The sequence below is a fragment of the Phocoena sinus genome, chromosome 3 (assembly GCF_008692025.1).
Source record: "Phocoena sinus isolate mPhoSin1 chromosome 3, mPhoSin1.pri, whole genome shotgun sequence".
NCBI classification, from domain to species: domain Eukaryota; kingdom Metazoa; phylum Chordata; class Mammalia; order Artiodactyla; family Phocoenidae; genus Phocoena; species Phocoena sinus.
Genome location: NC_045765.1, coordinates 15,306,859 through 15,376,586, shown reverse-complemented (window position 1 = coordinate 15,376,586; position 69,728 = coordinate 15,306,859). Strand labels below are relative to the sequence as shown.

Genomic DNA, 69,728 nt, shown 5'->3' with positions numbered 1-69,728 from the left:
AATGGAATATTACTCAGCCATAAAAAGGAACGAAATTGGGTCATTTGTAGAGATGTGGATGGATCTAGAGAGTGTCATACAGAGTGAAGTAAGTCAGAAAGAGAAAAACAAATATCATATATTAAAGCATATACGTGGAACCTAAAAAAATGGTGCAGATGAACTGGTTTGCAGGGCAGAAGTAGAGACACAGATGTAGAGAACAAACGTATGGACACCAAGGGGGGAAAGTGGCAGGAGGTGGGTGGGTGGTGTGATGAATTGAGAGATTGGGATTGACATATATACACTAATATGCATAAAATGGATAACTAATAAAAACCTGCTGTATAAAAAAATAAATTAAATTAAAAAAATTTTAAATGCCTGTTAGAGGAGTCAAGTAGCAGATAGATACAAGCATCTGGAGTACAGTGGGAGATATGAAGTGGAAGGTCATTGGCCAATAAATTGTATTTATTTGTATCCCTGCCATAAAACAGGGAATTCGCTGGCAGTCCAGTGGTTAGGACCCTGCGCTCCCACTTCAGGGGACACGGGTTCGATCCCTGGTCGGGGAAATAAGGTCCCGCGTGCTGCCTGGGGCAAAAAAAAAAAAAAGGCATAAAACAGGATGAGCTCACCTAGAAAGTAGGTATAGAGGCCAAAGACTGAGCCCTGGGACATTCCAATAAGTTGAGAAAGAGGAGGAAGCAGCATAGTAGGCTGAGAAAGAATGGCCAGTGGGAAAGAAAGAAAAAGAGGACACTGTGGTGTTGTAGAAGCCATGTGGAGAAAGAGGGTAGAGGAAAAGAAAAGTGATCAACCGTCCAATGCTGCTGAGGAGAGTAACTTGAGAACCCAGTGGAGCAGGGTTCTGGTGAGTTTGGAGGACAGACTGGAGGTGATGACAGTACATATTGATGCCCTTTGGGAGGTGTTCTGCCCTAAATGGCGTCAGCAATACGGAATGCTAGCTGCAGGAGACCACAGAATCAAGGTTTGGGTTTGTCTGAAAACAGACATTACATAATGTGTTGTACTGATGGCAATGATCCTGTGTTGTTATACTTCTTAGCATTCTCTGGACCCCTCTGGCCGTGTGGTGAAGACTACTTCTCATGGTTTTTGTTTGTTTAAAAAAAAAACTGAGGAGGGACTTCCCTGGTGGCACAGCGGTTAAGAATCCACCTACCAATGCAGGGGACATGGGTTCAAGCCCTGGTCTGGGAAGATCCCACATGCGGCAGAACAAGTAAGCCCCTGAGCCACAACTACTGAGCCTGTGCTCTAGAGCCCGCGAGCCACAACTACTGAGCCCGCATACCACAACTACTGAAGCCAGCGCACCACAACTACTGAAGCCCATGCACCTAGAGCCCGAGCACCGCAAGAAGAGAAGCCACTGCAATGAAAAGCCTGCACACCGCAACGAAGAGTAGTCCCCACTCACCGCAACCAGAGAGAGCCCACGCACAGCAATGAAGACCCAACACAGCCATAAATAAATAAATACATTTATTTTTTTAAAAACTGAGGAGAATTGATATAACATAAAATTAACTATTCAAAGTAGCATTTAGTACATTCACTATGTTGTACAACCACTATCTCCAAAATATTTTCATCATCACAGAAGCATACCTTGTACCTGTTAAGCAGTTACTCCCTGTCTTAGTCAGCTTGGGCTCCTGTAATAAGATACCATAGACTGGATGGCTTAATAAAAATTTATGTTCTCATGGTTCTGAGGGCCCCACCCTCATGAACTTGTCTTAACCTAATTAGCTCCCAAAGTCCCCATCTTAAAATACCATCACACTGGGGAGTAGGGCTTCAACATGTAAATTTGGGGTGGCACAATTCAGTCCCCAGCACTCCCCATTCCTCCTTTCCTCTAGCCCCTGGCAACCACCAGTCTGCTTTATATCTCTGTGAATATACCTATTCTGGACATTTCATATAAATGGAATCATATTATATACAATCTTTTGTGCAGGGCTTCTTTCACTTAGCTCACACACCAAGTAAGTGTGCATCCATATTGTAGCATGTATCATTACTTCATTCCTTTTCGTGGCTGAATAATATTTCATTGTATGAATATATCACAATTTGTCCATTGATTGATAGACATTTGGGCAATTTTAGCTATTATGAATAGTGCTCCTATAAACTGATGTGTACATGTGTTTAAGTACCTGTTTTCAATTCTTTGGGTAAATACCTAGGAATAGAATTGCTGGGTTATTGGTAATTCTATTTTGGGTCATTAGAATATATTTTCCACAGTTGTTGAACAATTTACATTCCCACTGGCCATGTATGAGGATTCCAATTTCTCCTATTCCCTCCCCAGCTGCTTTTTTTATTTTTTTTTTTGATTATAGCCACCCTCCTGGGTATGAAGTGGTGCCTCACTGTGCATTTCCCTAAAGACTAATATATTTTCATGTGTTTGTTGGCCATTTGTATGTATTCTTTGGAGAAATGGCTATTTCTTTGTCCATTTAAAAACTTGGGTTGTTTGTCTTTTTGTTATTCAGTTGTAAGAGTTCTTTGTATATTCTGGATACTAGACCTTTACTAGCTATACGACTTGCAAATATTTTTTTCCATTCTGTAGGGTGTCTTTTCATTCTTCATAATGTCCTTGATGCACAAAATTTTTAAATTTTGATTACATATAATTTATCTATTTTTCTTTTGTTGCTCATGCTTTTGGTACCCTAAGAATCCATTGCCAAATTGGAGGTCATAAAGATTTATCCCTATTTTTCCTAATAGTTTTATTATTTTAGTTATCTCTTATATTTATGTTGTTGATCTATTTTGAGTTAATTTTTGTGTGTGGTATGAGGTAGGGGTCCAACTTCATTCTCTGCATGTGGATATCCAGCTGTCTTAACACCATTTATTTAAGAGACTATTCTTTCCTCATCATTCAAACTCCATTGACCCTAGATATATGGGCTTATTTCTGGGCTCTCAATTCCATTCCAGTGGTCTCTATGTCTATCTTTATTCTAGTACCACACTGTCTTGATAATTTTTTTATAGTTTTGTAATAAGTTTTGAAATCAGGAAGTGTGAGTCCTCCAATTTTGTTCTTTTCTTCAGGATTGTTGAGGCTGTTTGAGGGCCCTTGTAATTATAGATGCATTTGAGTATTGGCTTTTCCATTTCTGAAAAAAAAAAAAAGCCATTGGAATTTTGTTACAGATTACATCACTTTGGGTAGTTTTGACTCTTAACAATATTGTGTTCCAGGCAATGAATATGGGGTATATTTCCATTTATTTATGTCTTTAACTTATTTCAGTAATGTTTTTTAGTTTTCAATGTAGAAGTCTTTCACCTTTCTGGTTAAATTTATGCATAGGTATTTTATTCTTTGGGGGCTATTGTAAATGGAATTTTCTATTGTAAATGGAATTTTCTATTGTAAATGAAATTGCTGGTGTATAGAAACACAACTGAATTTTGTGTTTTGATCTTGTACTCTACAATTTTGCCAAACTAAACTTGTTAGCTCTAATAGTGTGTGTGTGTGTGTGTGTGTGTGTGTGTATTCATTGGGATTTTTAATATATAGGATCATGTCATCTGTGATGACAGAAAGTTTTACTTCTTCCTTTACAATTTTGATGTCTTCTCTTTCTTTGTCTTGCCTAATTGCTTTGGCAAGAATTTCTTAGCACAATATTGAATAACTGTGGTGAAAGTGGACATTTTGTCTTGTTTCTGATCTTAGAGGGAAAGCTTTCAGTCTTTTCCCATTGGCTATGCTGTTAGCTGTGGGGTTTTCATACATGCCCTTTATCATGTCAAGGAAGTTCCCTCACAATGCTTTTATATTTTATTTTTCTGGCTGCGTTGGGTCTTCATCGCTGCACGTGGGCTTTCTCTAGTTGCGGCGAGTAAGGGGCTACTCTCCGTTGTAGTGCGTGGGCTTCTCATTGCGGTGGCTTCTCTTGTTGCAGAGCACGGGCTCTAAGCACACAAGCTTCAGTAGTTGCAGCACACAGGCTCAGTAGTTGTGGCTCATGGGCTCTAGAGTGCAGGCTCAGTAGTTGTGGTACACGGGCTTAGTTGTTCTGCCACATGTGGTATCTTCCCGGACCAGGGATCCAACCAGTGTCCCCTGCATTGGCAGGCGGATTCTTAATCACTGCACCAGCAGGGAAGTCCCCCTCACGATGTTTTTAAATACATAAGACAAAATACATAGAGTTACAAAGGAAACTAATTATGTTGAAATTGTTATCAAAATACTAAAATTAATTTGTGCTATAGTAATATGTGTGCTTATTTATTAACACATTAAATAATGAGATATAGTAGCATTTTGAGTTAGTGATAAATATAAATGACATTCTGAAATATCTGCAACAACTGTAACATGGTATGAAAATATCTATGATTTTTATTTGCGACAGTAGGTCCTGCTAATACTACTGTAGTTTGTTGTCTCCATTGTTAATGGAAAGAGATGCTCAATTTTAGCTAGAGTTTAGTGAAGATAAAGATGTAAATTGTTTTCCATCCAAATTCATGGGCCCCTGAATTCTACCCACTGGAATCCCAAGTTAAGAACCTCTCAAGTTGGGAGAAAATTGGTGATAGAAGAGACGGACATGACTGGGATGGAGGTGTGGGGAAGCAGCAAGCTGTTGTGCCCAGGAAAGTGTTGGCCTCAGATTTCCACATAAATGTTACAGGGACAGTAGCAAAGATTTCTTGCCAAGGGATTCAGACACAAGGAGAGGGGGCAAGGACATAAGGGTGAGCACCAGGGGAGTGACTACAATGGTAGAACCCGGACTGGAAGCTGGGCTAAGAGGGGAGGGAGGACAGAGGTGGAGTGGGTCAGTAACAAGGTGGAAGGCTGGAGTTCCAGTGGGGTCAAGAGTGGACCAGAGCAGCCCAGCGCAGCCCACCTGCCCACGCATGTGCCCGCCAGACCTGCAAACTTGTGCCACTGGCTGTGCCCGTCCCCGGGGAGCCCGAGTGTCCGCAGCCCGTGCCTCCCACCCATCTCCAGCCATGGCCATGTGGCTGACAGGGTCTTGGTGCTCTGGCCAGGTGTCAGGCCTGAGCCTCTGAGGTGGGAGAGCCAAGTTCAGGACATTGGTCCACCAGAGACCTCCTGGCCCCATGTAATATCAAACAGCAAAAGCTCTCCCAGAGATCCCCATCTCAACACTAAGACCCAGCTCTACTCAACGACCAGCAAGCTACAGTGCTGGACACCTATGCCAAACAACTAGCAAGACAGGAACACAAACCCACCCATTAGCAGAGAGGATGCCTAAAATCAAAATAAGGTCACAGACACCTCAAAACACAAAACAGAACGTGGTACTGCCTACCAGAAAGACAAGATCCAGCCTCATCCACCAGAACTCAAGCACTAGTCCCCTCCACCAGGAAGCCTACACAACCCAGTGAACCAACCTTAGCCACTGGGGGCAGGCACCAAAAAAATGGGGACTACAAACCTGCAGCCTGCGAAACAGAGATCCCAAACACAGTAAGTTAAGCAAAATGAGAAGACAGGAAAAAAACAGCAGATGAAGAAGCAAGGTAAAAACCCACCAGACCAGACAAATGAAGAGGAAATAGGCAGTCTAACTGAAAAAGAATTCAGAGTAATGATAGTAAAAATGATCCAAAATCTTGGAAATAGAATGGACAAAATGCAAGAAACATTTAACAAGGACCTAGAAGAACTAAAGTTGAAACAAACAATGATGAACGACACAATAAATGAAATGAAAAAGACTCTAGATGGGATCAATAGCAGAATAACTGAGGGAGAAGAATGAATGAGTGACCTGGAAGATAAAACAATGGAAATAACTACCACAGAGCAGAATAAAGAAAAAAGAATGAAAAGAATTGAGGACAGTCTCACAGACCTCTGGGACAATATTAAACACACCAGCATTCGAATTATAGGGGTCCAAGAAGAAGAAGAGAAAACAAAAGAGACTGAGAAAATACTTGAATAGATTATAGTTGAAAATTTCCCTAATATGGGTAAGGAAATAGTCAGTCAAGTCCAGGAAGTGCAGAGAGTCCCATACAGGATAAATCCAAGGAGAAACATGCCAAGACACATATTTAAAAAACTGTCAAAAATTAAATACAAAGAAAAAATATTAAAAGCAGCAAGGGAAAAGCAACAATTTACACAAAAGGGAATCTCCATAAGGTTAACAGCTGATCGTTCAGCAGAAACCCTGCAAGCCAGAAGGGAATGGCAGAACATACATAAAGCAATGAAAGGGAAAAAACTACAACCAAGATTACTCTACCCAGCAAGGATATCATTCAGATTCGAAACTAAAACCTTTACAGAGGAGCAAAAGCTAAGAAAATTCAGCAGCACCAAACCAGCTCTACAACATAGGTTAAAGGAACTTCTCTAGACAGGAAACACAAGAGAAGGAAAAGACAATAACAAACGCAAAACAATTAAGAAAATGGTAATAGGAACATATATATCAATAACTATTTTAAATGTAAATATATTAAAGGCTCCAAGCAAAAGACATAGACTGGCTGAATGGACACACAAACAAGACCTGTACATATGCTGTCTACAAGAGACCCACTTCAGACCTAGGGACACATACAGACTGAAAGTGAGGGGATGGAAAAAGACATTCCATGCAAATGGAAATCAAAAGAAAGCTGGAGTAGCAATTCTCATATGATACTAAATAGAGTTTAAAATAAAGACTATTAAAAGAGACAAAGAAGGACACTACATAACGATCAAGGGATCAAACCAAGAAGAAGATATAACGATTGTAAACATTTATGCACCCAACATAGGAGCACTGCAATACATAAGGCAAATGCTAAGAGCCATAAAAGGGGAAATTGACAGTAACACAATCATAGTAGGGGACTTTAACACCCCACTTTCACCAATGGACAGATAATCCAAAGTGAAAATAAATAAGTAAACACAAGCTTTGAATGATACATTAAACAAGATGGATTTAATTGATATTTATAAGACATTCCAACCAAAAACATCAGATTACACTTTCTTGTCAAGTGCTCATGGGACATTCTCCAGGATAGGTCATATCTTGGGTCACTAATCAAGCATTGGTAAATTTAAGAAAATTGAAGTCATATCAAGTATCTTTTCCTACCACAACACTATGAGACTAGATATCAATTTCAGGAAAAAATCTGTAAAAAATACAAACACATAGAGGCTAAAAAATACACTACTAAATAATCAAGAGATCACTAAAGAAATCAAAAAATACCTAGAAACAAATGACAATGAAAACATGATAACCGAAAAGTTATGGGACACAGCAAAAGCAGTTCTGAGAGGGAAGTCTATAGCAATACAATCCTACCTCAAGTAATAAGAAACATCTCAAATAAACAATCTAAACTTACACCTAAAGTAATTAGAGAAAGAAGAACAAAAAACCCCAAAGTTAGCAGAAGGAAAGAAATCAAAAAGTTCAGATCAGAAATAAATGAAAAAGAAATGAAGGAAACGATAGCAAAGATCAATAAAACTAAAAGCTGGTTCTTTGAGAAGATAAACAACATTGATAAACCATTAGCCAGACTCATCAAGAAAAAAAGGGAGAAGACTCAAATCAACAGAATTAGAAATGAAAAAAGAGAAGTAACAACGGACACTGCAGAAATACAAAGGATCATGAGAGATTACTACAAGCAACTATATGCCAATAAAATGGACAACCTGGAAGAAATGGACAAATTCTTATAAAAGCACAACCTTCTGAGACAGAACCAGGCAGAAAGAGAAAATATGAACAGGCCAATCACAAGCACTGAAATTGAAACTGTGATTAAAAATCTTCCAACAAACAAAAGCCCAGGACCAGATGGCTTCACAGGCAAACTCTATCAAACATTTAGAGAAGAGCTAACACCTATCCTTCTCAAACTCTATCAAAACATAGCAAAGGGAAGAACACTCCCAAAATCATTCTACGAGGCCACCATCATCCTGATACCAAAACCAGATGTCACAAAAAAAGAAAAGATGTCACAAAAAAAGAAAACTACAGGCCAATATCACTGATGAATATAGATGCAAAAATCCTCAACAAAATACTAGCAAACAGAATCCAACAGCACATTAAAAGGATCATACATCATGATCAAGTGGGGTTTATCCCAGGAACGCAAGGATTCTTCAATATACGCAAATCAATCAATGTGATACACCATATTAACAAACTGAAGAGAAAACCATATGATCATCTCAACAGATGCAGAAAAAGCTTTCAACAAAATTCGACACCCATTTATGATAAAAACCCTCCAGAAAGTAGGCATACAGGGAACTTACCTCAACATAATAAAGGCCACATATGACAAACCCACAGCCAACATCGTTCTCAATGGTGAAAAACTGAAACCATTTCCACTAAGATCAGGAAGAAGACAAGGTTGCCCACTCTCACCACTATTATTCAACATAGTTTTGGAAGTTTTATCCACAGCAATCAGAGAAGAAAAAGAAATAAAAGGAATCCAAATTGGAAAAGAAGAAGTAAAGCTGTCACTGTTTGCAGATGACATGATACTATACATAGAGAATCCTAAAGATGCTACTATAAAACTACTAGAGCTATCAATGAATTCGGTAGAGTAGCAGGATAGAAAATTAATGCACAGAAATGTCTTGCATTCCTACACACTGATGGTAAAAAACCTGAAAGAGAAATTAAGGAAACACTCCCATTTACCACTGCAACAAAAAGAATAAAATACTTAGGAATAAACCTACCTAAGGAGACAAAAGACCTGTATGCAGAAAACTATAAGACACTGATGAAAGATATTAAGGATGATACAAACAGATGGAGAGATATACCATGTTCTTGGATGGGAAGAATCAACATTGTGAAAATGACTATACTACCCAAAGCAATCTACAGATTCAATGCAATCCCTGTCAAACTACCAGTGGAATTTTTCACAGAACTAGATCAAAAAATTGGACGATTTGTATGGAAACTCAAAAGACCCCGAAGATCCATAGCAATCTTGAGAAAGAAAAATGGAGCTGGAGGAATCAGGCTCCTGGACTTCAGACTATACTAAACCTACAGTAAGCAAGACAGTACGGTACTGGCATAAAAACAGAAATATAGATAAATGGAACAGGATAGAAAGCCCAGAGATAAACCCACACATATATTGTCTCCTTATCTTTGATAAAGGAGGCCAGAATATATAATGGAGAAAAGACAGCTTCTTCAATAAGTGGTGCTGGGCAAACTGGACAGCTATATGTAAAAAGAGTGAAATTAGAACACTCCCTAACACCATATACAAAAATAAACTCAAAATGGATTAAAGACCTAAATGTAAGGCCAGACACTATAAAACTCTTAGGGGAAAACATAGGTAGAACACTCCATGACATAAATCACTGCAAGATCTTTTTTGACCCACCTCCTAGAGAAATGGAAATAAAAACAAAAATAAACGAATGGGACCTAATGAAACTTAGAAGCTTTTGCACAGCAAAGGAAACCATAAACAAGGCGAAAAGACAACCCTCAGAATGGGAGAAAATATTTGCAAACGAAGCAACTGACAAAGGATTAATCTCCAAAATTTACAAGCAGCTCATGCAGCTCAATATCAGAAAAACAAATAAGTCAATCCAAAACTGGGTAGAAGACCTAAATAGACATTTCTCCAAAGAAGATATACAGATTGCCAACAAACACATGAAAGGATGCTCAACATCACTAATCATTAGAGAAATGCAAATCAAAACTACAATGAGGTATCACCTCACACCTGTCAGAATGGCCATCATCAAAAAATCTACAAACAATAAATGCTGGAGAGGGTGTGGAGAAAAGGGAACCCTCTTGCACTGTTGGTGGGAATGTAAATTGATACAGCCGCTATGGAGAACAGTATGGAGGTTCTTCAAAAAGCAAAAAAATGGAACTACCATATGACCCAGCAATCTCACTACTGGGCATATACCATGAGAAAACCATAATTCAAAAAGGGTCATGTACCACAATTTCATTGCAGCACTATTTACAATAGCCAGGACATGGAAGCAACCTAAGTGCCCATCGACAGATGAATGGATAAAGAAGATGTGGCACATATATACAATGGAATATTACTCAGCCATAAAAAGAAATGAAATTGAGTTATTTGTAATGAGGTGGATGGACCTAGAGACTATCATACAGAGTGAAGTAAGTCAGAAAGAGAAAAACAAATGCCATGTGCTAACACATATATATGGAATCTAAAAAAAAAAAAAATGGTTCTGAAGAACCTAGGGGCAGGACAGGAATAAAGACTGAGACATAGAGAATGGACTTGAGGACACCGGGAGGGGGAAGGGTAAGCTGGGACAAAGTGAGAGAGTGGCATGGACATATATACACTACCAAATGTAAAGTAGCTAGTGGGAAGCAGCCACATAGCACAGGGAGATGAGCTTGGTACTTTGTGTCCACATAGAGGGTTGCAATAGGGTGGGTGGGAGGGAGCCGCAAGACGGAAGAGATATGGGGATGTATGTATATGTATAGCTGATTCACTTTGTTATACAGCAGAAACTAACACACCAGTGTAAAGCAATTATACTCCAATAAAGATGTAAAAGGAAAAAAAAAAAGAAGTGGACCAGAAGGAGTAGACTAGAAAGAGAGGTGGTGTTAGAGCAAGATACTTGAAATACCTAGAATACCTTTTGAGGGGAACTGAAATGTTGCCATGTAGCAAGAAGATGCAGCTTTTAGGACTGCTGGGCAGGACTGAGGAAAGCTTTAAAGCTATTTGGCTAAATTCTACTACTGATGTGATATTTTCTTTTCCAGATTCATTTATTCTGGCTTTATCAATTTTTAAAAATGTTCAAATTCCATAAAATATTTCACGCATAAACTAAAATCTGTGCTCACCAAACATATTACACTTTGTAGTTTACACTGTTTCGCCACTTTAGCTTCCAGGCAAGTGGCTATGTAGAATGACAGAATTGTTTAACTCAAGCTGAATCTCCATCTTTACAACCACTGTGCTATGGTTTATTTTGAATCCACTATTTAAATACAGGTATATGTGGAGATGCTATATGTGCCCAAAGTGAGCTCAAATGCTTCCAAACCAAACTGTTAGGAAGTTACTTTGGAAGTGATCATGTGTAGCCAAGTGGGCCAACCCAGTAATGGGAGTTCTCCAAATTAACTTCCATGTAGAATATAATGTTTATTAAAGGACAAATAAGAATGTGCTACTTAAAGCATAAGGATCTTGAGATAGACTAACTGAACTGTAATTCTACAGTTGTTTAGAATTTAGACCACTAGGAGATTTTACCTGGGCGAAGTGTTTTATCACTAACATTGTTTGTGATTGATAGGGTATGATGGTAATTAAAAAGCACTGACTTATTTGCTTTTTGTATTTAAACTCTTTACAGGCAATGCCCCTGACTCTAGTTCTAACTCCACTCGTCTGCCTTTTTGCTGTTTCACCTCCTGGAAGTAGATGCACATGTACAAGATAACAATGCCCTGGGACTTAAGGTGTCTTCTTACCTTGCTGTAGGGAGCTGGGTGAAGTGGAGATGATTGGCAGAGCAAGAATTGGGGGCAGGCTGAGGAGGAGGTAGCGCCAGGCTAGGGCAGGGTAGGAGTTATGGGGTGGAGGATGGAACAATAATGAAGAGTCAGGGTCATCTGATTTAGAGGAGTCTTCTTCCTGCTCTTGGAACTTTGTCTCCTTAGTGCCTCAGGGTCCTTCCCCCAAGCTTCCAAGTTGTTCCTCTGATCTCCTTTGACATTCCCTTTCCCCTGTCCTGCCCAGCCCCAGGACAAGATTCCTTCAAGATAAACTGAGCTTTAGTAGGTGAGCAAGGCCCAGACCCTCAGCTAGTAATGGCTTTGGAGATCCTGGAGGACTTACCAGCATCACATCTGCTGTCTCCTAGGCTCCAATATATGGTGCTGGCAGGGAGTAGGTGACTCAGTAGGTCTAGATGCTCGGGTTACAAAGAGGGTCTTATAATAGCTTCTAAAAAGCCTCCCACAGTGCTCTGCCAACTCTCCTCCTCTCTCCGTGTTGGACTGCAGTGGTGCACATGGTAAGGGAGAAAATGTTTCCTGCAAGCCATTCCCCATGACCACCCCCATATCATTGTTCATTCTGTTGTCATGACCTTAAAGTGCTCCAAGAAAGTACAGACTTATTTTCAAGTCTCAGTGGAGATGTGAACCACCTCATTTGTCTCCAACAATTTTCTTGTATGCCCCTTGAACACCATCCACTTCTTGCTGCCAAGCAACTTTCAGATCCCATCTCCTTTTCCCAATGTCCACCAAGAGCTCAGTTTTGCTTTCTAGTCTGAAATTACTGCCTTCAGAATATCAAGACTTCATTTAATAAACTCGAAATAGTCATCTCAACAGATGCAATAGCCAGACTTGGGTTTTCTTGGTGGAGAGGGCTGAGGGGTAAGCATTTTGTTTTAGGCATCATATTGGGTGTCTTTACAACCCAGGGAGAGGGTTGGCATAATCAGAAGCAGGACTTACAACAAAAGTTTTTCCCAACACATGTCCTCACCTACTAAACATGCTTCTCACCTTATTTTACTGCTGGGGCTGTTAGCAGGTTACCTCCTTTCCTCCTTTTCCAGGCCTTCTAGATTAACAGGGCTATGGGAAGGACACCGATGGGGAGCATTTTTACACACAGCTACAGCAGGCTTCTAGGATTCTTAAGAGTTGCTTTCTGATCAAGTCCTGTCTATTTAGCTCTCAAGGTAGAGCATTTTCATTAGGGTTTTCGGTTAGGAGAAGAGGGATTGTGTGGTTAGCCTCTGCATGAATTTCAGAGAAAGCCTAAAGGGTGTCAAGGCTAATGAGGCATGAAGACCAACAGTCTAATCCAGCAAACTGCAGTCTCTGCTCAGGGCTCCCAACGGGAAGTTTAGCCACAGCTGTTTTAGATACTCCTGGAGAAAGTAAACTGAAGATTGACAATGAGGGAATTCCAACCATGTTTCCCAGTTCTCACTGGTGGAAATGGCTTCATTTCTCACCAGTTGAATGGACAGTCTGTGGAGGGCAAGACTCACCAGGTCCTGGTGTGGGGAGGGTGGAAGCAAGGAGAGATGGTTCATTTGGGAACCATCCACATATGGCCTGGTGAGTGGACTGAACAGACCAGGAGGGGAATGCAACAAGAACAGAACTAGAAGAAAGGACTTCAGAATGCTGGTAACTCACAAATTCTTCTGTATTAGAAGCCTGATGCTGGGAGATGGCAGTAGAGGATTGGTTGGATATCCATTTTTGGCCCAAATGTAAAACTTTCTAGGTACAGAGAAAAATAGATGAAAGACAGGCAAGGAAAAGGGGAGAAGACAGAAAGAAAAGGGAGGCAAGAATATGCATTGAGGGCCAGAAAGGAGGAAAAAGGGGTAGTCAGAAGTAAAACAGAAGAAATGACAGTAAATGGAGAGAATAAAACAGGAATAAGAGAGAACAGAAATGAAAGGGAAGGAATAAACCCAGGAAGTGGAGCAGGATGAGAGGAAAGCAGCAGGGAGTTCTAGGTGGGGAGTCCTAGCTTGCCAGGAAATAGGAGAAAAATGTAGGGGGCCTGTGTGGGAATGGGAAGGACTCTTCCTTACCCTTCAGTCCTCATTTCAGGCTCCTCTTCCCCTAGTAAGCTTGGTTTGGGTGGCTAGTGTTCTGTCAGCACTCTCTACTTGCCCTTCGGGCTTCTTCACCTCTCATCTACATTTGAATACACAGGCACAACAGTGCAAAGACCTGGTACAGGGGATGAAGATGACTAAGAGGAGAAATACTGAACTAGGGATGGAGGGGAGGAGACAGGACACTTCCTCTACTGGAGGAACCCTATCTTTGTCTGAGCTTTCCTCACCCATCACATACACCCCACAAAGCAGCACATAAGAAGCCAGGTTCTACTGAGAGCAAATCAGATTTCCTTTATTTCCATCTTCACCAGGGGGTGAGGCATAAGGAGTGGTCCAGGTGCCTGGATTCTAACCTCCCACGTTTGCTTGGACCTTTACCTGAGCCCATTGACATCCCTGCCTGATTTTAAATGTTTCTTCCTTTTCTGGGTATTTACTCTGCAAACACCTTCATTTCTTCCCCAACACACCAAAGGCCCAGGTGCACGTATCTCTGCTACAGCCTGGATGATAACCTAGTTGTATCTGTAAATCTGCGATTTTCCGCAAGCATTCGGCAGCAGGGCCTGTCCCAGGGAGACCCCAGGCGGAGCCCGCTCCTCCGGACTAGAGCGGGCAGCGCGCGGAACACCCTCCGGCCACACGCCAGGAAGGAGGACGTGCGGGCACGAAACGCAGCTCTCGCGGACAAGAGCGACCGGAGGGCGGCACGGATCTCAGCAGTCCCGGTGGCCCGACGCTCGTCTCGTAGGTCCGCGCCCTCCCGCCTGAGCCGGGTCACCTCGTGCGCTATCTGGTTGAAGAGGCCCCGTTCCACCACGTGCAGTACGACCACGGCGTCGCTGGACAGCTGCTGCTTCAGCACCCGGAACACAATGTCTCCCTGCGACCGGCGTCCTGTGCTCCGCCGCGCCCCCTGCCGCAGCGGCCGAAAGCACCCCTGCTGCTGCAACATTCCTGACGGCGACTCTCCCGGGAGCCGGCCTCCTTCTCCTTCATGTCCTCCGCCCTCCCGGGCTGGGACTTGGGTCTCCAGACGCAGGGCGGGCGAGCTATCCTGCCAAGAGCAGAAGCGGCCCGCGACTCTTATCTACAGTCCCGCCCCGCCCACATGGCGTCAAGGAGGGCAGTGGCGGGCCATGCTCGGTGTGATTGTCCTCAGAACGCAGGCACCGCCCACTGATGGTCAGGGGGCGAAGACAAACGGGACAGGGCTCCTCGAGATGCTAATTGGCTGGAGAAAACAGATGCCGGACGTTGATTGGATGAGGGGGAGACAAAGGGTGGGAGGAAGGACTCGTGCATAGACTTGGGGCCTGAAAAGGTCTAATCCTGTCTGTGGGTCTCATGAAATTTGGGGCATAAACTGCCTGTGGAGTGCTCCTTCTCCACTTCAAATGAGCCTTCTCAGGATTTCGGATCACCGGTTTGTTACAACGCTGTAGCAGTTTGGCTCTTCTTGGACTAGGGGAGTGGAAGGTGGTTTTTCTATTTAGAGAGAAGATACTGAGAACTAAGAGGATACAGCAGTATTATTAGATATGGCTTTTCCCAAGGCAGGGGATAAGGAGGAAGCTAGGGTGCCATCTGGAGTCCAGGAAAAATAAATGTCATGAGGATAAATGTAATGCCCCCCACATGGATCCCGTCGCCTAGCTCACAAGTCCTTCATAGGGAGACTTACGAACTTCCCGTGAAAAAAAAAAATTGGCAGTTTCAAGAGACTGTAAACTCTGTGTAACTCAACAGGGCTAAAGCTACAAAAAGCTCAAATTTAATCTTAACCTTTGCAATGGGGTGATAAAATGGAACTCTTAAAGTCTCAGATCGGGCTAAGGTATCACTAAAGGCAGAGAACAAATATAGAGAAGCCCCCCTTCCCCTCCATGCCAAAGAAGTTAGTGCTTCTCTTCAGGATTTATTACAAAGGATGAGGCTTGGCTCATCCCTTACTTCAATGATGTAAGAAATTGAAGAGAGGCTGAGAGAAAAAAAGAGGATTCCTTTGGAGAGGGTTACTGGAGGATTAAGGAGTTTAGAGCTTTATTATTTTGAACAGTATCAGATGGACAGAACCAAGAGTGTTCTTGGGTCTCAAATCAATAAAGGACTTTTTATTATCTAAGAGTAACCAAGAATTATAGAACTCGCTTGTGATTTCATCCATGGGACAGAGAAATTAGGATTTTGCAGATGTCTAGTAAGGGACCATGAAGGGAAAGAATAAAGTCTTTTTTTCTGTTTGTTCCCTGTGGAGTCCTGTTCTTTTGATTAATGAAGGATCTTCATTAATTAGTAAAGTATCTGGAATAAGGTGGGTGATCTTTCTTCCAAACTTATACTGGGCAGACAAATGTCATGTTGAGTCATTGGTACCACAATTCAAGAGTATGATATCGGCAGGACATAGTGGCTTCATCCTAAAGGGTAGCTTATGATCGGACAGCATGTCATTTGGGCTGTTTAGACCACAGAGGAGAAGCTTGGGATAGCCGACAATCATCATATACGAACAACAAACACACTAGCAAATAAGTTCCTAAACTCATTTCAGAGAACTATGAGTGCTATGACGGAGAAGGAAGAGGACACAGTGGGGCAGAGAATGACAAAAAGGATCTGAGTAGGTGATCTTGGAGCTGAGATTTACGTAAGAAGGAAACAACCCCATGAAGAGCTGGGGAGTGGATGCTCCGGAGAGAAGGAACTCCCTCCAGCATGCTTGGTACATTTGAGAAATAGCAAAAAAGTGGGAATAGTAGGACAGAGTGGACAAAGTGAGGAAAGGTGGGGTGGCCGAGAAGCAGCCAAGGGCCAGACCACACAGGCCTTGAGGCCATAATAAGGGTTTTGGATTGTACTGGTAAACATGAAAGGTTTTAAGCAGGAGATTTGCTCCTTCCTGCTTTGTGAGGGTGAGAGTGGAAAGAAGCAGATCAATCTGGCAAACACTTTGCAGATGTGATTATTTTAGGTTATTGAGTTGGAGAGATTATTTGGATTATCTAGGTCGGTCCAAATACCTTCACAAATGTCCCTATAAAAGAGAAGCAGAGGGAGATTTGATACAGACAAAAGAGGAGGTAGCAATGTGACCAGTGAGACAGAGATTGGAGTGATGTGGCCACAGGCCTGATAATGCCAGGTCATCATTAGAAGCTACAAGAGGCAAGGAAAGGATTTTCCCCTAGAACCTTTACCGGAAATATGACCCAGATGACAGCTTGATACGAACTTCTGGCTTCCATAACTATGAGTGAAAAAATGTCTGCTGTTTTTAGCCACCAAGTTTGTGGTGATGTTACAGCAACCACAGAAAACTAATACAGGTGACTTGGAGTAAGGTTTTAGCAGTGGAGAGGGCCAGAATTGATTGGATTCAAGATATATTTTTACAGATAGTATCAGCAGGACTAGCTGATGTATCAATATATGGTGTTGGTATTACAGAAGAAGAGTCAAGGATCATTCCCAGGTTTTTGTTCTGAACAAGTGGGTGGATGATGGCAACATTTACTGAGATAGGAGAGGGGCAAGGATTGTTAAGGGTTATGTGTTAGCCACACTCATGTTTGAGAAAATATCAACTAGCTTTTGTCACTGCTCTCTATGTGCCAGGCACTGTTCTAGTTCTTAACTCAATTATCAGTGTAAAGTGGGCAGTTAGATATGAGTCTGGAGCTGAAAGAAGGCTAGGCTGGAAATATAAACTGGGAGTCATCAGTGTACTGTATTTAAAGCCATGGGGCCAAATACATCAAACAAGAAGAAAGAAAAGAGAAGACTTGGTCCAGAAGAGAGAGGACTTGGTCCAGGGACAAAGCCCAAACCAGAGGACACTCAATCTGTTTTGCCTAGACAGTGGATAAAGATCCAGCAAAGGAAAGGAGGAGCCGATGAGGAGGGAGGGAAACCAGGAGTGTGTGAAGTGACAGAAGCCAACCTGTAGTGGAGGTTGGGGCGTTGCATGGAGGGAAATATCTACATTGTCAGATGTTGCTCTAGGGGTAGAGAGGCAGAGAACTGACAGCTGCCTTTAGCAAGGTGGCTACCCCAAGTGGCCCTGACAAGCGCCATTCCAGTGGCTCGGTGGAGAGAAAAGCTCCACGCGAAGTCAACTGAAGAGGGAATGAAGTGCGGAATAGTCCGCTGCAAGTCTAGGCAACTTTTCGGATGACTTTTGACGGGGAACAGAGGGAATGGGCCATAGGTGGTGGCTGCCTTGGGGTCTGGAGAGGGCTCTAATTGGTTTTAAAGGTGGCTGATTCTGGGGCTTCCCTAGTGGCGCAATGGTTGAGCGTCCGCCTGCCGATGCAGAGGACGCGGGTTCGTGCCCCGGTCCGGGAGGGTCTCCACGTGCCGCTCCGCGGCTGGGCCTGAGCGTCCGGAGCCTGTGCTGCGCAACGGGAGGGGCCGCAGCGGTGGGAGGCCCGCGTACCGCAAAAAAAAAAAAGGTGGCTGATTCTGCAGCACGTGTTTGCTTCTTGGTGGCAATTGAGGGGGGGAAAACGAAGGTGAAGTACAAAGTAGGAACAACTGCAGAAGCCACGTCCCTGGGCAGGTTGAAGGGGCTGGGGTCGGCGCACGGGAGGAGGGCTTCGCCCTACTTATTCCATTTCTCCATGCCTTTGGTCACCAAGCACAGGCGGTTGCCGCGGAAGCGACCCGTCCACAGCCCTCGCAGGGCTCAGCAACGAACCTGAACACTTCGTGTGGGAACCAAGGCTCCCAGCAGGCGTTGCGCTGGGCGGTTAGTGCGCAGGCGCGCGCAGCCAGCCTCCGACTCTCCCCTCCCCGGCAAGCCCCGGCCCCAGTTCCAAGCTGGAGCCACCGACGCGAAGGGGGACGGGTTCCTCTTAAAAGAGAAACGGGGGCGGCGCGCGCTAGGTGGGCCCCTGTCCTCTCGCCGCTCTCCGGGCCTGCGCGCGACGCTGGGGAGGCGCAGGCGCAGTCGGGATGAGGGCGGGTGGGGGCGCTCAGGTAAGGCCGGGGTGGGAGTGGGCCGCGGCGGGAGCTCTGGGCGGCCTGGGAGCTGCCTTAGGAATTGGCCCATCCGACGCAGTGTGAGTGTTCAGTGGGGCGGCCCGAGACGGAGTGGGGGGCGCCTTCCAGACCCCCCCTTTCCCGCCCTCCTGTCCCGGCTCCACCCACAACGACCCAACTATGAGGAGCTCTCCCAATGCACACGACCTCTCCTTCCCTCATCAACCAGTAAAGACCCATGCCCTTTTGAAGATGAAACTGTTACCTTACCCTCTGCCCCTTCCTAGTCGAAATTTCCTTACCCATAGCTCCAGTTCTTCACGTCAGTGGGCCCAGGATCAGGCCATTCTGACTTTGATGCAGTACGCCTGCCTCCCACCCCCAAGATACCCACCCCGTAGCGCTCATTTACACGCCCTGTAATGGAAGCAGAGGTGGTTTGGACCCAGTGTCAGCGAATGCTATTGCAGTGGTTTAGTTCTGCCCCAATTCACCGTTGAGGAAACTGAGGCCCCAGCGGTGGGTGGAGCCGGGGCCTCTGGCCTCGGATCAGGTCGGCCCACACGCGTGTCTCCCCGACCCCGCAGGCCCTGGTACTCATGGCTGCCTCCCCTGCGGACGCGTCCCGCAGGCGGCGAGAGAAGCGGCGGCAGCTGGACGCGCGCCGCAGCAAGTGCCGCATCCGCCTGGGCGGCCACATGGAACAGTGGTGCCTCCTCAAGGAGCAGCTGGGCTTCTCCCTGCACTCGCAGCTGGCCAAGTTCCTGTTGGACCGGTTAGGGGCCGGGTCAAGGGTTCTGGCGGAGGGCACCCAGGCTGCAACACCCAGCACCCTACCCGTCCCCTTTCCCCCACATCAAGTGCTGGCCTGCTGCTCCTTCCCACTGGCAGATTTCTCACTTCAGCAGTAAGGCCAGTGTGATTTGTGGCCTCCCAGGGTCTCCCCCCACCTCTTGGTCCCGGAGAATAGGGGACCCCGTAAGTGTGTGAATGCCCAGAGCTGAGGGCAGTTGGCCACATGGGCCCCCACCTGACCTGCCTCTTGTCCCCCTGGCAGGTACACTTCTTCAGGCTGCGTGCTTTGTGCAGGTGGGTAGGGAATGGCTAGGGGTAGAGGATTAGGAGCCAGAGAGAGAATAGGGGCAACAAGGAGTTGTGTGACCCAGAAACACCCTCCCTAAGGGGATTGGATAAGAGGGAGCCTTGAGTGTGTTTGGGAAGAGATGGGGGAGTTGGGGAGCCCAAGGAGGCAGCCTGTGGAGAAGGGAGCAATATCTCAGAACCCTGGGGTTTGGGCTCTGAAGAATGGTAAACTGGATTAGGGATCAGGGTTGCCCAGGTGGTGGGGGTACAGGGCTGTCTGAGTGTGGATCTCCAGGATGAGAGGAGAGGACCTCCCAGCTCACCCTGACTGTTGCCTTCACTGCTCTAGGTCCTGAGCCTGTGGCCCCCAAGGGTCTTCAGTATCTGGTGCTCCTGTCTCATACTCACAGTCGAGAGTGCAGCCTGGTGCCTGGGCTGCGGGGACCTGGGGGCCGAGATGGGGGGCTTGTGTGGGAGTGCTCAGCTGGCCACACCTTCTCCTGGGGCCCCTCTTCAGGCCCCACATCTCCAGAGGAGCCCAATCCGGTCCCCCCTGCAAGTACTGGCCAGAGAAGCTGGTGCCCAGAAGCCAGGAGTGGGCCGGAGCCCGCAGGTAGGCTGGGGGAAAGAAGAGTTATGGAGAAAAAGGAGGGAAAAGTGTTCTTGTCCCTGTAGCTCAGAACCTCATTCTTTAAAAATGATCCTTTCTCTGTGGAAAAACTCTATGGTGACAAGGAAATACATCCTCAAATATACTTTTAGGTATGAAAAGCAAAATACAGAATTGGATGTATGGTATATTACCGTTGGTGGAAAAATAAGAGGAGAAAGGAAAATGTTTGTATGTACTTATGAATGTATAGGATATTTCTAGAAGGGCATGTAGGAAACCAGGTTACCTGTAGGAGGAATGAGGTGGCTGGGGTATAGTATTGGAAAGGAGACTTTTCACGTGGTTCAGAAAAAACCCCCTTTTTTTTGAACCATGTGAATGTACCATCTCTAAAATAAAACAGCCCCTCCCACTCCAGTAGCCTCTGCCCCCTCTTCCTCCTTCCTAAGAGTCTTCCTACCACTTCAGACCTTAGAACTCCACCGTCCTCATCCCTCCAATACAGAGTTCCTTCCCCTTTGACCCTACCTATGCCAACAGGTTTGGAATCTAAGCATGATGAGAGGACTGAGGAGGCCAGGTTGCCCAGGTGAGTTTGGGGTTGGGGGGGCGGAACAAGACAGACCTGGGTGGACAGTGGGAGTGAGGGAGCACGACCTCATGCTTGCCTTCCTTGGACCTGCAGAGAGGTGGGACCCCCGCCAGAGGCCTTCCCATCCCTAGGAGAAGAAGACGGGGAAGAGGAAGATGAGGATGAAGAGGAGATGCTCAGTGATGCCAGCCCATGGACCTACAGCTCCTCCCCAGATGAGCAAGTTGGGGCTGAGGGAGGATGCTGAGCAGAGCAGGAGGAGGGAGGGGGTGACTGGCTGGGGAACCCAGAGATTTGCAGACTTGAGGGAGGGGCTTGTTGGTGGAGAGGGCAGGGTAGGCTTTGGAAAAGGCAGAAAGAACTAGAGGCTTTGGATTGGGTGGAAAGGAAGTTAGGCTCTGGGGGAAAATGAAAGCTGAAAGTAGGTATGAACAGGGAGCCTGTGGTAGGGGTAGGGTTGTTCTGAGTTTGGGATCTTTGCAATTTAGGGGTTGGGGTTGGGCTGGGGCTGGCTGAGAATCCAGGGAGATAATGCCTTCCTCTTCTTCATTTTCCTTTCAGCAGTGAGCCAGATGCTCCCAGACCACCCCCTTCCCCTGTCACCCATGCACTTAAGGATGGGGAGGTACCCCCGGCCCCTGCAGCTGTCCCAACTCCTCTTGCTTCGCCATCCTCATCAGCATCCTCATTGGGTTCTGGAGCTCCTCTGCCTGTGGAAGTCAGGATACAGCCAGAGCTCAGTGGGACCCCTCAAGCAGACCAGCAGACTGAGCCCCTGGCCAGGTAACCTGATGGCTGAGACAGAGGGCAGGGGCATCCTGGGACATGGCCCTCCCTCGAGGCCCTCTGCTCCCTCTTTGCTGCCCGTAGCCCTGGGAGTCAGGCTCAGTCTGCTCTGGCCTCGGCATGGGATGAGGACACTGCTCAGATCGGCCCCAAGAGAATTAGGTAGGACTGGGGGAAGTGGCTCTGGGTAGGGAAGGGAGCGGAGCGAGGTGGAGGAGAGCCTGCACAAGTCCTCATGCTTCCTATTCTCCTCCCCCAGAAAAGCTGCCAAAAGAGAGCTGCTGCCCTGTGACTTCCCTGGCTGCGGAAGGATCTTCTCAAACCGGCAGTATTTGAATGTGAGGATGTGAGGGGTACAGGCTGGGTTCTGTGTAGCCTCATGGGTGGAGGAGAAGGGCTGAAGGAGAAGCTGAGGCAAAGAAGCCTAGGGTGTGCGGGGAATTCAGAGCCAGGGAGAGAAGAGTTGGGATGGACGTGCAGAGCTTGCCTATAGTTAATAATCACTAATCCAGATGACTCGTAGATAAGGCAGAAAACCAAGCCTCAGGTGCGCAGCTGCTGCCCACTACTGCTTGTTACACAGGCCCTCCGATGACCACGTGGAGATGATGGTGGCATTCCTCAGGCTTTTGGGGTGCTAGTGACTATTCTAAGCACTTGATATGTGTCAAGTCTTTTGATCTTCTCGGCATTCCTATGAAGTGGGTGCTGGTACTACTCCTGCTTTGCAGATGAGGAAACCAAGGAAAACAGAAATGTTAAGCATTGCCCAAGGCTTCTCAGCTAGTGTGTCATGGTGCTGGGTTCCTCACTCCATTGGGCTGCCTCGCCCTGCTGTCTCATGTGGGTGGTCCTCACTCCAGGAGGATTAGGGGACAGACCTGTCCCCAGCCTCACTGCAGGAGAGGTTTGAGGCAGAGAGAGAGAAGAGTCCCACCCCACACTCAGCCAGAGCTCTCACAGGGTTCTGAGGCTGGGAGAGGACCCAGACCCGAGGGATGGTGAAGCCTGGGTGGATGGGATTTGGGAGAGGGGGAAGGTCCCCAAGTGGTGGTGAAGCTCTGGGCTTCTGAGAAGAACATTCAGCAGGGCTGGTCAGACATACTTGAGTCTATTAATGGAGGAGACTGAAGCAGCCCCCAGCAGCAGTTTAATTATGGGAAAATAGGATTATGGAGAAAGGGAAAGCGCATGCAACTTAGTGAGCCAGGATGTGAAATTAGACCAGATAAAAAGAGAAATATTTCCCAGAAATACTTGGGGAGTTAAGGTTGAAGAATACACTATCCTTAAAAGTGTTCCAGGTTGAGAAGAAGTGTGTGTGTGTGTGTGTGTGTGTGTGTGTGCTTCCAAAGCAGATTTAGGAGAAAATGATATAATCCCATGGTGAGCTATTAATAAAAAGTAGGCCATTGTATTGTATTGTAATGTATTGTTGTACATTGTACATACATTGTAATGTATTGTTGTACATTGATATTGATATCAAGGAGAATATCATACCCACCAAAATATGTGTTCCCATCCCTGGCAGATGGCAAATCCATAGTTAGGGAACCAAGAGTGTCACCAGAAGTGCACTTTTTTCAGGGACCTGGGCATTGCAAGGTGAGGTTGTGACAAAGAGGTGAGATAATGGAAGTCGAGGGCAGGATAGGGTGAGGGCAGAGTTTGGGGTCAGGAAGGGATGGGATTGGGGTGCTCATGTATAGGTGAGGACTGGCCAGGATGATATGAGCTGGCGGTGACAAGGAGAACTGTTGTGGGAGAGGGCAGAAGAGCCTGCCTGCTGGGTCAGCTCTGGTGGTTGCCCTGAGGAAACCATGTGCTTCCTCCCCTAGCACCACAAGAAGTACCAGCACATCCACCAAAAGTCCTTCTCCTGCCCAGAGCCGGCCTGTGGGAAGTCCTTTAACTTTAAGAAACACCTGAAGGAGCATGTGAAGCTACACAGTGGTGAGTGGTGGAAATGCCTCCTCACCTCCCACTGTGGGTCCCTTCCCCTCCCCCTGTGGGTCCCTTCCCCTCCCTCTGTGAGTCCCTTCACCTCCCCCATGAGGCCAATCACCTCCTATCTGCAGGTCTTGTCACACTGCTCTGGGATAACTCGCACTCACACACTCATCCTGCACTCTCTGTGTGTTTCGATCCTCCCTGCTTGAAACTGTTCTAGGTGCTGGGATACAGCAGTGAATAAAGCAGGCAGTACTCACCTAAGATGTCCACTCTAGTGAAGGGCTACAAAGAGCTGTGAAAGGTGCTTTGAGCAAAGACCTAAGTGAAGGGAGGAATGGAGGCTTCGCCACATCCACATGAGAGGCAGCACATGAGAGGACCCTAAACTGGCATCTGCGGGCATGTTCCAGGAATGGAGAGGAGGCCAGGAGATTAGAAAGGAAGGAAGAGAGGTCAGATAGGTGGTAGGGGCCTGCAAGACCACCATCGTTTGGCTTGGCTCCTGGCCAAATGTGATGGGCACCAGTGCGGTGGAGGGAGGGACAGAACTGATTTTAAAAGGAGCATTGTGGCTGCCATGTGGAGAATAGGGGATAGCAGGAATGTGCAGTGCACAGTGATAGAGACCTAGACAGTCGAGTTGATGAGAAGTGGCTGGAGACTGACAAGAGAGTGAAGATGGAGCCAGGGCTACTGTGGGAAGAACAGATTGTCCATGGGTAGGACTTGGAGGGTTCCAGCCTGAGCCAACTGGGCAGAAGGTGATGTGACTTCCTGAAAATGAGGGAGAAGCAGGCCTCAGGAAAGGGACATGACATTTTTGGGGGGACATGCTACTTAGGTATCCCAGAAAATGTGAATCTGGTGTTCAGGGGAGATGTTGGGCGAGAAAAAAGTGTTCATCGTGAGCATATGGGTGGTGTTTAGAGCCACGGGTGGAGTGTTCCTACAGGGAGAGAGTGAACATGGGTAGAGAAGAGGTCTGAGCAGGGCAGGTAGGAAGGGCAGCTACAGAGGTGCTGTTGCGGCAGGTGAAGAGAGCGGTATCTGAGGAGCCAAGTGGAGAAAGTGCTCCAGGGAGGAGGGAGGGGTGAGATGTGCCGGTGCTGCAGAGCTGAGTGAGATGAGGATGCGCACGGGCCACCAGGCAGGGCGATGGGAAGCCGTCCTTGACCAGAGGACAAAGTGGCATGTGACAAGGGAGATGACGGCCAGAATGGACTGGGTTCAGAGCAGAGACGAGCTAAGGAAGTGTGGACAGCAAGTATGGACAACTCTTTGGAGTTCTACTGTGAAGACAAGCAGAGAAATGGGTGTAAGTTGGAGGGCTCTGAGCCTGAGCACAGAGATGGGAATGATCCCACAGAGAGGAAAGGCTTGCTGATGCCAGGGTGGGTTGAGCAACCCTAAGTCGTTGAGGAGGGTTGTATCTGAGCACAGTTGGAGGGCAGCCCCAGGGAAGCAGGGACTATTCACATATATGGGCACAGAAGCAAGTTGGCTGGTGGATTAGGTGGGGGGAGGATGTGGGCTTTCTCTCCCGGCTCCTCTCTTCCTGGTGACTTATAAAACGAGGTCACTGCTGAGTGAGGTTGGTAGAAAGAGGAGGTCGTGTGGTAAATGCCCTTCTGAACCCTAGAAAGTGGGAGAGTGAACTGACCAAGGAGATGCAGAGGCATTGTGTGTGTGCGGCGGGGGTGAGGCTTGACACTTGTAGTTGTGTATGAAAGTAGAGCTCAGAGTGGGGTGAGGGTGGGGTGTTGTAGGTTGTGTTCCCGCCCCCCTTGGCGTACGTGTGCCGGCCTGGATCAGGCCAAGGGTTGTATTTATCCTGAGTTGGGCTTTAACCAAGCAGGCACAGCTGAGGAAGAGAGGGACAGGTGAGTTGGTAGTGTGAGTGGAGGAAGGCTACAAAGATGCCCTGGAAATGAACTGGGCAAAGAGAGGGGAGGGGGACAGTGGGAAGGCAGTGGGCTGCTGGACTGGCAGCCTGGAACTGTGGGATAACTGTAACAGGACAAGGTAGGGGGCCCTGGCTGGAACTGGAATGTCCGAAATTGTGATTTCAAGGTGGTGCAGTGATGGGGCATGACCTGGGAATGGTGGCTGAGAAGCGTTGTGGGGGGCGGCCAGGTCAGTGAAGGTCAGGGGAGGGGAGTGCTGGACATGTAGAAAACAAACTGACAGCAGTGGTGATGGCTGAGGAGAGGGCCTGGAGCCAGAGCTGTGTGGAGTGCCGGAGCGTGATGGGGATGAAGGCTGTAGGGGTGTGTGTGTGGTCTGATGGCAGGGTATACAGAGCAGCGGTGGTACAGAGGTCTACAGGATGCCATGAAAAGCAAGTCTACCTCCTCTGCTGCAGGAGGTGTAGGAGAAAAACCACAGCAGGGCTGTGAGAACTGCTGGAGATGGGCGACGGGCAGGTGCTGTTAGAGCTGGCAGGGGGGCAGGTTCAGGGAGAAAGGAGAGGGGATTGGCTCTTGACACCCACAGGGCATCTGACAGGTCACACGGCACTGTTGGGGGGTGGTGGGAGGAGTGAGATATGCAGGCTGAATAGGGACAGTACTCCTTTGGGGGACAGTGGGGGTGGACCAAGGAAGGGCCTCAGCTTGGGGATGGATGCTGGGCTGTCCCCCATGTGCCCACAGATACCCGAGACTACATTTGTGAGTTCTGCGCCCGGTCTTTCCGCACCAGCAGCAACTTGGTCATCCACCGGCGCATCCACACTGGAGAGAAACCCCTGCAGTGAGTGTGGGGAAGGGAGCCCGGGGTGGGGGGAAATGGGGAGGTGCTGGCAGGACATCTGGGCAGTTGGGACGAGGAGGAACCCCTGGGGAAGTCAAGATGGGCTGAGGCCCGTTTCTTCCCCCTGCTGTCCCTGGCTCAGGTGTGAGATCTGCGGGTTCACCTGCCGCCAGAAGGCGTCCCTGAATTGGCATCGGCGCAAGCATGCAGAGACGGTGGCTGCCTTGCGATTCCCCTGTGAGTTCTGCGGCAAGCGCTTCGAGAAGCCAGACAGTGTCACAGCTCACCGCAGCAAAAGCCACCCCGCCTTGCTCCCGGCCCCACAAGAATTAGCTGGTCCATTGGAGTCCTGTTCCAGCATCTCTGCCCCTGCATCCCTGGGGACCGACGAGGGATCCAGGCCCTCTCTGGCTCCTCAGGCTCCCACACTGCGCCCTTAGCAGTGAGCACTCCCCAGAATTTGGGGAGCCAGGGACTGGAAAGGAGCAAGAAGGGCCAGATGACTGGTCCCTGGGGACTAGGGTGATGGGGAGTGCAGGGCAGGGGCAAGACTGTGCTCTAGGGGAGCCAGGCTACTTTAGTCTTCCTAAAGGACAGAATAAACCCAGTATTTTACATGGACGTGTGTGAGCAGAGCAGCAAGAGCGAGTGTTTTGGCACCTGAGGTACAGGAATCTTGATTCCTTTGGAAGCAGGCTCTCCTGGAATGTGCCTGAGTGCACCCTAAGTGCAGGCCTTATTCTTCTCTCTGCAGACCCCCACCTGCACCCACCCTGAAGACCCAGCTGTCTTTCCCAATTCGCTTTGGCACTCCTCCCACTCTTGCATTCAAGCAAGGCACTAGGTAATTGCAGAGGGTTGGGCTGGAGTAGGATTAGAGGAATGTGTTCCTGGGCCACATTTGTACTCTCCATAACCAAGAGAACCACATGTATAGGGGCCCCTAAAGAGTCTTGCCTTCCAGTGCAAAAATGAGGGGGCTATATGTGCAAGATTGCTGAGCTAGCTTGGGAAGGGACCAGAGACCTTGGAATTTTGAAAGGGCCTGTCTTTTGGGTGACTCCTGAAGTCTGCAAATACAGCAGCCTCAGGTTTGACAAAGGAAGCTCTTGGCATCTGGAACTCAAATAATTCTTTATTTCACCACCTGCAAGCAAAAAAATCGCTGGCCAATTACAGGGAATTTTCATCCCTGCACTGTGGCCTCTGTGGAGCTCAGTTTCCTCATGGCTGCAAGCGTAATTTGTGTATAGCGTTCTTACTGCACTTGGCAGTGCCCAGCTTTGTGGACCCATGTGGTCTTGACTCAGGTCCCAGGGTTGATGTCCCCCACCTGGAGAACACTGTCCTGAGAGGCACCTTGATCTGTACACCAACAGGTCTGTCCCATGGGACAGGTGGGCAGCCACGCTGAGAGCTCCTGCCCACCTTTACATGGTGTGAAGCACTTCTCTGGGTGCTTCTGGCGTGGAGATATCTTTCAGTGAAGTGAGCTTTCCCACTACCTCTCTGCAAATTTCCCATCTCTCAGAAGCTGAGGGAGAAAGCAGCAGAGAGACTAACAGTCAAGTGAAAGGCAAGAAAACCACAGGGCCTGTGGGATGTGACTCCAGCCACATCTGTGGTCATTACCTGAAGAGGCAGTACACCAAAAGTATCTAGAAAGAAGAGGTAGAGGACACTCAGGCTGGAAAAAGGAGATGGGAAAAGGAGATGGGACAAGAGAAGACAGGATGCTGATGGGAAAACAGGAAACACCTGAGAGCACAGCCGAAGGGCTGGGACACACCAATACTTGGGCGCTCTCCCACGTGTGGGGTCTGAGAGGTTCCCCCTGCACCTACACCTCAGAGGGGGAGAAGGACGGACAGAGAACAGGCAAAGAGCTGACAGGGGAAGCAGGTGTAGGGGTGCAGCGAGAGGCCAGGTGAAGTGCTACCAACAAAGATGGAGAAAGGTAATGTGCCACGCTGTCTTTCCACAGAACTCCATCTGCGAGTCGTCCCACCCATCCCTATGGCACTATAAAAGTGCTTATCTAGCCCACTCTGGAGAAGACTCTCAGCAAGTCTCTCTCAACTGAGACACAAAAAGCCCTGGCTTTTCCTGTCCTGCTTGCCCAGCAAAGATGAGGGCAGTGCCCGCCTTGGCCTCAGTGGCAGCGGCAGCGGCAGCTGTAGCTGCGGCGGCGCGAGCACGTGTGTGGGCCCGCTGGTGCTGCGACAGGGAGCGGCTATGGCTGAAACACTTGCCACACTCCGCACATTCCGCCGGCCGCTCGCCCAGGTGCGTTTTGCGATGCAGTGCCAGCTTGGAGCCCACACTGAAGGCTTTGCCACACTCAGGGCACTTGTGGGGCTTGTGGCCAGCATGGTTGCGCCGGTGCACGTTGAGGTTGGACACGCACGTGAAGTGCTTGCCGCACAACTCACAGCGGTAGGGCTTCTCGCCTGTGTGTGTGCGCCTGTGCTTTGTGAGGTCCGAGCGGTCGCTGAAGCAGCGGCCACACTCGGTACAGGGGAAGGGCCTCTCGCCTGTGTGGATGCGCTGGTGCACCACAAGGTCGGAGCGCTGCCCGAAGCCCTTGCCACACGTGGCGCACGCGTGTGGCCGCTCTCCCTGGTGGCTGCGCCGATGGCGCAGCAGCGTGGAGCTCTCACTGAAGCGGCGCCCGCAGTCGCTGCAGGTGTAGGGCTTCTCGCCCGTGTGCGTGCGCTGATGGCGCACCAGGGTGGCGCTCTCCAAGAAGCCCTTGCCACACTCTGGGCATTTGAAAGGTTTCTCACCCGAGTGCGTCTGCAGGTGTCGCGTTAGTGTGGAGCTCTTGCCAAAGCTCTTGCCACACATACTACATTGGTGTGCGTCCGAAGTGCCTGGCTGCCGAAGTGTGGAGTCACCAGGGCTCCTGGCCGCGTGGATACGCAAATGGCTCCGAAGTCCCGCACCGCTGCGGAAGACCCGCGGGCACTGAGTGCAGCGATGGAGCGTGTCAGCGGGCACGGCCGGTGTCCCCCACGGGTGTGCCCGTGCCTGGTGGAAGCGCAGTGCGCTCTGGCGGAAGGCACGAGGGCACAGCGGACAGCGGCGGGGCCGCTCAGGAGGGTGCCAGTGGCGCCTGTGCAGCAGCAGAGCCGGGAGGTGTGGGAAGCAGCGGCCGCAAGCTCGGCAGCGGCAGGAGCGGCTGCGCCGCCTGTGCGCGCTCTGGTGTAGGTCAAGGTGGCCGCTGTGATGGAAGCTCTGGCCACACTCATTGCAGATGTAGAGCGTCTGGCGCGCATGAGCGCGTCGGTGCGCACGGAGGTCTGCGGCCTGTGCGCAGCGCTCGCCGCACTCTAGACAGCGGAAGCGGCTGTCGCCACCATGGGCGCGCTCATGCCGCAGCAGCACCGAACTGTAGCGGAAGCTCTTTCCACACTCACTGCACCCATAAGGCCTGCCGGCTGCTGCCTCTGAGGCAGCAGCGAGCATGATGAGGGCCAGGCCGGGCGCCCTCAGGGTGCAGCGTGCCACTCACACTCTGGAGTCCACCTCCTCCAGCTGAGAGTTATTTTCAGTTTTCTTAAGGCCTAGAAAGGGAACGGTAGCAGAGGGAAGAGAGGGAGGCCCGGAAAACTGGTCCGTGGATTCTGGGGTTCCTTCTCTCACAGCAGGTGCTGTGGCTGTTTCAGAGGTGGGCTGCAGCTAGGTTTACCATGTACCGTGAGCCCTGCAGGGAGAAGGTCACTGTGAGCCCCAGCAACATCTATGACAGCTACACCTTGGGGAATGGAGGGGCAAGCACAGGCTCCCTGTTTTCTGTACCTTCCCCAGCTAGACCATCTCTGGAGTTCCATTCTCCAAGAGGAGGCAAAGCCATGGGAGTCCTAGAAATATGGGGGGGGAGAGGTCCTTGTGCCACCAGGAAGGGCAGTAGGGACTCAAGAGGGGAGCTTTCCTCCAGTACACTGTTCGGGAGGGAAGGAAGAGTGTCCAGCTTGTTTTATGACCTTAGCCCAGGGACCTTGGCCTGGAGATGCACTAGGAAACGACCAAGGAGGGATGGGTAATGAGAAGTCCCCTGGGCCTAAACCACATCAGCACCTTCCTCTGAAGACCCAGGGTTTCCTGAGTAACCAGTGTGAACCCAGCCAGGCCTGGGTTGGAAGCGGTGAAGCATAAACCTATCCAGCAGCAGCCCGGGCAAGAGGCTCAGGGACGGCTGGGACCTGGGCAAGGGAAGGTATCTGAGAAAACCCAAAGTATTGCTCCTTGGCTTTGGACAGCACCTGATACACAATCATACCACATCAGTACACAGTCTCAAAGTTCTGTGGCCTAGCCTTGAGAAAGCAACTCAGGACCCAGGAAAGGGGTAAAAGGAAGCATGGATAATTCACAAAGAATATTATCAAAAGTTGATGGCATTATCAAAGAAGTGATTTTCCCATTTCTAGGGAAGGCTGGGGAGAAGGAAGGGACATCCTTTCTAATTCTCAGGGCATTCATGTTGTTTGCAAACATTCTGAAGACTTTCCTCATTGCCCCAGCTCCAGGGATCTGAGAACCTGGAGTAGCAAAGAAGCCCCTTTATGGGGATGGAATCTGCTCTCCTATTTTCTTTATCTCAAGTGGTATCCCTGGATCCTTCTGACAAGTTGGTCCAGGTGGCTCTCTGTGAGCAGGGTCAGCATTTGTGCACAGAACCTCCTGTGCCCTCTATTTAGAGCACAAATTGGGCTGCTCTCCTCACCTGACTGGCCTCATCACTGACTGTTCCCCTCAAGATCCATGGATCTGTCCCCAGTTCAGTTCAGTGGGACACGGGAGACAGGTATAGTCACTATAAGTTACAGGCCGTGTCACCCAACAGATCAGTGAGAGTAAGCAAACAAAATAGTCATCAGTCATTTTCTTATTAGCAGATGGAAACTCAAATACCCAGAGCTGTGGTTAAAACACCCCATAGATGGGGTCCTCATCTTTTGGACGCAAACAGGGTCAATTGAAAAAAGCCTTTAAAACTACAGACCTGCAGGGGTGGGCTCTGAAGCTTCTGTTCCCCTCCTTCTTGGGAAGGAGTGGTGGATATAGCATGTTCTCTCCCTGTGCCTCTGGAGCAGGATGTGCTGTGCCCTGCAGGAAGGATAAAATAAAGGGACAATGTGAAAATGTGAATTTAAACTGAGCAAAGGGGACAGATGCAGGTAGAAGAGAAAGAAGGAAACATTTCTTGGAAGAGAGTATTTTTAAAATGGATATTTTCAAATATAAAAAACTAACAAGAATAGTACCACAAATCACTCACTCACCTTCAGCATCTATTTACATTTTGCTATTTTGTTTCATCTATGACACTCCCCCCACCCTACCCCAGCCCATACACTATTTTTTTGGGGGGGGGTCTGGAGTATTTTAAATCCTAGACATCTTATTCAAAGAGGATGAGTTTTAAACAAAATCTGTAAGCAGGGGCAAGAGCCCCTCTGCAGACCTGAGAGCAGACTTTAGAGGGAGTTTCTTGGTTCTTCCAGAGACAGTTTTCAGCCCAGGCACTTGCTTGGGCTGCTAATTATAGCTGGTCAAATTCAAAAGAATGTTTGCCCTTGTGTGAATACAACCTTCTCTCAAGGGTCAGTGGTTGATCCCAAATGGCAAAGAGAGCAATGCTTATGTCCTAGTGAGTATTCCCCCTCACCTGAGTGTCTCTGGAGACCCTGGCACCTCTCAGGCCAAGTTTCTGGGATTACACCCTCTGCCAGGCTACTGCCTTCAAGGGCACATGCCCAAGGAAGGAAAGACAAATGCACAAATGAAAACACACACACATAAATGACATATGAACAAAGATACCATTTTGCCCCATCACAGACATGGAATAAGAGACCCTGGTCAAGGGTGCGGGTTTTGTGCTTGAGTGCCAGGTATCAAGTATCTCTTCTGTACCTCACCCCATGCTGGAGCTTGCCCTGGAAGGAAAGGGTCTATGCTTGGGAAGAAATCTGAAAGAAAAAAAAAATATTACTGTGCCAAAAGAAGAACAATTTCTAGACTGTCCTAACCATCATTTTCCTGATTGAATTCTGAAGTTGCTATACCACCAAATTTCTTTGATTTTTGGAAAAAAATAAGTACAAGGGAGGCTTCGAAAGAGGGAAGGGGGTAATTACGTGTGAATTGATGAAAAGTCCTAATTGTTCAATACTTTAAAGTATTTTAGTACCTTTCAAGTATTTAATACTTACAAACTTACACGTAATTAATAAAAGACAATTACTAAGATAAGCTAATGGCAAAAATTAATATTCACAATAAATTTGTTTCGTATACCACGAAACTTGTTTCTTAATAGATATTGCAGGCATTTCATGCCATATCTAACTGTTCACAGGAGTGTTGGACTTAATCAGGATTTAGTACATTTACTAAAAATCTACTGTGAGAGAAGTGTAGTTCTTTTTCTTCTGAGCTGTGTTGTTCAGTCAGTATAAAGATTTTCCTCCCTGGTTATCTTTTCTGCCAGGCCAACATTTCTGGGGCAAGTGATTATCTCACAATTCCTCCATCTTGAAGCCAGAGTTGGATAAAACTGGTCTGGGCTGCAGGAGTGGGTCTGAGGGCTGTCTCAGCTGTGCTGTCTGCTACAGTAGCCACAAGCCACATGTGGCAACTGAAACTTGAAATGTGGCTGGTCCAAAGTGAGACGTGCTACAGGTCAAATACACTCCTAACTTCAAAGACTTAGTATGAAAAAAGAATACAAAATATCTCATTAATAATGTTTAATGTTGACTATATATTGAAATAATATTTTATATATAGTGGGTTAAATGAAATATATTTTAAAAATTTATTTCACCTGTTTTTAAGAAAAGTGATGATTACAAATGTGGCTCACATTTCTGTTCTATTAGATAGTGTTTGCCAAATGGCCTTTCCAAACCCTGGAACAATGTACAAAGGGAGGCTGACCCACCTCACAGTCCCTGAAGGGGACTGCATGGGAAGAGGTCACCAACTGCCCTGACCCTTAGAGCTTCAGTAACCAGAAGATAGCCACTCTCCTCATCTCCTAAGATGTGGGGCTCTGGCCATACCCTCCAGAGGGCCCATCTGCTCTTCAGGAAAGTGAATATCCGCACTGCCATCTAGGAGACCTGGTTGGGACTTGGCGTTATAACTCATGCAAAGCCTATCACTGCTGCTCTCCAGTTATTACTAGCATCAATATGGAATGGCTGTCATATGTTTCTGTGTATGTAACCCTTTCATCCTCCCAGTAGTCCTTTGAGGTGGGTACTACTGGTTACCCCTATGTGACTTGAGGTTCCCCTGTGGTGCAAGCTCATCCAGAGCCACAAGGACGGCAGGTGGGTCCAGGGACAGGAAGGGGATGGCAGGCTGGGAGGCCCGTCTCGGGCTCTCCCCGATAGTCCCCAACCCTTCCTGGCCCTGGCCAGCTGGCAGCAGTGCGGCAGGAAGCCCCTGGCGGCCCCAGGGACCACCATGGGACCGGGGCTCACTCTGTGTACTCTGCGGTGGATTCCTTTGCGGTCCTGGTAGAGGAAAGGAAACGGGCAGCCTAAAAAGTGGTTTGGGGAGCAGTAGCTGCATTCGGGAGAGAAGATTCTTCTGCTGGCCTCTCTATATATACTTAACCCCCACCCTGGTCCCAGTCCTAAAGTCTGTTGCCCAGCCCTAATGACAATGTAGTCTCCAGGACTCTGAGACACCCCTAGAGGCTGCTGAAATTTACATCCATCTAGAAGCAAATAACCCACTTCTCACTGTTGGGAAGAGGAGGGGGGAGGAACTGGATGGATGAAATAGTTTCCCTGACCCTCTGGGGCCTGCTTTGGGGCCTTTCCACTTGTAGTTCTTTCTACCTGAAAGCCCTTTCTCCTCCTTCATTCAGGGCTCTGCTCCAATAATCCCTCCTCAGAGAAGCCCTACTGAGCACCTTCACTCCTCCAAAACAGTGATTCCCAATCTACTCTGGAAAGGTTTCGTTCTCTTTTCTAGGTGAGCATGGGGTATGAAATCCAGAGCACCAGAATGGCCAGTCCTCACTTCCCTTTTTCCCGTAACAGAAACAAGGTCCAGTACTTTAAAAGACATTGCCCCTTCCAGCTTCAGATCCAGTCTGACATGTTTAAGGAGTTGGTGGAAACAGGAATGACAGCTCCCTCCCCATTCCAAGTACCCAAGCCCGATCATGATCCAAACAGATTCTTTTGCAAGGTTTTTTCACAAAGATTTCCTGTGAAATCTGGGAAGTGTGGAGAATGTATGTATGTTAACAGGGAGAGAACATAGTAGGATAGATTATTCTCTATGTTCCTTTCACACATGGGCAAGACTACAGCCCAGAAGAGCCAGAGGAGCCCAGAACTGGGATGAGGAAGGGACTATATGGTACTTTGCACACTTCCTATAGGCCTAGCAAGAAGTTGGGCACACATAAGGCATCTAATACTTTTTTTAAATGATGTATTAATCTGGAATACAATTCTTTCAAACGTTAGGTTCCTGGAGGAGAGGGCGTCTCTCTAGTCATCTTATCCTCCACAGCCCTATCCACTGCATATACTGCAAACACTCTGGCTTGGTTTACTAAGTCCTTAACTGCAACCTGTGTAGGAGACGGGAGAGGCAAGTGTCCAAATTCTGGGTCTTCCATTACCAGCTGTGTGACCTTGGACAGGGGACGCGGGGTGTCTAACACTCCTGCCTGAGAAAACTCAGTAAAGGAAGCTGCGATAATGTTTCCTATGAAAAGAGGGAAGGTGTTAAGTCTGAGAACTGCAGTTGCCGAGTTTTTAGGATTTACTCTCCCCAGGTAAATTTTATGGAACCCTGAAAAAGAGGTCTGACTCTTACCACCTAAGCTTCCTAAACGTTCTACAAGACCTTTTTTAAGTCTTTTCCCCCCGACCCACCCCCCAAAAGAACCCTACTTAACAGGATTAGAGCAGTGTGGGGCTTTCGTAGACCCTCCCCACACACCGGCAGCTTCGAGAGTAAGTAGTGACATTGGTTACTCATTTTAAGACTTGGTGCCTAGTACTTAACGGGAGCTGAGCACAACTATTCGAGGAATGAGGAACGCCCCACAGGAGCAGGTCGCCTTCCCTGGCCCTCCCGCAGCGCAGCCAATCCCAGGTGCATCAGTCAGTTTTCGTCACGAGTTACTGGTCAGATTCTCCTTGCACGAAACTTCCCACCCCGGGCCCACCCCAGCTCTTCACACTTGGCGCCAGCCCACGCGAAGGGCAAGACAGGGCACCAAAAACGCAGTGGAGAGTAGGGGGCGTTTAACATCGACCGAATCCAGAGGCTGCCGCTGCCCTTTTAAACTGACTCAGCCTGGCGATGTCCGCATCGTGGGGCCGCCAGCCACGAAGGTCACCAGGGGAAGACTGGCGAGGACATACGGAGGGCAAGGCCTGGGAGGAGCAGGCCGCGAGGCAGCAGCGGGCGGGCGCCGGCCAATCGCTTGCTCCGCTGCGGCGCCGCGTCACTCGTTGCCGGGGCGTCGTTCTCGACGGCTGCAAACGCTAGCCTCCCGGAGCGGAGGGAAGAAGCCGGGCGCAAGCTGGGGACCACTGCCTCGCGCTAACCCTCCCTCCCGGCCCTTCGGTCCCCTCACCGGTCGCCGACTGGATCCTCGGACACCGCGCGGCTCCCACTCAGCTGGCTCGCCGACCCCAGCCTGCCGCACTGCGGGACTGGGGCGGGGAAGGGAGGGAAGGAGCTGGCGGAGCGCGGGGCCGCCGAGTAGGGGGAGCTGGGAGGCGCCTCGGGATTGGGGGTCACGCTCCAGCCCCGCTCTCCCGGGTTGGCCAGTGGTGGGCCTCATGAGGGCCGCGTCACCGGTTGCTGGGAGGATTAGGAGACGTAAGAAGGCTCCACTAAAGGTTCAGCCTCGCCTGCCCAAGCCAGAAATCCCAGTAAGGGGGCGGCGCTAAAAGGCGGAGCCTAGGGAGACTCCGGTTCCGCCTCCCTCCCTTGTCAAGGCCCCGCCTTCTTCCCAGGCTTAACCAGTCCCTGCCTCCTCCTTTGTCCACGTCCCCTCCCCGGGTCTCTTCCAGCCCAATCAGAGGAAAAGGCGCTGACCCACGTGCACCGCCTCAGCATCCAGTGGCTGGGTCCAGGTGCCCTGTATGGCGTTCCTGCGGCTCACAGGCGCCCGCTGGGTCGCCAAAGGGGGTCCCCGCGGGTGCTACAGTCGGGGATACGGGTGCCCGGCCCTGTGTGGCCTTGGGGGCCACCCGCCCGAACAGTCCCGTCAGTAAGTTAGTGACTTCTTACAATGAGACCAGACTTCATACCTATTATCTTAATCCTCGCCACAGCTCTGCCAAGGAGGCACCCATAAATTAATGACCTATCCAGGGTCGCACTGCCAGGGTTGGGGGTACTCCTGGCCTGCTTGCCAATTGTCTCTACAAGATCTTACTGGCTGAGCTCTCTGTGCAATGTCTTGTTCCACTGAGATGTGCTGTTAGTGTTGGCTTCCGGAAACGCTTTGGGGAATGTGACTATCCCCTCTTCAGGGCTGCCTATCAGACTGTGGATGATGGCTCTCAGGACCATTGTTTACCATTTCTAATCTTCCTTTCAAGGTCACTTAGTACCACACATCCTGCCACTCATCCAGAGCTTCGACCCCTCTTCTCTGCTCAGGGGTTCCCTAAATCAGCGTACACTTAGATCCCTCAGACCTTCCCCTTGCTTTTTTCTAAACTAGACAAACCCATGCATAAGCACACGTATTAAGAAATGGAATATTTCCAGAACCCCAGAAAACCCTTTGGCCCACTTCTTGTCTCTACTCCCACAGAAAGGGTAACCATAATCCTGACACCATAAATTAGTTTGGGCTAATTTATAGTTTTGACTTTATATACACGGAATCATACTATATGTACTCTTTTTGAGTCCGATACTTTTGCTCAACTTTACATATGTAAGGTTTATTCATATTGTTAAGAGTGGTTGTAGTTAGTTCATATTTGTTGCTGTATAGTATTCCATTGTGTGACTATACCATACTTTACCTGTTTTACTGAATAAATACAGCTGATGGACATTTGGGTTGTTTCTAGTTTGGGGCTTGTATTAGTTTCCTAGGGCTGCTGTAACAAAGTACTACAAACTGAGTGACTTAAGCAACAGAAGTTTATTTTCTCACAGTTCTGGAGTCTAGAAGTCTGAGCTCAAGTGTCAGCAGGGTTGGTTCTTTTGGAAGGATATGAGGAAGAATCTAATCCATGCCTCTCCTCCTAGCTTGTGGTGGTTTTGGAATGCAATTGAACTCTGCTTTGAAATCCACACGTTCTTAACAGTTTAGTCAAATGCCATCTCCATAAACCTGGAGATGCCTATGCTAGAATGTGCTTTTCTCCCCCATAGTTTAAGGGAGGGGCTTTGCCCCACTCATAAACAATGCCCTGAAGCATGAGCACAGTACCTGCTCATCACAGATACTCAATGAATGTCTGCTGATCCATGTATAGCATCATGGTGTAAGGAGTACAAGTCTGGCAGCAGGAGGCAAGTAAGTGGAAAACAGACACAGGATGCAGGCCTAGGGTGATGACAGCCTGAACCAGAAAGGCATGGAGGTGGGAGATGTAGATACATTTTAAGGTAGCATTGTGTAGAGCAGTGGTCCCCAACCTTTTTGGCACCGGGGACCTGTTTCGTGGAAGACAGTTTTTCCACAGACCAGGGTGGGGGGTGGGGGAGAGTTTCGGGGTGATTAAAGAGCATTACATTTATTGTGCACTTTATTTCTATTATTATTACATTGTAAAATATAATGAAATAATTATACAACTCACCATAATGCAGAATCAGTGGGAGCCCTGAGCTTGTTCTCCTGCAACTAGATGGTCCCATCTGGGGGCAATGGGAGACAGTGACACCCGAAGTGTGTTGCTTATGTCCAGCCTACTCCGTAATCTCATTTTGGTCGCCGTCACTGCAGAAAACCCTGCTTCACAAAGATAGGATGCTGGAAACGGAATCAGGCTTTTCAGTGCTTTTGTGGCAATCTCAGGATATTCGGCCTTGACTTCAATCCAGAACACATGGAGATTTGAAGTTGTCTCAAACATACTTTTAAGGGCACTGTCATTTGCGATCTCAAGCAGTTGATCCTCTTCTACCATGAAGTCAATTCACCTGGCTTATTCACAAATGGGTCGCGGATCCATTCCTTCCCAGTTCGGGGATCTTTTGTGGTTGGGAAGTAATGCACAAACTCTTTTGAAAGCTGAGATAGATGATCATGCACCAGCTGGGAGAAAGAAGGCCCTGGCTCAGTCTCTTTCAAAATCTCTGCTAATGTTTAAATGTCAAAAATCCCAATGTTCACTCATTGCCCCCTTAATTCCAGTTTGGCTTTGAATGCAGCCACTTTATCTGCTGACTTGAACACAGTTGTCGTTCTCCCCTGAAGTGACAGATTGAGTTCACTGCGCAGGTTGGATATGTCACACAAGTAAGCAAGTTTTGCAACCCATTGTGTGTCACTGAAATGTGCTGCCAGTGGTGACTGTTTTTCTAAAAATCTCTGGAGCAGCTCTCATAACTCAAAAACTCTGGCCAGTGATCTACCTTTAGGAGCCATCTCACTTCTGTGTATAAGAGAAGACGTGTGTGCTCTGCATCCATCTCCTCACAGAGCTACATGAAGAGACGTGAGTTAAGGGCATGTACTTTAATGCGGTTGATGATTTTAATCATATCCTGGAAAATGTTGTTAAGTCCAGGTGACATTTTTCAGCTAGCCAGCATTTTTCTATGGATGACACAGTGCGTAGACTCACACTCAGAAGCGAACTCTTTGACCCAGGTAGTGAAACCAGAAAGCCATCCAGTCATGGCAGCTGCTCCGTCCGTGCATATACCAACACAAAATGACCAATTCAGTTTTCCTGTTATCATTCAAAGGCTTGAATAGTTCTGCAGCTGTGGTGTTGGTTAGCAACAAAAGTGCACATAACATATCCTGATGCACATCCTCCTGAAAAATATATTGCACAAAAACAAGTATTATTGCCTTGTTGTCAACATCAGTAGAGACCTGTCAACCTGGACTGGGTACCACGGTGACTCATTAACCCTAACAATTGTGCCTCGATATCCTCTGCTATTTCATCAATTCGTCTAGTTATGGTGCTAGCCAAAAGAGGAACACGTGCTACCTTTCGAACTGCAGGGTCTCCTAAAAGTTCACAACAAATGTCCTTAGCAGCAGGCAGGATCAACTCTTCACCGATAGTAAAAGACTTCTCAGCTTTAGCAATGCAGTTAGCCACTAAGAATGATGCTCTCAGTGTAGACACATTTGATGAAGCGGTGGCCTTCAATAATTGCTTCTGTTCTTCCTGTTCACGTTTTTTTCTCTTGAAAAACCCCAAAGGCTTGTCTTTTAATGCAGGGTGCTTGGTCTTCATTTGGCAAGGCAGTTTTGAAGGTTTCATGGCTTCGCTGCATAGCCAGTCGCCACATATTATACAAAGCGGGCTTGGAGAATGTGAATCACCTGTTGCAATGAACCCATAATTTAAGTAGGACTCCTGGTATTTTCTTTTAAATGCAGCTTTCTTTTTGTTGGCGTCTTAGAGTCTTCTGCTGTCCCATCATTGGGTCTTTCCCCCTTTTCAAAGAAGCTCTCCAGCGACATTTGTTTTTTACTCATTTTGGCTAGGGTTAGCTTGTGGGCTTACCAAAACATGACTGAGACAAGTGTACAGTGTGGGAAAGAGGCGCGGATGGAAGTGGTAAATAAAATAATGGGCGGGCCATGCGCGGACTAAAATGTGTCCTATTCTGACTTAAAGTCTGCCAGCAGATGCAGCTGTACAATTGAAGTACATCAACTCACTTGCCACTATAAAGCCTGCCACCAGATGCAGCTTAATTGTCACTTGCCACTCACTGATAGGGTTTTGATATGAGTCTGCAAGCAATTGACTTATTATGGTCTCTGTGCAGTCAGACCTCTCTGTTAATGATAATCTGTATTTGCAGCCATCCCCCAGCGCTAGCATCACTCCCTCAGCTCCACCTCAGATCATCAGGCATTAGATTCTCATAAGGAGCACGCGACTTATATCCCTCACATGCGCAGTTCACCGTAGGGTTCGCGGTCCTATAAAAATCTAATGCTACCGCTGATCTGACAGAAGGCGGAGCTCAGGTGGTAATGCAAGCGATGGGAAGCGGCTGTAAATACAGATGAAGCTTTGCTTGCTTGCCTGCCACTCACCTCCTGCCATTTGGCCCAGTTCCTAACAGGCACGGACCAGCACCGGTCCGTGGCCTGGGGTTTGGGGACCCCTGGTGTAGAGGATGACTGGTTGAGGATAATTCCAAAGCTTTTCAAGCCAGATAAATGGACTAATTAGGATATTTCTGGACTCACTGTTCGGTATTGATGTCATGCATTTAAGTAACATTGGCCAGTCCCAGAGGAGTGACTAGGATGGTGACAGATACATCACATAACTGAATGGGCTGAGAATATTTAACCTGGAAAAGAGAAATTTGTACATGATGACTGTACACAAGGTTTGACACACATGTGAAAGAGGGCTCGATTACAGAACTTTCTTTTGTGTAGCTATGGAGGGGAGAACTCAAACCATGAAGAGAAAATCCAGGAAGGTGTATTTTTGTTTCTTATGGGAGTCATTATAGAGGGGAATGATAATTGGAACAGTAATAATGAGTGTAGTGAGAGAAAGTTAGAAGGTCAAGAATAAAGTTATGGGCATATTTGACAAATTGAAAATATTGGATCCAAATGGTTGTCTTTCCCCACAAATCTACATCAATAAGTAACTCCCAACATGGTTCCATAAATATTCAAGATTTTTATGGAGGGCCTACTATATGCCAGGTAGTGTTCCAGGCATTGGCGAATACAGCTATGAACTGCCATATGAATTTCCCTAAAATAAGCTTTGGCTGTGTTGTACTCCTGCTCAAAAACTGTCAAAGGTTTTTATTAACCACTAAATGAAGTTTACTCTCCAGATATGATATTAAGTCCCTTTTTCCACCTGTTCCAACCTGCCTTTCCAGTCTGTTCTCTCCAACTCTCCACTAAACTGGATCAAGTTATTTAACCTCTAGTTCCTTAATTGTAAAATGGAGGTACACTATACCTCAGTTTGTTGTCATGAGGATCAAATGAATAGATATAAACTGCTCAGAACAGTGCCTGTACAAGATAAACACTGCATAAGTGTTTGCTTTTTTTTTTATTGTCAAATGACATGAGCAAGTCAGGGAAAATAATTTACTTCTGGAAAACCCAGTAGATTTAACAAGGGTAGAAATAATTCTGGCATTTGAGTAAAGGCTGTCCCTTTTATCAACCTTTATTGGTAGACTCTATTTCTGGGAGCAGCAAGTATTCAATCAGATTTTTTAAAAAACAGCTTTACTGCGGTATAATTGACATACAAAATTTCAGATATTGAAATGTGAAGTTTGAAAACTTCTGACAAACGTATACACAAATCAAATCTTCCTAACAATCAGGATAGAAAATACATCCATTACCCACAAGTTTCTGTGTGCTACTTTGTAATCCCTCCTACCACTCCCCTAGGCAACTACTGATCTGCTTTCTATCACTATACACTAGTCAACTAATATGTTTAATGAGCAACTGATGGTGGTATTTATTAAATATTTGACTGATAGTAGGAAAAACAACATAAAAGGTAGTTTCTACTGGTAGAAAAAAACAAACTAATAAAGGTAGCTTTTAAACATGAAGATAACAGAGTTTTTGTATGAAGAAATTAAGTTACTAATAAAAGAGATGAGTTGTGATGCTACCTAGTAATTGGTGATGTTACTAACATCTTTATATGGCTTTCATATTTCATTCATTCGTCAACAGGGGTTGATTGGTTGTTTATTTGTGTCAGGGACTGGAAGGCGGTACACTTGTGGTGGGGAGAACATTGATATTGTGCTGTCCAATATATTAGTCACCAGCCATGTATGGCTGTCTTAACTTAAAATTTTAGTTCCTCAGTTGCACTAGCCACATTTTAAGCTCTCAAGCACCCCTCACATGGCTAGTGGCTACCATATTGAACAGTGTGGTTACAGAAATTAGCATCATTGCTCAAAGTTCTATTCTACAGAGCTAATTTAGAAGATTCTTGAGGTATATTATCTACAGGGGAGGTGAGGAAGGTCTAAGCTGAAGCAATGGCAATGAAATGGAGAGGAGGGATCTCTCTGAGATACTTAATGTGATGCAGAGTGAAGACAGGGGGATTCATTTAGGATGTCTTCTAGGTTTCTCCTTGGAGTAAATAGGTTGATGATTAGAACCATTCACCAACAAAGTAAATACAGAAGCAGCAGCAGGATTTGGGAAAAGGGGATGAAATCAGATTTGTATGCAATGAGTGAGAGGCAGCCATGGACTGGCCATTGGTCTGAGAAGCTTCTGGATCTCAGAATGTGATCTGTGGGGATTCTGGGTAGAGACGGAGGTCCAAGGAAGAAGCAGTAGCCAGGGGTAGGAGTCAGAGACATGCACTTGGTTGAGGGCTTTCAGAGAAATTAGGCTGCATGAGGTAAGAGGCTAGCATCAGGGCCTGGGAAGCACTGACATTTAGGGCAGGGTTTTCAAACTGTGAGTGGCTCATGAAATCAACAGAATAGGTCTCCACCAGCATTAAAAATAATAGCATAGCAAATATTAATATGGTTTGCATATTGAGTAAAGATCTTTTCCCGAAACTTTTGTTATGCATATATTTACATACATATATGTATACTAGGTTGCAAGGTAAAACATATTTCTGAGTTGTGATTAGTTTGAATATCACCAATTTATAAAATGAGCACCACAGACTATAAGTCACATGCTGTTAGTGCCTGGCATGTAGCAGACACTCAGTAAACACACTGTATGAAGGAATTAACCAACAGGTCAGAGAAGTAAGAGGAAACCCAGGACAAGGGTGACTCAGAAGCTAACCTCTTGCTACCTGAAACATTATCCAAACTCAGCAGAAAAACCGCTGGGGATATTACAATCTATACATGATGAGATCACTTTTGCTCTTGGTGAGTGAGAGTTAACCCTGGGGGAGGCCAGTGGAGACATCAGGGAGGCTACTGAACCTCAGGATGTGATCTAGGAGCAGTCTGGGCATTACATGTATTTAAGATGTTTACCCACCAAATGCAACAGATATGTGACAACTTGAAGCTCATGCCTGCTAAGGAATGAATGCACAGGCAAAAGATGCTGTGCGACAAAATATAAGGATAATAGATATTGTAGTAGTGCTGAACAGGAAAGGTTTAGAAAATTCAGGTTAGGGTACACAGAAGATGGTAGGTTAAATAGAACCATTACAGTGAAACTCCAGCTTTGCAAAATTAATGAGACTGGTAGACAACAAATAAGTAGTTTCTGATTTCTGTATGTAATTTTCATGGTTTTTGTACGGCACCTTAATAACAAAAAGGAATGTGATATGTCTGAGGCATCATTATCCATCAGATCTGTCTACTTAGAACTGTTAGGGTCTCGCTGATTCACTGGAGAAAAATCACTTCCGGAATTTAAAAAATAAAATTTCCAATTTTGTTGAAAAACATCTTTTAAATCACTTAAAAAATATATTTGGCTCTACATCTTTAAAAAAATTTTGTTTTTTTTTCCCTGATGTGGTTATTCATGGGGCAAGGGGATGTAGGGAGGAGTTCCAAACGGAAGAAGGAAAAATTCAGTCCATTTGACTTGTTCACCTCAGAGGAAGTTAGGTCTTTTGCAAAAATAAAACATCCATCCTGAAGCCTTCCCCTTAGGCCTCTCTTGGCGACACTCAGAAGTGATGACTTTAGGTCAGGTCCTTTCATTGATACACAAAGCCATGTAAACAAACTCCTCCTCCTCGCAGGCTTTTGAGCAGGGTGCACGAGAGCACTGAGTTCAGATTAACTAAACTTCTAATCAGTGTTCATGGGGTAATCAGTGACCCCACTGCAATGACGTTCAGTGGGACAGGGCCTGGCTCGGGAAGGGGCTGGCGAAGTGCAGCGCTGGGGCCATGGTGGGGACGCCGGCAGGAGAGATTTACCTATCAGAGCTGCCGTTTAGACCCCGTTACGAACTAAGGGCACCGCTGACTTCACTTGAGTGAGGACAGTCATTCCTGGAAAACTACCCCTCGTCCCAGCAGCAGAGTCCGCTCGCGCCTGCCTTGAACGACGATGACTGCTACGGCCGGAAGCTCACAAGCCCACAAGCCCACTTCCGACTTCCTGGGCAAGGCCGGAAGTGGCTTTGGGTGTAACCAGAACCCAGCGCCGTAAAGTAAGATGGCAGCAATCTCTTTGAGGCGATGGTCCAATCTCCGTTTTATTTCTAGCACTTCCTTACTCACCAGGGATTCTCGACTTCCATTACCCACCCTAGTTTTTCTCAGCACAACCCTCTCATATTTCAATGTCATTTATCAGTGGTGGAGGATGGGCCGGAGGCAACGTCAGGTGAGCGTCAGCGCCGTGAGGCACCATTTTGTACGGAAACCGAAGGCCGGGCCGGGATGAGTGCTGGGGGAATCCAGATGTGGCCTGGTTAGCGGGCGAGCGTGAGGGGGAGGGGCGAGAGGGCAGGAGGGCGTTGCTACAGGATGATGTATTTCCGTTTCCTCGCGGCCTTGTTGTACTTGGTTGGACAGGCTTGTTGCGGGAGGGTGGGGAAGATTGTTCGCAGTGGAGAAGGTCCGCGCACGGGAAGGTAAACTGAGGTAATGCCGAGAAGAGGGGTGCCTTTGCGCCCGGCTGCGTAGGAGGTCTGGGGCTAGGGTCCTTGGGATTTAGGAAGAGCGGGGTTGGAGATGGGAGGCTCGGATTGTCCACAGGGTTAGAGAGAGAAGAGGAGGTGGGGTGGGGCTGGGGCTGGGGGTTACAAGGTGATTTGCAAAGCTGGGTGGGGGTGGAATGGGGCGGCCAGAACAGAAGCGGGGAGGGTTGGAGGAGACGGTGGAGAGGATGAGAGTGCGGAGGGAAGTCTGGAAGGCGCTGGTGGGGGAGGGGCTGGGGCCCGAGAGCCTGGAACGCGGGAAAGAAGTTGAGGGGGTTGGTCGGGATGTGGGGGTGTGGGAGGAAGGGAGCCGGGTTCTTCGGAGGCTGGGGGGTTGGAAGGGGCTGGTGGCCGACGTTCGAATGCTGACCATGTACTTGGCCTTTGTTTCCCCAGCAACTCCCCAGAGACTCTCATCCAGCAGCCTCTGCTCAGGCCCAGCCTTCTCTCTCCAGTTGCCACCACAGCCTGGAGGCGCCTGCCTCCGCCCTCCCGAATGGTGCTCCTCCTCGCAGGCCTCGGCCCAGGATCCAGGCCCCCTTTGCCTCCTGCCTCGGAGCTGTTGCTCCGGGTCTCTTCTGGTGGACTCCCCGTGACGGGGAGGGAAGGACTTTTGCACATACAAGGCTATAGCTCTTGGGACCCCACCGGCAACTTGAATCTCGGCCTCTAACCGAGTGTGAGGTTCTTCCTGTGCCCTCTTTTCCACCCTTTGAGAAGAGAAACGCTTCTTCTTGCCACCCAGAGCCCAGGAAGCCCCAAGCTGGGGCCCTGGTCCCAGCATGTCAGTCCTCTTTTTTGTATAGGGCTGTGCCCTCTCCCCATCAGCATGGCTGAACTCAGGCAGGTTCCAGGGGGGCGGGAGACCCCACAGGGGGAGCTTCGGCCTGAGGTTGTAGAGGATGAAGTCCCACGGAGCCCAGTTGCAGAGGAGCCTGGAGGAGGTGGAAGCAACAGCAGTGAAGCCAAATTGTCCCCAAGAGAAGAAGAAGAACTGGATCCTAGAATACAGGTCAGAAGACTGAGCTGGGGGAGAGATAGGGAGATTAGATTCCAGCTTTTCTGAAGAGCTGTCAGATAAATGAGGGGTTAGACTTACTCTTTTCCCAGTGCACGGGCAGGAAAGGAAAACAAGTTTGTCAACAAATCATTGCAGTATAGTGTGACAAGCGCGAAAAGAGTTGTGTGCGGTGTGAGTACAGAGAAAGGCCCGGCCTGAGTGCCTGGGGTGTGTTGCTGAAGGCTTCACTGATGAAGTGAAGTGACAAATTGGCAGTAGATGCAGGAAGCACACTTTAGGTCAGTAGAGAGTAGAACTGTTGTTTCTTTTCCAAATAAGCAAAGGGGCTGTTGGCTCAGAGATGTAGCATGAGTGGGATGTGAGAGAAGATGGCTTTGAGATCGGGAGGCAGTTTTGAATCTTTTCCTCTCTCCTGCTTTCTCGTCAGTGCCTCCCAGGGACATTCATATTTGCGAGAGTTGAGACCTTTCATGTCTTATAAAGGTGGCATCAGGCTTAGCCCTGTAAGGAAATCTGATGTGTTCAGAACGTTGTATCAATTGTGGTCAGTCCTTAATAATACAGATTTCTGGCTCTGAGGATGCTGGGTCAGTCAAATGAATGGAAGAGCTGATTTGTTGCCTTGGAGCATTTACAGGCTACTTGGTAGAAGGGCAGAACTTTGTGAAGGAGACCTCAGAGCAGTGTGGGAGGAGGACAGGCACCATGTGTAGTAGATGCATGGCCAAATGAGGCTGGATCTCAGTGTTTCTGGGCAGTGGCAGGGAAGGGCTTCCTGGAGAAGCTGTTTGGACAGGTGAGGGCCAGGGTGCTCCTGTGTGTTTGGGGCCTGAGTCTGCCATTTGGTATGGTAGCATCTCCAGGGTTCTGATGTGGAGGTGACTCACACCTCTGTAGGTGAGCAAGAGCGTCCTGGGGCTCTCATTCCTGGGCTTCTCTGTCAACAGACCTTTATTAGATTACTTCAGTGAGTCAAGGAGATTTCAAAGCTGGTCCTAGCATCTTTCCTGCTCTCTCTTGGTGGAGTTTCCCAGGATGTGTGTGGAGAAACCGTGTCTGTGCTTATAGTGGAGCAGTAATGAGCCATTTGTTTACTGACATCAGTTAGTAATTTATTTCTGCTGTGTTTTATGGGCACTGTATTGAGAACAGCTCAATTTCTCGTGCTAGTTCTATATAGATTTGTTGTCCACTGAGGAAACAAGTTGTGAAAAAAGCATTGGGCTGAGATTCAAGCAGCCTCTGGCCGGATGATTTGTGATTTTCATGTAAGTTATGCAACCTTTCCAAGCCTCAGTTTCTTCATCTGTAAAGTGAAGGGTTGGTCTAGCTGATTTGCTCAGCTCATTTCTGCTCTGCTCTGACATAGTGCTATGATTCTTTTCTTTCACAAACTCTTTTGCCTGTCTTTTTTTTTTTTTGCCTGTCTTTGATGAAAGTTCATAGGTTGTGCCTTTGAGAAAGAGACCTCTCTGTTTGTCAGGGAGGAGGGCGTGGTTGTCGTCCTTCATGCGCCCCTCTGCAACATTCCTTGCCCCCTTCCAGAGGAGAATCCACTGCAGTTTCTTTGCTCAGTCGCTCCTGTGTATTTTTCCATTGCCTACACAGGCAAAGGTGGTAGTATGAAAAGGCAGCTTTCATGTTGTGCTGTCCAGTAAAGTAGCCACTAGTTGCTTGTGGATACTTAAATCAACTAGGAATAAATAAAAAGTAAAAATGCAGTTCCCCAGGTGCTGTTGGCAGTTGCAGATGTAGAACATTTCCATCATCATAGACGGTTCTGTTGTATGAGCTCTGTGAGGGTTGGAGACTACTGAGCAGCAGTAAGATTCACCTCGCCTTCAGTGAGCTTGCAGTGTTACTGGAGCAAGAGGGGCAGGCGGACCTTAGTCTCTCTTGCTAAACTGGAGGGCACATTGTGGAGTGTTGTGGGCTACGTAGGATGGCAAGGTCATGTTGTAGAGGCCTCCCTCGCTGATGAAGCTGGGCCAGTGCTCTGACCTCAGCAGGCATTCAGCATCTTCTTGCCATGTGGGAGAGGCAGCTTGGTGTGAGGGGTACCTTTCATGGAGGAGGCCGGTGGTATTCAGACCTTCTGGGTTTGGGCTCTTCTGGATGAGAAAGACATTGGGGTATGTGTCTTTTGAGTTTCTTTTTAGTGTTGACAGTGTACGAGATCATGTTATCCTGATACTATATTTCAGCACTTTGAATGGATCAGTGCATTCAGTCCATCAGAGCCTACCAGGGAACTTTAAAAGCACCCATTCCTGAGCTGTGCCCAGATATGTGAATTCTCCTTCTGGGTGGGGCGAGAAGTGCTTCTAATTGTGGCCTGTGAGAGTCCACTGATCCAAGGATATCCCAAAGGTGGAGACCCTATTCAGGTATTTTCTCAACTACCAGAAATGGTCCCTTAGGGCAAGGCTCTTTCTGATGTGGGGGGTGGGGAGTCTTGGCAGGCAGGCAGCTTGTGCCTCCTTGTCTGGTGGCATCCTTCTGGAAGTTGGAGGGAAGCCAGGTAGAGGCCAGCTCTAGGCCTGCGTGGAGTGTGCTGCCCCCCAGGGAAGTCCACTGGATGTGTCTCTGTGTCTTGACCTCAGCATACTTCTCTGAGGCCTCCAGGCTGGTCCTCAGCTTTCTGAGAGAGACAAAGTCCCAGTGGCAGGAAGGAATAAAGGAGGGTTGTACTAGGATGGGCCTGGGTCTCCTCTCCTATGACTTTTCTCAGCCCCCTTTATGATGGCACATTCTTTCCTGAGGTAAGTAGATGTGTTCACTCACCTGCTTCTCCTCAGAGTGACTTTGCAATCTCTGCGTCATCTGACGTGTCGGTTTAGCTTTCTCTGGGCAGTCATTTTTACCTTATTTCTGAGTCTTTGGGTCATGTATCGCCCTGGCCCTGCTGATGACTGTGGGCTTGAGTGTTTTTCTTTTTAATTGAGATATAGTTGATTTATAATCTTATGTAAGTTCCAGGTGTACAACATAGTGATTCACAGTTTATGAGATTATGCTCCATTTTGGGCTTGAGTGTTTTAATGGCTTGCACAAGTTGGGCAGGAACATCTGTAGCCCAAGCGCCCGTGCCTTTGACTCAGTGGCCTGGCATCGTGGGAATGCGCCCGGTGTGCTCTGAGGAGGCCTCCCTCCCTGCTGGCTGCAGGCTCACTGATGGATGATGTACGCTGACTCAGACTTCATCCTCCTTGAATTCCATTTCAGCCGGGTGCCAGGAGTCCCCTGGTGGAGCAGGCCAAATGGAATGTGTTGCCAGCGGCCCAAAACAGAGCCCTGGCTGCTTGTTGGCTTCCTGCTCTGCTTTGCCCTGGGTCTGCCTCAGCCGGACTGCCCCCATCCCCCACCCCCTTGCCCACCTTGCCCTCCAGCCTGCTCTGCTCCCCAGTCTCTTTGTCCTGCTAGAAAGAGCTTTGTGACTCCGCGGGGCAGACCTCAGAGTCAACAGGAGGCCTTTTTTTAAATTACTGGAGGTGCTTCGTGGATATGAGTTTCTGTATAGAAAGACATGCCTGCTTCTGTGGGCCAATAGCCAGAGCCTTTCACATTCCTGGATTTGTTATATGTTTCTTTCTTTGTGTTCTACCTTATACTGTAATTAGAGCACATAACTTGGTTTCTTAGATTCTTACTTGCTGACTCAAATTTTTTAGGGCTTGAGATGGGGTATAGAAATAGAAGGACTAAAGGGGGATCACACACTGGGTTGTTGGAAGGGCCAAATGAGGTGTGAGAGCGGTGATGGCAGTGTCACTCACTACCAAGTGCAGGTTGTGTCTGGGCCATGGGCAGCAAGCAGACACCATGCTGGCTACTGCTGGCCTGTCCAGGGGCTGCAGGGCTCCTGGAGGAGGATCCTGTAGCTAAGCATCAGGCATCTCTCTGGGTATTGCTCCTCCTCAGGAGTGTCATTGGCTCACTGGACCCCAGGAACTTGACCAAGGGGAGGGGAGGATACTCAAGGCCAGCACCCTCCCTGCTCTCTGCCACTGAAAGGCCTGGGTGGCTTGCTTCTTTTGCCAGCCCTGGGACCAGTGAGGCGTTCAAGCCAGCGTGTCTGGTGACTTCTTCCTGAGCCTCTCTCTCCCTCCCTCCCACAGGATCTACCTGGGGTCCTGTCACCACTGCCCAAGCAGGCCTAGAGGCCTCTTGAACCATGCGTTCTTCTCTAATCTTGACCTTAATTGTCCACGAAGCCCTAATGATTTTGCATCCTGTATTTCCCTGGGGTCTGCCCTCTCCTCTCCCACCTGGAGAACTACAGTAGACAGCCTCCACTTTTGTCTCCCTGGCCCCTCCAAGCTTTCCCTACATTGCCCATCTCTGCCTTCCTAAACCACCAGGTGGCATTAGTCTCTGAGGGGTTCCCCCGGCCATTGGGAGAAGCCCTAGTATCCTGTCCTTGTGCCACAGCCCCTCTGGCTTCTCACCCAATAATCTGCCTTCTCTGGGCACCTGCTCTCCTTTTGATTCCCAGCCCCTACCATGCCCACCCCTCACCACTGAGGGCCTGTTGCTTACTTATTGGGCCGGAGCTGCCACCTCTTTGTGTTCTGAATCCTCAGGTCTCATGGTGATGAACTGTGATAAGTGTGTAGTAAAAGTATGCTGAGTGAGTGGCCCATCGGGTTTGTCCTTTTTGGGACAGAGACCGTTAGCTCTGAAGGAGACGACTCCTGGCTGGAGTACGAGGAGGAGGTGGTGCAGTCTAATGGAGAGAGCACAGGCTTGTTGCCACTTTGCTGTGTGCATAGGAGTTTTCCATACTCTGAACCTCAATTTTCTCATCTTTAAAATGGGGGTTTAGAGGTGGAATTGTGAGGATTACAGGAGGCTATATATTATTCTGTCTGACAGGAGGCATTTGATAATGACCTCCTGCTGCATTTCTTCACTTCCCTGGTTGGCTGGGCTTTCCCTCTGTGTACTGTGCTCCTGCCCTGCCTGGTTCATGTGAGGCTGCTTACTTCCACTGCTCTAACTTTCTGCCCCTCTTTGGCAGGAGGAGCTGGAGCATCTGAACCAGGCCAGCGAGGAGATCAACCAGGTGGAGCTGCAGCTGGATGTGAGTGTTGCTCCTTTTCCTCACACTCCTGGGCTGTTTCCAAAGGTGTTTTCATCATTTTCCCTCCTCTTTCAGTACAGTGGCAGAGGAAGAGGCATGTATGGCAAACAAGAGGGGCTGGGACCCACACGCATGCCTCCCTCTGCCCATGTCCTTATCCTTTTGCCAGGAGGCCAGGACCACCTACCGGAGGATCCTGCAGGAGTCAGCAAGGAAGCTCAACACGCAGGGCTCCCACTTGGGGAGCTGCATCGAGAAGGCCCGGCCCTACTATGAAGCTCGGCGGCTGGCTAAGGAGGTATGACCCACATTCTGAGGTAGGGGCCGCATGCAGAGCCTGGCCCTGTACTCTTCTATCTCTGTATGGGGTGCGAGATAGATCACCATTCTTTTCCTCTTCTGTTCCCCTTGGTTCATGTCTCTCTTCTTTGTTTGCTCCTCCACTCCTTTACCCATTTCCTTCTCTTTAAATTTTTCTTTGCACAATTGCACAAATAATGTGGGCTCACTATTGGAAGGCTGTAATTGTAACCTGTAACTATAAAACAAGGTAGGAGAAGAAAACCGATATTTCCCCAAATCCAACCACATGCATGTTTCATGATTTTTGAACCTGGTATTTGTTTAGTCAAGTATGGTAAGGTGACAGACACAGAGACAGCTGCCTTCAAAGAAGAATTTATGACTTAACAGTTCCTAAGAGAAAAGGACCTGCCACATGGGCTCTGAGTGGGTGAGGAGGCAGAAAATGTGAGGGGAAAGCTTGGCTTAGAGCTTTTATTGTAGAGCGTTTATTGTGGTTTTCATGGGAAGGAATGGGTAGGGCAGGGTAGGCAACTTTGAGCCAATTTAAGATTGGCTAGTTTGAATAATTGAGGCAGGTTCTGGGCTATAGGGGTGGTCTCTAGTTTTCTGGTCCTGGCCCTTCAGTGATTTAGGGCAGGGGAAATACTGGCTTGCTGTGTGATAGATGGGCTTTGGATTGGTTTATTTGCATATGAAAAGTGTGCTCACGTTCCTAGGAGTGTGTCTCTAGGAATTAGCCAGCCCTAGGAGAGCCAGCAAGGCCTCCAAGATATCAAAGCATCATAAAACATAGAAAATAAAAAACGTGATTAATATAGCACAAATAATTCCTTAAATTTTTTTGGTATATATCCTGCCAATATAGGATCACATATGTACAATTTTTATTCCTTTATTATATTAGGACATGGTTCCATGTCAAGAAATACCCATACTTGCCATTATTTTTAAGGGCTTCTTAATATTTCTTTATATTAGATGTACTATTATTCGTTTAACCAGTTCTCTGTAACTGAAAACTTAGGTTTGTTTCCAGTTTTTTGTTTGGTAAATATGGTTGTGATGATATCTCCAAGCACTTGTCTGGTTATTTCATTCAGTTTACCTGCTGGACTGGAGTTGATGGTCTCAACCATCAACTAACCACCTTCCAACTAAAGGTTGTGGATTTTTCTTTGTTCTCCCTAGGGCAAAAGGCCAGCAGCCTTCGAGACTGCTGGATTTCACACACTCACCCTCCACTGGCAATATCCTTCTTTTTCTACATATATTTCTTCTCTGAGCTATATCCTTGCAACATATTCTTCATAGAATTTTACTTCCTCAGCATTTATTCTTAGTGCAGTTTGGGAAGTGAAGCCAACATTGCAGTGGGCCTTCCTCCTTCTCTTGTCCTTGCCCAGGGTGGGTCTCCATGGACAACCAGGGGTCCTTTGAGGCTCCCTATCCTGATGGTCCTTTCCCCCCAGGCCCAGCAGGAGACACAGAAGGCAGCACTGCGGTATGAGCGGGCCGTGAGCATGCACAACGCTGCCCGGGAGATGGTGTTTGTGGCTGAGCAGGGCGTCATGGCTGACAAGAACCGGCTGGACCCCACGTGGCAGGAGATGCTCAACCACGCCACCTGCAAGGTGAGCCAGGCACTGCCAGTAGGTCCCTCCTGCCAGTTCCTGTACTTCCTTTCCTTTCCCTGCATCCTGTCACCTTCCTTAGTCCTTTCTCTCCTCCACTCCAGACTTCCCTCCGTTTTGATTCTGTTTCAGGCAAAATCTGGTCCTTGCTCTCTGCCCTGTTTGGCCTCCAGTGTGTCCCATATACACTTTCTTCTGACTTAGAATGTCTTTCTGGGTTTTTCTTGAACCTTTGCCTCCAGATGTGGGACTAACCCAAATAGTTCATTCCTGCTGATTGCTCTGGATTCAACACTCTTTTGTTATGTTTAGCTGTGACCCCTTGCTTCTATTTGCTGAATGTTCTCTCTTTCTTGCTTTTGAGCTCTGCCAGTGTACCTTGGTTTTTGAAGTACGATTTGTGTATTATTTCCAAGCTACTCTATGGCTACCAGGGAGTGGGAGGATCCCTGGCATCAGCTCTAGTCTGCCACCTTCACCTTGTAAAGGGCAAGTGTCTTAGTCTATTAGGGCTGTTACAATAAAATAACAGACTGGGTGGTTTAAACAACAGATGTTTATTTTTCACAGTTCTGGAGGCTAGGAAGTTCAAGATCAAGGCATAGGCAGATTTGGTGTCTGCAGTGGGCCTGCTTCCTGGTTCCCAGATGGCCAGCTGTCTTTTCACTGTGTTCTCACATGGCCAAAGGGGCTAGGGAGCTCTCCAAGGCCTCTTTTATAAGGAAACTAATTCCATTTGTGAGAGCTCCCACCTCTTGACCTAATCATCTCTCAGAGGGCCCACCTTCAGGGTTAGGATTTCAACATAAGAATTTTGGGGGGGGTAGAAACATTTAGTCTGTAGCAGTACGTGTCAGCTCCTGAGGAGTAGTCATGTCTTGAGGTTCTTTGTGTGCTCCTTAGTCCAGGCCCATGGCCTCACGCGGAGCAGGAGCTCCACTTCCACTCTGGAACTCACACAGAGGAGAGCATGATACCGAGGGAGGGGTTGTTGAAACTGTGTGTAGGCGGGGTCAGCCCCTTGGTCCTGGTAGATGAGGTGGCTGGAGCCCTTGCCTGCTACCTGCTCAGGCACAGAAACCTGGAGAACTCAATGCAGAGCTGTGGCTCCCCACAGTGAGGCTCCTCCCTTCCCCCAGCCCTAGCCCCCAGCACTGAGGGCTCTCTGAGGACCATGGCTGTGGCAGATGTGCTCACAGGTGGACATTCCCTACACGCTCACAAGTGGTCCAGAGGGCCCCGGCACCTCTTGGTAGCAACGAACCTGAGAGGCGGTTGGTACAGGTAACAATAGGCAGGTACAAGGACTCACTGTTCTCTTTTGTGTCTTGGGAGCTCAGTGCTCTCTCCAGGCTCTGCAGTGGGGGATCTCCCCCAGGGTAACATTTGGAGTGGCAGCCTGAGCAGGCTATAGGGGCAGGAGGGTGGGACCGAGTTCAGTGATGTGTGCCCTCCATCCCACCTGGGCCAGGTGAATGAGGCCGAGGAGGAGCGGCTTCGTGGTGAGCGGGAACACCAGCGGGTGACACGGCTGTGCCAGCAGGCTGAGGCTCGGGTTCAGGCCCTGCAGAAGACCCTCCGGCGGGCCATTGGCAAGAGCCGCCCCTACTTCGAGCTCAAGGCCCAGTTCAGCCAGATCCTGGAGGTAGCTGAGTGGGAGAGGGGGAGGGTGAGTGGACGGAGGATGGGGGAGGGGGCAGGCATAGAAAGGGAGGGCAGGTAGAGGGGACACCAATCTGCTTTTCTGGGCCATCCACCAGGCCAGTGCGGAGGAACAGGTGTGCTCAGAATGACCCCGCAGGAGTGGGAGGTGGGGTTAGGGAGTAAGTGCTGGCAGAGAAGGGAGGTGAAGGAGAAAAGGTGAGAATTGGGGGAGACCGGGGAGAATGGGGCAAAGGAATCGGCCAGATAGGGAAAGGGAACAATGGGGAGAGGGGGAAGAGCGGGTGGGAATGAAGACCTGGGAGGAAGCCCCCGGAAGGTCAGGCAGGAGCAGGGAAGGTTGCTGGGGAAGGAGGACCCCAGGAGGAGGAGGAGTGGAGAGAGGCTGGGTGGAGCACTACAGATTAGTGGTTGGTGGTGAGCAGAGCCAAGGGCCTGGGACGGGAGACCCCAGCGCAGAATGCTGAGTGGGCCTGACAGGACTTGGCAGCTCCAGGGGCCTCGGATAGTTGCCCAGAGGGTCACCTGACTCTGACCCTCCCTCTGCAGGAGCACAAGGCCAAGGTGACAGAGCTGGAGCAGCAGGTAGCCCAGGCCAAGACCCGCTACTCAGTCGCCCTGCGCAACCTGGAGCAGATCAGCGAGCAGATTCATGCGCGGCGCCGGGGCCAGCTCCCTCACCCCCCGGGCCAGCTGCGCTCTTCCCCAGTGGGGGCCGAGGCCGGGCCTGATGGTGGCGAGGATGGGGACAGCGGGATCATCGAGGGGGCCGAGGGCGGGGGGCTGGAGGAGGGTGTCAGCCTGGGGCCTGGCCCTGCCCCCGACACGGACACGCTGAGCCTGCTGAGCCTGCGCACTGTGGCTTCAGACCTGCAGAAGTGCGACTCCGTGGAGCACCTGCGGGGCCTCTCAGACCACGCCAGTCTGGATGGCCAGGAGCTGGGTCCCCGGAGTGGGGGTCGTAGCGGCCGCCACCAGCGCAGTGTCAGCCTGTAGCCCTGTGCTCAGGGTGGCTGGTACAGTCTTAACCACCACTGGCCCATGGAGGGCCCTGCAGGCTCCTAGCTCCCTCTCCTTGGGCTCTCGCTTCCCCCAGAGAGGTCAGGTTGGCTGTGTCTTGAGTCTGTCCTGTCTTCCTCACCCTGTCCTGCCCCCGACAGGTGGCAGCTCTCTTTGCCTTACCCTTTCAGAAGGCTTGTCTTTGGCTCTCACATCTCCCTTCCGCCTGCTGGCCCCTCACAGTCTGATACTGTTTGCTGCCCTCTTTTTGACTTCTTCCATCTGTCTGGTTTTTCCCCTCAGGGAAATTTGTCTAGAAGGCACAGGGACACCATCAGAGAAGGTGGGCGCTGGACCTGGGTCCTGGCATCTTGGTCCCCCCAAGCTTGAGTGAATGGACGGGTGCCCCTCCCACCTACCCATCTCCCGAGTGGTCCCGAGTGGCAGGGATGCTGCCGAGCCCTCCTAGCAGCCCAGCGCCCCAGTCCTCTGTCCCAGCCTGCCTGTGTGTAACATGTAAGATGCACTGTGGGACTGTGGGACTCTGGAAGACACCACCCATCCCTTTAGTGCTCCCTCCTCATGACCGAAGCCACTTTGCTATGTGTGCCTCAAAGCAGGACTTGAGGGATACTGGTGTCAGGGAAGGTGAAACCCAATCTCATCGTTGATAAAGGGGGCGCCACCAACTCCAAACAGACTCCCGTGTGTGTGGTGTTTCCCCAGCTTGGCTGGGTCTTTAACATTGCCAAGGTGCTAGTGAGTCCATGTTGGGGGATGGAGATGTAGTGAGGTCCTGATGGCTGAAGGCCTTGCCATTCCTGCTGTGGAGTTAGGTTAGTTTACTTTTTCTGGGTAGAGGATGCTGAACCAAAGCTCAGCATCCTCCTGCAGGGTAGAGTTGGGGGACTTGGTGCTCAATTGCTCTCCCTCGCTCTTCCCCAAACCAAACAGTACCTAGTCCATGATCCCTTGGGGGGTGCTCAGGTTTGGCTGCAGAGCCTCCACTGATATGGGGAAGGTTTGGCCTGGGGTGAGGGAACCCGCCCTCCATAGGGAGCTGCTTCAGGTGTCTGGTGGTACTCCTGTGCTGCGTGGGGCGGGGGAAAGGTAGGGAAGCCACACTGGATCTAGGTGCCTTGGGAGCACCGATCCTCCTGTCCCACCCCAGGAGGGCTGAGAGCTGGACTCTGGACAGGAGAACTTGTGCCTAGGCCTGTGTGCTGCTGCCGTTGACTGGCGGAGGAGCAGGCCTTCGAATAGAAGGTGTCTCCCTGTCCCAGGGTTGAGGCAGTTTGGTCATGATGAGAACCGCCAGGTTTGAGGTGGCCATGGGGGGAGGGAAGAAGGGGGAGGACGTGGGCGTGCGTGCGTGCATGCATGTGCCTGTGTGTATGGGGGAAAAGGGTCTGCCCCTGATTTTATTTAAATAAAATAGTTTATGTAACAGTAATGTTTATTGTCCCTTTCAGGGAGGGAAGAGGAGAAAGGGGTGAGGATGGAGAGTGGGAAGGAACAGGGTGAAGCGGGATGCTCTTTTGATGGGGTAGTCAGAGGTCTCTTGGGAGGTGAAGGTTGAGATGGATCAAACCCAGGCAATGAGAGGAGGGAAGGCTTATGGCCACAGGGCTGGGGTGAATGCGCACCAAGTCGGTGGTGCCCTGCAACCCCCTACCCTTCCAGCTTACCCGCCAAGGAGGGCTCTGCAGGGTGGCGTGGGTGTTGTCAGCCACTGGTGGTGCAGACAAGATGATGGTGCCAATCCTGGATGTGAGCATGAAGAAAGGGGAGGGACAAGTAGCGTTGCGGGATTTAGCAAATATACAGGATGCCCAGCTAAACTTGAATTTCAGATAAACGATGTTTTTGGCCCCTGCAGTGTTAAGGACATACTTAGATACTAAGTTGTTTGTCATCTATCTGAAATTAAAATTTAACATAGATAAAAGGTGACTCCCAAGTCAGGGCTTGACCTGTTGGTGGGTCAGGAGGGGTTTGAATACATTTGGACCCACTGCCTGTGAAACATCTGGTGGAATCAGGTTGGGGAAGAGATGAGAACTTCAGGAGCTGAGGAAGTGGAGAGTGAAGGCTCTCGACCAAACCTCACCAGGGGTGCACCTATATTTATAGCCAGGTGAGGAGGGAGTCAGCTAAGGGATGGAGAAGGTGCTGCCAGGGAGGAGGAGGGGGAGACCCACTGGAAACCTGGTGGGAAAAGGGTGTCCTGAAGACCTTTAAGGGGCAAGGTGAAGGCCAGGAGTTGAAGGGACAGGAGGGCAGAATAGTGACCCTGGTGACCTCAGGTGGTAGATGGGCCATTAGGAGCCTTTGTACCCTTTGACTAGACTGTCCAGGTGTGAAACTGCCTTTCCTGACCTGGCTTATTAATTGAGAAATAAGCAAAGTGTGATAAGGCACATGGGTGCCAAAATACTTCCTTTATCACTGGAAAAGCTGCTGTGACTGTATGTGTGGTCTGTGTCCTTGGGCAAGTGGGCTTTCTGAGATGATTCCCCAGGGTCATACTTCCCTACCCAGTCTGTGGCAGTGTGGAACCTGTAAGGCTCCTGGTGCAAAGGAACCCTAGAAAAGAAGGGCAGGCTGTGCCCACCCAGTTTCTCCATGCAGAATCACCTACCAGAAAAGGCAATAGTGGAGAGAGAACATGAGGGTTGGCGCTAATGGCTAACCATGGCAAATGTGCCCCCTAGCCCTATCGTAACAATAGTGGATTGCACTCACCCAGTGTATCTCACATGCCAGGCATATGCATCGATCCATTTAGTACCCATAACAATATTATGGGGTAGGTAGCACCACAGTTGCTTTTTTCCAGGTAAGAATACAGGCATAGTAGAGGTGCCCATTCTGCCCTTAGCCTCCTTGTAGGAGGTAATGGAGGCAGTTGGACTGTAGAGTCTAAACTCTTCAGCCCTTGAGTGAAGCCCCTCACAGGAGCTAGAGGTGAGAAAGTAGAGGGAGTGTGTGTAGTCAGCTCTTAGGAAGTTTTACTGGGAAGGGGAGCTGAGAAATAACAGGATGGTCAAGGAATTTTAAAGTAAGCAAGAGATGGTCAAGTTATGGGGAATGTGGAGTCTCTTCTCCCCATGTCACATGTCCTAGTGGTAATGACTTCTTTTGAGCTATGTCCCCCTCAAGTGAGCAGCTGGGCCTCAGTCTCCCTGGCACCCAGCTCACGCCCAGCACCTAACAGATGCTCAGAAAACGCTTTTGCATCTCCCTTCTCCCTGCCCCGATCCAAATCTATACCAGATTATAGGTTGTCCCTGACCTATGATAGTTTGACTTGATTTTTTGACTTTACAATGATGAGAAAGCAGTACACATTCAGTAGAAACCGTACTTCACATTTTGAACTTTGATCTTTTCCTTGGCTAGTGATACGAGGTACAATACTCGTGATGCTGAGCGGCGACAGCAAGCTGTAGCTCCCAGTCAGCCACACGATCATGAGGGTAAACGACTGATGCACTTAGAACCATTCTATACTCGTACAGCCATTCTGTTTTTCAGTTTTCAGTACAGTATTCAATAAACTATGTGAGAGATTCAACACTTTATTATAAAACAAGCTTTGTGTTAGATGTTTTTGCCCAACAGTAGGTTAATGTAAGTGTTCTGAGCACATTTAAGGAAGTTTAGGCGAAGCTATGATGTTCAGCAGGTTAGGTGTATTAAGTGCATTTAAAAAAAATATTTAGACACGCTGGGTCTTAGTTGTGGCACACGGGATCTTTGTTGCGGCTTGCGGGATCTTTAGTTGCGGCATGTGAACTCTTAGTTGCAGCAGGTGGGATCTAGTTCTATGACCAGGGATTGAACCCAGGCCCCCTGCATTGGGAGCACGGAGTTGTAGCCACTGGACCACCAGGGAAGTCCCCTAAGTGCATTTTTGACTTAGGGTATTTTCAACTTACAACGGGTTTGTCAGGATGTACCCCCATTGTAAATCTAGGAAGATCTGTACTTTGTTAGTACTGCAGTTAGGAGATAAGATCTGTATCCACAGTCCTAGGAACTCCATGTCTCCAAGTGGGGAGTTCCCAAATTTCTCTGTGCTTCAATTTTATGACCTGTATGATGAGAAAATCTACATGTGCTTAGCACAATGCCAGGTTGATAGCCACAATGACGCATGTTAGCAGTTCTCTGAAGCTTCAGAATGCAGTGAAGTTCATGAAAGGAGGCCTCGTCCCATCTTGTGCTAAACAAGGAGGCTGTTTATAAAGACCCCACTGAGGGCTGGGTTTCCCTCTTTGGATATGATTTTGGAAGTCTTCCTTACTCTGCCTTGTGCATGGAGGGGAGATGGGCTTCTGGTGCTGTCATGGTCCTGCTCTGTCGGCAGGGGGCAGCAGCCACCAGAAAGCAGGCGAAGTGAGATCTGGGTCTCCAGCTCTGTGGGCTTTACTGTGTTAGTCCTGCAGGACTACGAGGTTCACCTCTTGGACACTGGGCAGCAGGGCCTGGGAGCATGGTGGGGTACGGGTTAGGGTCCATACTCCAGCGTTGAACCCTGTCTGTCCCCACACAGACAGGGGCTTCTTGCCTCCCTGCATGTCACTGGAACCATCAGCTGTGTGAAAGCTGGGCCAGGTCTGCTGGGGCTGGTGTCATTTGAGACCAGATGTTCTGTGCCTGTGGTGTGCCCTGTCTCTTCAGAGCTCACCTTCTTTATTGTCCTGGCTAGTATCCTATCCCTTTCCCTTCCTCACCCTCCTTCCATTTTCCCCTCTTGGGAAATCCCATTGGCTTCTACCTACCACCACTCCTGAGCCCCAGACTACCACCCTGTGCCACAGCCTGAACGAAGGACACCAGGGGACCATTTCACTGGCTGGCGAAAATATGTGTGGTTTATTAAGAAATATTTACCAGGATCTTTCAGATTGCAAAACACCGTGGTAGGGCTTGCTAGGAAGACCAGAAAATATAATACCGTGGGTGGGACATCCAGGTAAGGAGCACGGGGGTGCACATAGCTAATGGGTGATGCAGGGCAGTAAAAAAATAGATAACTAAAGAGGGATGCAATCACGAGGGCTCTGGGAGGTTATTTGAGCTGGGGATACTCTCTGAAGCTCTGAACCAGCCCCTGGCCTTAAGCTAGAGAGGTGGTAGCAGGAATCCCAGTTCCTCTCCTGCCCCCGCCCCCCGTGACCCCCACCTCCAAGTCCTCCTGTCCCCATGCTTCACTCGTCTGAAATCTGGCATGAGCTCTTCTAGCCAAAGCCTGTGTCTGCCCGATCTTGGTGTTCTCAGGGCCCGGCATGTGGCACTCTCCACCAAACATCTGCCCACAGACTTGCTTTCACTTGTGCTACTCTTGACACAAGTTTCCCCCCTGCTTAACCTGTTAGACTTCTGCCTGTGGCTTGAGGCCCAGCTCATGTGGAATTTTGACCAAAGGCCTTTCTGGTTCCCCAGCTCTCCAGCCAGGTCTGAATTAATCCCACCACCCAAGTTCCCCAAGGCTCATTTGACTTACTGTGGGGCTGGCCCAATGTCACCCTTGGGGTCTTCCCTGACTCCATCTTACTCAACACCTAACATGGTACAATAGACATTGTGACTATATGTCACTTAATACAGTGACTCTATGTCATGTATGGTCTAAAGTGGGACACTTGAGGGAATTCCCTGGTGGTCCAGTGGTTAGGACTCCGAGCTCCCACTGCAGGGGGTATAGGTTTGATCCTTGGTTGGGGAACTAAGATCTTGCAAGCTGCGCGGCCAAAAAAAAAAAAGTACGCTTGAGTGTGAAAGGGGACAGATGTAACTCAGGACTGAAACGCACTGGCCACACTATCCAGAGGGCTGTCATTGACCTGCCTCTGCCACAAGGGGGTTGTGTGCACATTGGATGAGACACTCAGCTCCTCTGGGCTTTGGTGTTCCAGTCTGCAAGAAGTGGGGCTGAACTGGGTAGATAACCTCTGAATGTTATCTAAAACACTAAAATTATATGGCCAGTGGAGGAGGTTGGGGCCTGTCAGGTGTTTTGGTGGAGAATGTGAGACAGTGGATGTGTTTGGGGTCAGAGCGTGAGCACACCAAGGCCAGGGTTGATTAGGCCCAGCCCAGAGGCAGTGGAGGGCTGCCGGACATTACTGCTTTGGGCATGAGGTGATGACTGTCCCCTGTGGTCAAGGAATTTGGAATGCTGGGCAGTGGTTTCTCCCTCCTGATGGCAGGCAGGTGGTGGTCACGACACAGCAGGGATATACCAGCTTATTCATCAGCATAGCTGGGAAGAGGTGGTGGCAAAATGAGTTTCTTTCCCATTTAGGACAGAGGAACATTTTGATCTAGGCTGGAATGAAGATCAGGGCCATGGAGTTTGGCAAAAGAAGACAAACCCTTCCTTAGTTGCTGCTTCATCTCACATGCCTTGTGTGCCACCATGTTCCTTTTCCCCTCTCCTTATGATTTCCATGATAACATGCAGAAGGGACGGGTCCTCTCCACATCCAACAGGAGGGAATTTCAGTCATGCCTTCTCCAGAGGTGATGCAGGAATTCTTACAAGTGTTGGGGGGACTGGGGGAGGAGTGAGGGAGTAGTGGGAGCTCCTGGCATGAAGGGCTTCCTGGCAGGAGGCTCTTAGGGCCTGCTGCTATTTAGGGGAGAATGAGAGGCCCTCACTTAACATCACCTCTCTCTCCTCCTTCTAACCTCGGTGTTGCCGCTGTGGTTTCAGCCTCACACTCTCCTCGGAGAGAGAGGCCAGGATCCCACCTGCCCCTGCACTCCAGGGTGGGAGTGTGAATTCCCACTCTCCTCCCATTTGGCCTTCTTCCAGCTGATCCTTACCCAACCTCTGTTTCCATGTTGCACAGGATTTCCAAAGCCTTGAATCACAAGCTATTGCTTCTCTCTCAAACAGTTGCACTTAGCAGAGGGACTGTGACTACCCAGTAGGAAGGGACCTGTCAATAACAAGAAAGTCATGAGGCCTTAGAGGAAAGCTATGTCTTCACAGAACCAACAAAAACCAAACTCAAGGTTAAGATAAAAAAAAAATGCAGCCAGGTATTTCGTTAACCAGCCATTTTTGCTCTGAATTGAATTACTTTTTTTTAAATCTATTTTTAAGACACATCCAGAGAGTATGTGACAGGCAAAAAGGCAGAATCTGAAAGACAGGAAAATTGATCTGGACACATACATGGAAAGGGATAAGAGAAAACACTGCAACTAGAGAAATCACAGGAATTGGAGAAAGTGAAAGAAGTGTAGTAGAAGAGAGTAAGAGAGATGTAAAGATAGCTGTGTGCACTCAGCTGGGGGAGGGACCACAAGGATAAGAAGAGGAAATCACCCCCAGGTGACTGAGCTAGTAGCAAAGTTGGTGCTTAGAGGTGCCTGGACATTAATTGAGCCAAGTCAGATTTATAGCCCTCCCTTATCTTGATCTGTCTTAAGGTTCATAGGGGTGGGACCATTCCTGGCGCTGCCTGCCTTCTGTAGCCGTCTGCTGGCCAGAGGTTTATGGCTCTGACGTCAGGGAGATTACTGATAAATCTTGTCTTAGACATGCACCACCCTCCATTGGCTCCAAAAGTGTTTGATATCAGTAATAGAAAACCAGATCCTGTGTGTTGTTAAAAAGCAAAATTCAACTGAGTAAATTTTAAAGACCTTATTCAATGATTCATGAATCAGGCATCACTCCATGTAGCAGATGGAAGGGAGCTCCAAGGAGCTGTACAAATGAAAGACTTTTATAGGCAGAAGGGAGCAGAAACAAGGAAGACATATTAGCAAAAAATGGACTGGTTGTGACAAGGTCACCTTCCTTTAGGGGCTGCAGAGGTCTATCAGGCGGATTACTTCACTAGTGCTGACCAGGTAATTCCTGGTTGGTTTAAAAGTCCATTCCTGGAAGAGGCCAAAACTACTTTAAGTCCTTGGGGTTTAGCATAAGTGACTATATTTTGGGCCTGTTGTCTTGCTTTTAATAGAGTGAATTCAAGACATAGGCCGGGCCCATGGAAGACATAGGGGAGAGGGGGGTGCCATCCTAGGAAATTCTTGAATTCTTTCTTGGAAGTAGCTATCCTATTACCAGGTAGCAGAGGACCAAGGGGAATGTGCCTTAGGACAAGTCCAGGGACCTCTTGGCAGCTCTGCACCATTAATTCTGTGAGGATCTGTGTGCCTGGAACCCAGCCAAAGCTGAATAAGCCTCTCTAATCAAAATATTGTTGTTTTCTTGAGGACTTGTGGGTTCTGAGAATTTTGTGCTTCTTTGTGGGATATACTCTTTCAGTTATGAGCATGAAAATCTCAGTGCAATGAGGACAGAAGAAGTATTTGCTTCTCACCCATCCTTCATCTTAAACATGGCTCAATAGGGAAGCATTGCCCAGAGAATCTGGCCCAGAGAAGATTCTTCTAGAACACTGGTTCCTAAAGTATATCCTTCAGACCAGCAATATAAACATCACCCGAAACTTGTTATAAATGCACATTCTCAGGCCCCACCACCTTACACTAACCCCAGCACTCCAGAGGTACTGGATCAGAAATTCTGGGGTGGCACCAAGGACCTGCTTAACAAGCCCTCCAGGTGATTCTGATGCTCACTGGAGTCTGAGAATAGGCAGATATAGGGGATGTGGGAAATGCATACAGGGCGCCTAAGACTTGCACTTCATTCACTTTTTACTTGCCAAAGTGAGTTACTTGGCTTAACTTCAAAGGAGTGGGAAGTGCAATTTACAATGTGCCCTGGAAGAGGGAGTTCTGGGTATTTTAGGCCATAGATAGTGTTAAATAACGAAAATTAAACCGAGTAAATTTTCAAGATCTAATTGGCTTTATTGAACAAGTCATGAATCAGGCATCATCTCATCTAGCAAGTAGAAAGGAACTCCAAGATTGGAAGAACTAATATTGTTAAAATGGCCATACTACCTAAAGCAATATACAACTTTAATGCGATCCCTATCAAATTACCCATGACATTTTTCACAGAACTAGAACAAATAATCCTAAAATTTACATGGAACCATAAAAGACCCAGAATTGCCAAAGCAATCCTAAAGAAAAAGAACAAAGCAGGAAGCATAACCCTCCCAGATTCCAGACAATACTACAAAGCTACAGTAATCAAAACAGTGTGGTATTGGCACAAAAACAGACATATGGAACAGTGGAACAGAACAGAGAGACCAGAAATAAACCCGCACATCTATGGACAATTAATCTTTGACAAAGCAAGCAAGAATACGCAATGGAGAAAAGACAGTCTCTTCAGCAAGTGGTGTTGGGAAAGCTGGACAGCGACATGTAAATCAATGACGTTTGAACGCACCCTCTCACCATACACAAAAATAAACTCAAAATGGGTTAAAGACTTAAATATAAGACATGACACCATGAAACTCCTAGAAGAGAACATAGGCAAAACATTCTCTGACATCAATCGTAGCAATGTTTTCTTAGGTCAGTCTAAGAAAACTTCTATTGCTACTTCCAAGACGATAGAAATAAAAGCAAAAATAAATAAATGGGACGTAATAAAACATAAGCTTTTGCATAGCAAAGGAAACCATAAACAAAAGGAAAAGACAACCTACAGTCTGGGAGAAAATATTTGCAAACAGTGAGACTGGCAAGGGCTTAATTTCCAAAATATACAAACAGCTCACATAACTCAATAACAAAAAAAAACAACCCAGTCAAAAAATGGGCAGAACACCTAAACAGGCATTTCTCCAAGAAGACATACAGATGGCCAATAGGCACATGAAAAGATATTCAGCGTCACTAATTATTAGAGAAATGCAAATCAAAACTACGATGAGGTAGTCAAAATGGCCACACCAGTCAAAATGGCCATCATTAAAGTCTACAAATAATAAATGCTGGATAGGGTGTGGAGAAAAGGGAATCCTCCTACACTGTTGGTGGGAATGTGAATTGGTGCAGCCACTTTGGAAAAAAGTATGGAGGTTCCTCAAAAAACTAAAAATAGAGTTGCCATCTCATCCAGCAATCCCACTCCTGGGCATATACCCAGACAAAACTATAATTCAAAAAGATACATGCACCACAATGTTCATAGCAGCTGTATTTACAATAGCCAAGACATGGAAGCAACCTAAGTGTCCACTGACAGATGAATGGATAAAGAAGATGTGGTGTGTGTATATATATATATATATATATATATATATATATATATATATGTATATGTATACACACACACACACACACAATGGAATACTATTCAGCCATAAAAAAGAATGAAATAATGTCCTTTGCAGCAACCTAGAGATTATCATACTAAGTGAAGTAAGTCAGAAAAAGAAAGACAAATACCATATATCACTTATGTGTGGAATCATGACACAAATGAACTTATCTACAAAGCAGAAACAGGCTCATAGACATAGAACAGAACAGACTTATGGTTGCCAAGGGGGAGGGGGTTGGGGAAGGGATGAATTGGGAGTTTTGGATTAGCAGATGCAAACTATTATATATATATATATATATATATATATATATATAATATATATATGATAAATATATATATATAATTGAATCACTTTGCCGTATGCCAGAAACTAACACATTGTAAATCAACTATACTTCAATGAAATATATTTTAAAAAACATTACAAAATTTAAAAAGAATGGAGCTCCAAGGAGCCGTACAAAATGGAAAGCTTTTATAGACAGAAGGGGGAAGTGATAAGGAAAGAGCAGATTACGTCTTCCTTTTGGAGATGGAAAGGGTGTGTGTGGCAGATCACCTCTTTGGTGCTGATCAGAAAATTCCAAACTGGTTAAGACTACATTCCTGGGGAAGGTTGAAACTGCAATTAGGTTAGGTATTAAGCCATGGTTTGGTGATGTGGGCTTAGCACAAGTGACTCCATTTTAGGCCTGTTTTTTTTAACTGTAGGAAAAAACAGTAGCCTTGAACATTATCAGGGGAGGTGGCAGAAGCTTGGCTTTGCTCTATTTTCATAATGCATTTCTGAAAAATAGGGCCTTTGGAGCATAAGCACAGTGTCATTATAATTTCTTGGTTTTATCTATTAGGCCAAATTAAAGCTTCCCCAATTACCTCATAAATGCCCCATTTACAGTGGGTGGTCTTCAGGGTCCAAACATTGCACTGGGGATGTTAAGTGGCTTTAGTGTGGTCTGTGTCTCTGAGGTTGTCATTTCCACGGATCAAGTGGGGACATTATTAACACACTGTGGAAAAAAATTTTCCACAGTATTTTATGGCAAGACAAGAAAAATTTGAACAACAAATTTTCTCTGCCCTTTGGCCTCTTCTCTCCTCTCTCTGTGCATTGTGTATCTGCGTTATGCATCAACCAAACCTCTCCCATTGGCAGAAATACCTGCTCAACCCTAAAGAGCAACATTCTCCTAGCATCAACAAGACAACTGCTTAAAAGATAAACCACCTTCTTGATTTTGTAAGGGGTCACATGACCCACTACTTCATACTTGCAGATTTGGATTGTGTAAACTGTCCATAATACGTCATTTGATATACAGCCCTCTGTCTCAAAAAACTTATATAAATGTGCTTTGACTTCTATTGGGCAGAGCAGTTCTCAGAGCTTTCTGAGATGCTGTTCCTAGGTTATAATCCTCAATTCGGCTCAAATAAAACTTTCCATTTCTTTCGTAGACTGACTGATTAAGTTTTTGTCGACAACACAGATTCTGACTTAGTGGGTCTGGGGCCAGAGTGTCTGTGTCACACTTGGAAGTCCTTTCCAGAGCCCTATTGCAATGCATGCAACAAAATTCCTGCTAGCAAGGAGCTTCCACCTAGCTGTGCACCATACTACATGGTTTATGTTATTAAAAAGACCCAGGCCTGGGGAATATATCTGTGGACAAAGAATGTCACCTGCCATTTCAGTAAACAAAATATGTCGTGGACATAAAGTCATCAGCCACTGCAGCTGCCCTGAAGGTACACCCTGAGGGGAGCTGGAGAAAAACAGAACAGTTAAGGTGCATATCAAAGGAATAATTTCAATGAGCACAGACTTTTGCATCTTCCCATATACAGAAAAGCAGTAAAATCATTAACTTGAGATGTCTGTTTTTTGTAATTAGCAGTAATATTTTGATGTCCGACTACATTTTTTTTTTTTTTTCAGCAAAAACTCCTATATATCCTGGCTCTTTCCTTACCTCTTCGGAATAGTTCCTCAGAGCTGTCTGAGAGGCTATATCTGGGGCTTAAAGTCCTCAGTAAGTCTGCCAAATAAATCATAATTCTCAGCTTTTAGGTTGCGCATTTTTTTCAGTCAACATATTGATTTTGGCTTTTGTGATATTGTGATTTATAAAATATATAGATATACATTGGTCTTCCTCCTGTTCCTGGCACAGAGCCCCTAAAACTCTTGGAATTTCCTAAATGATAAGAGCTATAAACATGTCTTTCATTATATTGATGAGGTGACTTTTGGAAAGCCTCTAGGTAACTCAAGGCTGGGGGCCGGTTGCCAGGGGAACCAACCATGTGATTAAAAGTTGGAACTTTTAGTCCACCCCCACCCCCAGTCTTCTAGGAGAAGAGAGGGGCTAGAGATTGATTGAGTTCAATCATCAGTGGCAAACCATGTCCATGTAAAGAATCCTCCATAAAAACCAAACAATGTTTGGAGAGCTTCCACGTTGGTGAACATGTGGAATTTTGGGGAGAATGGAGATTCCAGAGAGCATGGAAGCCTGCACCCCTTCCCACATACCTTGCCCTATGCATCTCTTCCATTGGCATTTCCTGAGTTATATCCTTTTCTAATCCAGTAAGTAAAATATTTATGTGTTCTGTGAGCTACTCTAGCACATTAATCAAGCCCAAGGAGGGACCATGGAAACCCATCTATAGCTGATAGATAGGTCAAAAGCATGGGTGACAACTTGGACTTAGGATTGGTGTCTGAAAAGGAGGTGGGGGCAGTTTTGTAGGACTGAGCCCTTAACCTGTGGGACCTGGTGCTATCTTCAGGTAGATCGTGTCAGAATTGAGTTAATTCCTTAGTGATGTTGGAGAAAATACATATCAGAGAGACTTCCCTGGTGGTCCAGTGGTTAAGACTCCATGCTCCCAATGCAGGGTGCCCGGGTTCAATCCCTGGTCATGGAACTAGATCCCTCATGCTGCAACGAAGATCCCTCATGTGGCAACACAGATTCCACATACTGAAACTAAGACCTGGTGCAGCTAAATAAATAAATATGTTTTTAAAAAAAGAAAGAAAATACATATCAGAAGTTTGTTCCTCTAGAAATTATATTTTGATTTAGAAGCCTAAAATTTTTCAAAATAAACTGATATATTAATAAAATTCTTAGAACCATGTTGATTCATTAAATAACTAAAAAAAAACCCCAATTTCTCGAATATATAGCAATATACTATTATTAAGATCCCTATCCTAGAAGACTTCTAATTTCAACTCAGACATGTAGAGAACTTGGAGTTCTTACAGTCCTATCCATACACCAAGAAAAAGCTGGACAAACTGAAAATCAATGACTTTTCTTGGACTCATCAGAGAACTGAGTTTCAGAGAAAATTGCCAACCCCAAATCTGGAGAGACAGGCAAATCAGAGGACATAGCCAAGATCTGTTAACCTGGAAGGCACTGGAGCCATAACCTGGTAGAAACACGTATATGGTATTTTTG

At 47.8% G+C, this 69,728-nt stretch overlaps 3 protein-coding genes across 11 annotated transcripts; 2 read left to right on the top strand and 1 right to left on the bottom strand.

The window, feature by feature from the left end:
• Positions 1-18,480: 18,480 nt before the first annotated feature.
• Positions 18,481-27,096, top strand: ZNF692 (zinc finger protein 692). Of its 5 annotated transcripts, none has more exons than XM_032627024.1 (12): positions 18,481-18,598; positions 19,282-19,469; positions 19,752-19,783; positions 20,127-20,390; positions 20,931-20,979; positions 21,076-21,201; positions 21,547-21,765; positions 21,853-21,930; positions 22,028-22,106; positions 23,610-23,724; positions 26,376-26,475; positions 26,618-27,096. In XM_032627024.1, the coding sequence occupies exons 2-12, from the start codon at positions 19,294-19,296 to the stop codon at positions 26,913-26,915; spliced, it is 1,536 nt and encodes a 511-aa protein (XP_032482915.1). In that variant the 5' UTR covers positions 18,481-18,598; positions 19,282-19,293; the 3' UTR covers positions 26,916-27,096. The 5 variants fall into 5 exon arrangements, with proteins under 5 accessions (XP_032482915.1, XP_032482913.1, XP_032482917.1 ...); XM_032627022.1 differs by having other exon boundaries at positions 21,544-21,765; XM_032627026.1 differs by lacking the exon at positions 18,481-18,598 and adding an exon at positions 18,693-18,774.
• Positions 27,097-27,590: 494 nt separating this feature from the next.
• On the bottom strand, positions 27,591-36,385 carry ZNF672 (zinc finger protein 672). 4 transcript variants are annotated; one of them, XM_032627031.1, is made up of 4 exons: positions 36,101-36,385; positions 32,150-32,453; positions 31,484-31,587; positions 27,591-30,181 (listed from the first exon to the last, which is right to left on the bottom strand). In XM_032627031.1, the coding sequence occupies exon 4, from the start codon at positions 29,941-29,943 to the stop codon at positions 28,537-28,539; it is 1,407 nt and encodes a 468-aa protein (XP_032482922.1). In that variant the 5' UTR covers positions 29,944-30,181; positions 31,484-31,587; positions 32,150-32,453; positions 36,101-36,385; the 3' UTR covers positions 27,591-28,536. The 4 variants fall into 4 exon arrangements, with proteins under 4 accessions (XP_032482922.1, XP_032482921.1, XP_032482919.1 ...); XM_032627030.1 differs by having other exon boundaries at positions 32,305-32,453; XM_032627028.1 differs by having other exon boundaries at positions 31,484-32,453.
• Positions 36,386-44,856: 8,471 nt separating this feature from the next.
• Positions 44,857-57,467, top strand: SH3BP5L (SH3 binding domain protein 5 like). 2 transcript variants are annotated; one of them, XM_032627146.1, is made up of 7 exons: positions 44,857-45,000; positions 45,713-46,328; positions 51,358-51,420; positions 51,590-51,718; positions 53,196-53,357; positions 54,829-55,002; positions 55,569-57,467. In XM_032627146.1, exons 2-7 carry the CDS (start codon positions 46,146-46,148, stop codon positions 56,013-56,015), a joined length of 1,158 nt encoding a protein of 385 aa, XP_032483037.1. In that variant the 5' UTR covers positions 44,857-45,000; positions 45,713-46,145; the 3' UTR covers positions 56,016-57,467. The 2 variants fall into 2 exon arrangements, with proteins under 2 accessions (XP_032483037.1, XP_032483036.1); XM_032627145.1 differs by lacking the exon at positions 44,857-45,000 and adding an exon at positions 45,153-45,260.
• The last annotated feature ends 12,261 nt before the right edge of the window (positions 57,468-69,728 follow it).

What these genes read in the sequence shown, in the direction of transcription:
- ZNF692 (XM_032627022.1), top strand. Translation starts at nt 19,294, where the DNA reads ATGGCTGCCTCCCCTGCGGACGCGTCCCGCAGGCGGCGAGAGAAGCGG. An exon ending in AGGCTGCGTGCTTTGTGCAG is followed by an intron (nt 19,784 to 20,126) that starts GTGGGTAGGGAA and finishes TCACTGCTCTAG; the next exon opens with GTCCTGAGCCTGTGGCCCCC. An exon ending in TACAGCTCCTCCCCAGATGA is followed by an intron (nt 21,202 to 21,543) that starts GCAAGTTGGGGC and finishes TTTTCCTTTCAG; the next exon opens with CAGTGAGCCAGATGCTCCCA.
- ZNF672 (XM_032627028.1), bottom strand. Translation starts at nt 29,943, where the DNA reads ATGCTCGCTGCTGCCTCAGAGGCAGCAGCCGGCAGGCCTTATGGGTGC.
- SH3BP5L (XM_032627146.1), top strand. Translation starts at nt 46,146, where the DNA reads ATGGCTGAACTCAGGCAGGTTCCAGGGGGGCGGGAGACCCCACAGGGG. An exon ending in AGGTGGAGCTGCAGCTGGAT is followed by an intron (nt 51,421 to 51,589) that starts GTGAGTGTTGCT and finishes TCCTTTTGCCAG; the next exon opens with GAGGCCAGGACCACCTACCG. An exon ending in AGTTCAGCCAGATCCTGGAG is followed by an intron (nt 55,003 to 55,568) that starts GTAGCTGAGTGG and finishes CTCCCTCTGCAG; the next exon opens with GAGCACAAGGCCAAGGTGAC.